The sequence below is a fragment of the Astatotilapia calliptera genome, chromosome 14 (genome assembly GCF_900246225.1).
Source record: "Astatotilapia calliptera chromosome 14, fAstCal1.2, whole genome shotgun sequence".
NCBI lineage: Eukaryota > Metazoa > Chordata > Actinopteri > Cichliformes > Cichlidae > Astatotilapia > Astatotilapia calliptera.
The window spans coordinates 13691695-13762508 of record NC_039315.1 but is presented as its reverse complement, the minus strand read 5'-3'; the positions used below and the strand labels follow the sequence as shown (position 1 = coordinate 13762508).

Sequence of the window (70814 nt, the reverse complement as noted above, 5' to 3'; positions counted from 1 at the left end):
CCACTCCACGGATGAAGATGGCCAGCTGTGCAATGTCCATCATGTCTGTACTTTCATCCACAGCAAGAGAGTATGCAATAAAGTTTTTGCTTCTGTCACACAACTGTGTTCTTAAATCAGTGGCTCTCCAAAAGTTGATTCTGTTCATCTGGACGTAGTGTTTTCAGTGGGAGAAACGTTTCGTCACTCATCTAAGTGTCTTCTACAGTCTCAGCAGACTTCAGGATTTGTCAATCATATAAACAGTACATTTGCATAATAACTGAAACCAGCCCACTGAAGGAACAATGGGCTGGGAGGTCAGTTCCTTAATCATAATTATGCAAATTATCATGACCACTGATCAACAACCACTGATCAAAGCCCACTGATCAATGGCCATGAGTACCATTCACAGAGGGTTGGGGAATGGCTGCAATCACAGCATTGTAAGATAGTGAAAAATGTACCCTTAGGCCCCCTCCTCGATTCAGAAATGGTCTTTCCTTTTTCACGTAAATGACCTCCTTGACTCCGCGCTCAAACCAGCGTTCCTCCCTGTCCAGGATGTGTACATACTCGTCATTGAAAGAGTGTCCACTGGCTTGTAGGTGTAAATATACTGCAGAGTCCTGGCCTGACGAGGTAGCTCTTCTGTGTTGTGCCATCCACTTCGCCAGAGGTTGTTTGGTTTCCCCAATGTATAAGTCCTGGCAATCCTCCTGGCACTTAACAGTGTACACTATGTTACTCTGTTTGTGTCGGGGGACCCGATCCTTGAGGTGGACCAATTTTTGATGCACCGTGTTTTGGGGATTGAAAGCCACAGAGACCCGGTGTTTAGAAATAGTGCATCTGAACTGTTCCGATACTCCTGACACATACGGGATCACTACAGGTTTTCGCTTAGTCACTGATTGTCCTTCTCTCCTGGATTGGCTGGAGCTTTCTTTTGGTACCTTCAGCTGTGGTGGACCCCTAGAGGGCTCCACTCACACCCAGTGTTGAGGAAGTGTGTTGCTGTGTTTTGTGGCGTGATGTGTTCAGTTGATGTGTGGAGAGGAATAAAGAAGGAGGGAGAACTAAGAGCTCTGTGTCGTCCATGCTTACCTCCACATTGGTGACCCCTGACTCGAGCATGCTACGGGCCGAGGATAACGCAGACTCCGTTATGGATGCAACAGTGGCCGCCGGTCCTCCGCCTCCTGCTGCAGCTACGTTTGCTGTGGCGCTAAAACTGCCAGGCTTTTGGCTCCACGATCCCCCGTCGTTGTTCGTGCAGGTGGAGGCTCAGTTTGCCCTTCACAGCATCTTGGCTGATGACACAAAGTATCACCATGTGGTGGCCTCGCTCGACCCACTGGCCACCCATCGCGCGATGACCCTCCTCCGGGACCCACCCGCTCAAAGGGATATACGCCGCCCTTAAATAGCTGCTTCTTTGGCGCTATGCCCTCTCCGACACAGAACGAGTCGAAAGCTCCTCACCCTGTCAGGCTTGGGTGGTGGTACGGCTCTTGAGCTCATGGAGAACATGCTGTCATTGCTCGGGCCGGATGACGGGAGATTCCTCTTCGCCCACCTCTTCCTCCACCAACTGCCGGCTGCCGTGAGAGCTGTCCTCGCCAACTCCCTGCTTCTGGCTGTGAAGGATTATCGCTCCCTGGCTGAAGAAGCGGAATGCATTATTCTGGCTAGCTGCACTTTCGACGTTCACGCCCTAGCTACGGACCTGCCTGGGTTTTAAATGCACCTTAGAACACACATGCATCAACACTACAATGAGCGGGTGGAGGGAGGTTTGGAGTCTTCTCTCACCCCCATTCTCTGCGGCCTGCTGGAGCGGGGGGGCTAGGAGGAGGAGTTGGCCGTCCGACTGCGGTCTGGAGTGTGGGGCCTCCCTGCTGCTGCGGAGTCGGGGCGGTCTGCCTCCCCCCACCGCAGGGAAAAGGGTAACACCACCTGGGTCTGGGTGCAGTTCCCCCCTCCAGGGGCGGGGGCACCTTTATGTCTGTCTCCACATTGGTTGAGTGTGGAGTAAGTGCATATGAGAGCATGAGGGTGGGAATGGATGTTTGTATCTGTGTGTGCCTGTATGTCTGTGTCTATATGTCAGGTTGGGTATCAGACGCCACCTCTCTGGGGACATCTCAGGCCCTCCAAGGTTTGGAGGCCTATCTCCCCCCACCACTTCCCCTGCCAGTGGCGGACTCCCTCAGACATCGGTGCGTTGGTGGTTCTTTGTGTCCGGGGATGGACGTCCAGGTACACACGGCTCACTCCTTGGCAGCCGCTTATTGGGGCCTGGAGCCTTCGGAGGTGGGGTGCCCCCGGCCTCTCGGCCTGGGGCTCGGTCACTCAGGCACGGCTGGCTGCCGGCGGAGCTCACGAGCGTGTCACTGCAACTCCCCCTGGCTTCTGCTCCGCGGCTGCTGAGTGAGCCCTCATCTGGGACTCTCCTCAGCTCTTTCTGGGACAGTGGCGCGGCTGCCCCTCTGTTGGTCTTCCTTGGTCTCTTGTGTTCTGGGGGCCTCTGGATGTCTGGAGTTTTGATCTCCTCCATACCTGCTTCATGCCCTGGAGGACGGGGCTGTGGCCCTCCCACACCCTCTAGCAGATCATTACATGAAGGAACCATTTAAAAAAAAGCAAGCGCGTCCATGCTCACAGGTGTACACACGGGTGATCACACCCACAAACTACACCCTTTTTGGCTCCTACCTCAAAGCACACTGTGTTCTGTTGATCTTATGTGCTGCACAATAATGTTTAATATTTAGTATTTACTGTCATATTCCCATATATCATTGTGATGTTGTTTATTCTATTACTCTTGTTCTCTTCTGCTTGTTTTCTTTTTTCTTTCTCAGCAGGTGATCCAGGTGATTGATATATGCATTTTTTTTTCTTTTTTTTTTCTGCCCATTCTGTTGTTTTTTGTTTTTTGCCCTTCTCCCCCGTCCCTCTTAGCTGTTTCTCTTTCCCTCTTTCTTTCTCCCCTTCTTTCCCCCAGTCAAGTCTGTCCCGTATTCAGTAAGTGAAAATAAAAAAAACAATAAAAGGTGAATCAAATGGACCATTACGGCAAGGCTGGGATGGTCAATTTGGTAAAGTAAATCTGTTGGGCATCTTTCTTTGCCTTTAGACAACAATTCTGATGGCAAAAGAGCCAAACGGGACAGGCAAAAACAAAAAAACAAAAAAACAAAACAAAAAAAAGCTACGGACCTGCCGGCAGCCCCGTCCACGCCTCCACCTGCCTCCCCCGGAGCATCTGCCCCTTTGGTGACGGTAGGGATTGCTACACGCCAGCACTGCGGAAAGAGCATCTGTTTCTACCATCAGTGTTTTGGCGCCAGAGCGCGTTGCTGCCTGCCGCCTTGCGCTTTCACGGCCCAGGGAAAAGGACCGGCCAGCGTGCCGTAGCAGCGCAACCACTGGCAATACAGAAAGGCTGCTCTTCATAGAGGACACGCTCTGGGAGACGTTTTCTCATGGACTCCGGCTCCCAGAAGAGCCTCCCTCCCCCGACTGCTGCCGACAGGCTAGAAGCGAACTGCGGGCCGCAGCTCATTGCAGCTAATGGCTCTCCCATCACAACGTTTGGGGAAAGGTTGGTGACTGTTTTTTTTCATGGCCGGGATTTCCAGTGGAACTTTGTTGTTGCCACTAGCTCTGTACCTATTTTAGGTGCTGATTTTCTGTGTGCCCATGGACTGCTTGTTGATGTTGCTAACAGACATTTAATTGATGCTCTCTCGTTTTCTTCACTACCCTGTTTTACTCAGGCCGCCGAGCCCCTGATTCGGGCTAATGTAGTGACCTCCGGGGATGCTTTTCAGCGTTTGCTTTTAGAGTTTCCATCGCTTTCTGTCCCTAATTTCTCTAGCACGGTAACAAAGGACGGGGTTGAGCATTATATTCCCACGGTCAGGCCCCCAGTGTTCGCATGCGCACGCCACCTCGACCCCGTGAAACTGTCCGTCGCTCAGGAAGCATTTGCAGCCATGGAGCGCCTTGGCATTGTAAAGCGCACGAACAGTGCATGGGCCTCTCTGCTTCACATGGTGCCCAAATCGGACGGTCGGTGGCAGATTTCCGCCGTTTAAATAATGCCACGGAGAATGACTGTTACCCGATCCCCCCACATTCAGGATTTTTCCGCCAATCTCGCGGGACCTCGATTTTTTTCTAAAATTGACTTGGTGCGGGGGTATCACCAGGTTCCCGTACGCGCCGAAGACGTTTCTAAAACTGCTGTCATTACCCCCTTCGGCTTGTTCGAGTTTTTGCACATGCCATTTGGCCTGAAAGGTGCCACCCAGACCTTTCAGCAGCTGATGGGCTCCGTTTTGCGTGGGCTGCCATTCGTTTTTCTTTACCTGGACGATACCGTTGCCCGACAGGGTCCAGGCCGTTTCGGTTTTTCCGCATCCCACCTCAGTTAAAGCATTGCAGGAGTTCTTGGGGATGATCAATTTTTACAACTGCTTTCTCCCCAGAGCTGCCCACCTGCTACAGCCACTCTATGCTGCCTTAAAAGGTAAAACAGCCAAAGATCCTGTTGACTGGCTGCCAGAACGCATCCAGGCATTTTTCCGCAGCCAAGTCTGCGCTGGCTGATGCCGCCTGCTGGCCCAGGCGGAGATCGCGCTGACCACTGACGCATCTGACGTGGCAATGGGTGCCGTGTTGGAACAGCGGGTTTCAGGTCTCTGGCAACCGCTTGCCTTTTTCAGTCGGACACTTTGGGATGCCGAATGCAAGTACAGTGTTTTCGACAGAGAATTGCTGGCCCTGCGCCTAGCGACACGACATTTTTTCCTCAAGGGTCGCAACTTTACTGCGTACATTGACCACAAACCTTTGACGTTTGCCATGTCCAAGGTCTCTGACCCATGGAGCGCACGCCAGCAGTGCCCGTTGGCGGGCATTTCGGAGTTTACCACAGACATTCAGCATGCAGGCACCCCTCGAGCCTTTCCGCGTCCCCGGTAGGTGTTTCGATCATGTTCATGAGGACCTGGTTGGTGCCTTGCCACAGTCACAGGGTTTCACGCACCTTTTGACTGTGGTGGACTGCACGACCAGGTGGCCGGAGGCGGTACCCTTGGCATCCACTGACAGTGGTGACGGTGGCCAGAGCATTATTGTCACCGTGGATTTCGCGTTTCGGTCCCCTGCTAACATTACCTCGGACAGGGGCCCCCAGTTTGTTTCTGAGCTTTGGTCTGCCATGGCTGACGGCCTGGGGGTCAAGGTCCACCGTACCACAGCATACCACCCGCAAGCTAACGGGATGTGCGAGCGGTTTCACCGGTCACTCAAGGCCGCGCTCCAGGCTTCCTTAACAGGTGATGACTGGGTCAACCGTCTTCTGTGGGTTTTGCTGGGATTGCGTAGCGCGGTTTCCCCGGCTGAACTGGTTCTGATTATTATATTATCTTATGCCACGTTAGACCCCTAATTAAAGATTGTGAAATCATTATGTCGTTTTAATTTGCATTATTCTCCTGACTTAGAAGAAGGTGATAATTATTACAGTTATTAAACTGATTTGTTTTACATTAGACTGCTGATTTATTGTGAATGAATATTGTTTTATGATGCATTGTACTGCTGAGTTATAAGAAATACTGTTTCCAGAAAGTCATCACATTATTTGTCTGATTAGAAAAGAACAGAACATACTGCACAGGAAGCCAAGGCCATAACTTAGGCTCACTGTGAAAGAGAAAGAATGTGGATGTTTAGGTTTTATGACTAGGTGGAGGGGGGGCTGAAGCTATAAGAATGTGAGGAATGCTCAGACACTTCGAGATCAGGCGGACACCCTCCCGCGCTCATCTCCTCTCCGGATGGTTTATGCTCATAAAGTGTTGAATTGTATGGAATAAAAGATTGTTGATTGAGCATTTATACACCGAGTATTGTCCTTCCTTCAGCCCAAAGATCAAAAGAATTGGGAGGATTTAACATCGGCCAGCCCCTCCGGGTCCCCGGGGAATTAGCTGAGAGCCCCCCTTGCTTTTTCCCCTAGGAGCGCCCCACAACCAACGGAGTCCGAGTTGTCTGCAGCTTTTTCTGACCGCCAGTGCCAGCCTTGCTCCCGAGCTGGTTTTCCCTCAGTCAGTTCCCCCCCCCCCAGTTCAGCCGTTCCGGGCCGTTTGCTTAAACCCCGGGTCCTGGACTAGTTCTGCTGGGTGTTCGGGAAGGGGGGGCATGTTTGGTGGACCACTAGAGGGCTCCACTCACACCCAATGTTGAGGAAGTGTGTTGCTGTGTTTTGTGGCGCGATGTGTTCAGTTGAACAACTGGGATAACCACATTTACTCAGGGCCTTCTTGATGTGATGTTCTTTTGTTTCCCTGGCCACTGTGTCTGTGGGGATGGTGTTCACTCTGTTTTGTAGCGTCCTGATGACACCCAATTTATGCTCCAGTGGATGATGAGAGTCAAACCTTAAATACTGATCCGTATGCATAAGTTTACGGTACATGTAACCCAGATCATTGTTTGAGTATGGGATTTCTGATTATTTGGTAGTCACTGAACTCACCACTGTGCCTTGCGCATAGCCACTCTCTAGTCCAGCTACAGAGTTTTTTTCCTTCCGTTTGTCCGATGAGGCGCATGCTGCTCTCGTGCCCTCTGCAAGCTGGAAATTTGGGTACAGTAGACATTTGAGTTGCTGTAAATAGTTTTAAAAACCTTTATATGTGAAGCTAATGTTTTAATATGTTGTTAGAAAAAGGAGTCTTGTAGCGGTTACGAACGTGAAGCTGAGCTGAATCCGACAGTCATTCGCCATTACATGAACCCCTCTGGTGAGTTAGCTTGCAGCTCATGTTCGCATGAAATGTTTGTGCCTTATTATGCTGCAGTGAGGTGTCAAATCTACCACTGTCATGTTTGTTAAGAAAGAGGCTAAATATTGTATAACGTGTGTTATTGGCTGACTGTTAGCAAGTTAGCCGTTAAGTGAGCCTGGCTAATGTCCTAAAATGGCGGCCGACACGAGGTCAGTTACAGAGTTATTTTGTTGTGCCTAAGGGAACAGCATTAATAAGCATTGTTAACAGCATTTATGTTCTGTTATATTTTTATTTTGACAAACCTGTATTAATATAATGGTAAGACTGTTAATAAGCCATTAGTGACATGGACACTGAGTCAGTGGTACTGAGACTTATGAACGTTTTTAGTTAATTCTTCTGCACACTTGTGTGTAGGCTGGTTTGTTTGCCCTTTTGGTGCCCTGGATCCGACTGGATGAACTGCCTTGTGGAAGCCCTCATCTGATGACTCTGCTGAACCGTCCTGGCTAGTAGATGGTCGTTGCTGCGGGTGGATGCTTCTGCTTGCTGGATGCTATTATTGGATGCTACACCATTCCAACAGAGCGGTAAGAACAATTCAAAGGGCCCCAACGATGCACTTTGCTTTTCCCTGAGCTCAGGTGATTTTCTTTTGGCCAAAGGACCTTGAAGGATACATATTTGAATTTATTTATTTATTTTATTTTTCTTGGGACACTGAGTGGGAAGACACTACAAAAAAGGGTTTATTATTTAAAATTGTGTGCTGGAAGCCTTATTGTTCCTGTGGTGGAGCAGCTACTACCAATCTCCTTTACGAAACTAGCCTCTGATGGGATACAGATATTTGGGACACATTTGATTTCTTGTAACCTATTTCTAGAGAAACTGTGATTCTGGGCTTAGACTTCGGGGTGAAATTGATGACACTGACACCTAGTGAACTGCCGAAGGTCAACAGTCCTGATTTCCACGCATTAAAGGTTTGGCGTAAGTACAGATTGTGTTACACATGAGCTTTTAGATGTCCCCCATTACTGATGGAAATCTCACAGTCTAAGAAGGCTAACCTGCCACTTTTCATATCCTCCCTGGTGAATTTGATGTGTCGGTCCACCGAGTTAACCCTTTAAGTGCGCATGCGCCAACCAGCGTGCAGCCTGTTACAGTCGCTCCTGCTTTTCTCTTAGTTTAGCTCTTTTTTCTTACGTATTCTTTTTTTTTTCTGACTTGTATTTTCCTCCGTTTTCTATCTCTTACTCAATCATGTGGATTGAGAGAGTTTTTGTTCTTCTGGTGGCCGTGGAACTGTTACTTTTATCATGGAACGGGACCGCGGCACATCTCCTACACGCACGGACTGTTTACTCCAGAGATCAGCTGATCGCCCTGATGCCGGCCGGCTCGCTGGCCAGGCCCGCAGAAGTGCCCGCAGAAGTACCAGCTGAAATTTGGAGGAAAACACATCGGGGATGCAGAGGTCAAGGACAGAAGAGAAGAAAAAAGGTGACGGTGAGACAGCGGAGGCTCGAAGCGAGGAGGAGGTTTAAACCGTGTCTGCCGTCTATCGTGATGGGAAATGTGCGATCGTTGGCAAGTAAAATCGACGAGCTCTCAGCACTGGTACGGAGTCAGAGGGAATACCGAGAGTGTAGCCTGATGTGTTTCACCGAATCATGGCTGCACCAGGTCATTCCCGATGAGAATGCTTCCGTGGAAGGCTTCCACACTGTTCGGGCGGACAGGGACAGCATCGCTAGCGGTAAGCGTAAAGGAGGTGGGCTTGCTGTTTTAGTTAACAACCGGTGGTGTAACCCTGCCAACATAACAATCAAAGAAAGGATTTGTTGCCCGGACACTGAACTGTGTGCTGTTGGACTCAGGCCGTATTATTTACCCAGGGAATTCTCTCACGTCATCTTGGTGGCTGTTTATGTTCCCCCCTCTGCTAACCCCACAGCTGCATGTGACACTATCCACTCTGCCATAGCTCGGCTACAGACTCAGCACCCGAGTGCCTTTATTGTGATCTCGGGTGACTTCAACCATGTATCACTGGACAATACACTACCAACATTCAAACAATATGTGGACTGTCCCACCAGGGGAGAGAAAACTTTAGACTTACTGTATGCTAACGTCAAGGATGCATACAGCTCCTCCTCCCTCCCCCCACTTGGTAGGTCAGATCATAACCTGATTCACCTCACCCCCCGCTATGTGCCAATTGTGAGGAGGGAACCTGTGACCACCAGGACTGTTAGGAGGTGGTCAGAGGAGGCAATAGCGGAACTACAGGGCTGTTTCGAGGTGACCGACTGGGAAACACTCTGTGAGCCTCACGCCGAGGACATCAATGGGCTTACTGAGTGTATCACAGACTACATAACTTTCTGCACCGACTCCATTGTTCCAGCTCAGACTGTTCATTGTTACCCAAATAACAAGCCGTGGGTGACTAAGGACATCAAAGCCCTCCTCAACAACAAGAAGAGGGCTTTCAGAGGGGGCAACAAAGAGGAGGTGAGGAAGGTCCAGGTGTTACTAAAGGACAAGATCAGAGAGGCTAAGGACAATTACAGGAGGAAGCTGGAGTGGAAACTCCAGCAGAACAGCATGAGAGAGGTGTGGAGGGGCATGAAGACCATCACTGGATTCAGGCCAACCAACAGCAGGGGAGCTGAGGGAGGTGAGAATAGAGCCGACGAGTTGAATCTGTTTTTCAATAGATTCGACACCACAGTGTCTGCTCCCACCCCCACAACCTCACCTGCAGTCAGCCTGGAATCCAGAGCCACACCACTGTGCCAGCCTCTCTCTTCACATGTTGCCTCCTGTGAGATTCCTGACACCCCTCCCCCACCCATCACCTTCACTCAATACCAGGTTGAGATGCAAATGAGGAGACTTCACTCAGGCAAGTCTGCTGGACCAGACGGAGTGAGTCCCCTTGTCCTCAAGGCCTGTGCCCCCCAGCTGTGTGGAGTCTTTCATAAACTGTTTATGCTGAGTCTGAGTCTGCAGAGGGTCCCGGTGATGTGGAAGACATCATGCCTCGTCCCTGTACCAAAGACGCCTCGTCCCAGTGGCCCCCAGGATTACAGGCCCGTGGCACTGACCTCCCACATCATGAAGACCCTGGAAAGGCTCATCCTGGACCAGCTGCGACCCATAGTAAGACCACATCTGGATCCCCTTCAGTTCGCTTATCAGCCTCGTCTCGGAACAGAGGACGCCATCATCTACCTGCTCAATCGTGTCTACACCCATCTGGACCAGCCGGCGAGCACTGTGAGGGTCATGTTTTTTGACTTTTCCAGTGCTTTCAACACCATCAGGCCGACCCTCCTGGGTGATAAGTTAGCAGCGATGCAGGTGGATGCTTCTCTGGTGTCCTGGATTGTTGATTACCTGACAGGAAGACCACAATATGTACGTCTCCCACAGTGTGTGTCTGACAAGGTGATTAGCAACACAGGGGCACCACAGGGGACTGTCCTCTCCCCCTTCCTCTTCACCCTCTACACCACAGACTTCAGCCACTGCACAGAGACCTGCCATCTTCAGAAGTTTTCTGATGACTCTGCGGTGGTTGGATGCATCAGCAGGGATGATGAGACAGAGTACCGGGCTGTGGTCGACTCCTTTGTCACGTGGTGTGAGCAGAATCATCTGCAGCTCAACGTGGCAAAGACCAAGGAACTGATCGTGGACTTCAGGAAGACCAGGAAAGACTTGACCCCTGTTTCAATCCAGGGGGTCAGTGTTGACATTGTGGAGGACTATAAATACCTTGGAGTACACATTGACAATAAACTGGACTGGGCTAAAAACACCACAGCACTTTACAGGAAGGGCCAGAGTCGTCTCTATTTTTTGAGGCGACTGAGGTCCTTCAACATCTGCCAGAAAATGCTGAGGATTTTCTATGAGTCTGTGGTGGCCAGTGCGATCCTCTATGCTGTTGCATGCTGGGGGAGCAGGCTGAGGGTCGCAGATGCCAACAGACTTAATAAACTGATCCGTAAGGCCAGCAATGTTGTGGGGATGGAGCTGGACTCCCTCAAGGTGGTGTCGGAGAGGCGGATGCTGTCCAAGATAAAGACAATGTTGGATAACACCTCCCACCCACTCCATGACATGTTGGTCAGTCACAGGAGCTCGTTCAGTGAGAGACTGAGATTACCGAAAAGCACCACTGAACGACACAGGAAATCATTCCTGCCTGTGGCCATCTCCCAGTACAATGCATCCACTTAACACACTGTTTGCTGCTACAGCTACACATGTTTCTTTTCCAAATATTTATTTATAAGTGACTTATGTATGTATGTATGTATGTATGTATGTATGTATGTATGTATGTATATATATGTATATATTGTACTATTCTTAGTTAGTTATTGTCTGTCTTGTCTTAATGTTGGTTTAAAATGGAGCACTGTAACAAAAAATAATTTCCCCCAGGGATCAATAAAGTATTCTGATTCTGATTCTGATTCTGATTAAGACCTACCATAGAACCAAGGCCGCCAGAGCTTACTTTATATTTTTATATGCTGTAGTGCCATTTTTGGGAGCATTTGAAAGATGCCATACATCAATACAACTGTTATAGCCCAGATTTTAATAATATGTATGCATTAAGTCCATAGTAGCTACATACTGTAAATTGCAAAAAAGTACAATAAACTACAAAAAAATTTAAATTTTTGTTTTTTTTACATATATATTTCTACTTGGAGAAATTTAACAGGTTTATCCCTCAAAACTTTAAATACAAAAAAGTTGCAAAAAATTGTTTACAACAACAGGAAATTTAATTTGAGTGTCTTCATAGTTTTATTTTTGAGATACACCAATTTTTATATACTGCAGGAAAAACCAAAAACAATCCTTTGATGCAAATTTGCAAAGAAAACAGCATCTGCATCAAAATAAACTACAGGGAGTGCAGAATTATTAGGCAAGTTGTATTTTTGAGGAATAATTTTATTATTGAACATCAACCATGTTCTCAATGAACCCAAAAAACTCATTAATATCAAAGCTGAATGTTTTTGGAAGTAGTTTTTAGTTTGTTTTTAGTTTTAGCTATTTTAGGGGGATATCTGTGTGTGCAGGTGACTATTACTGTGCATAATTATTAGGCAACTTAACAAAAAACAAATATATACCCATTTCAATTATTTATTTTTACCAGTGAAACCAATATAACATCTCCACATTCACAAATATACATTTCTGACATTCAAAAACAAAACAAAAACAAATCAGCGACCAATATAGCCACCTTTCTTTGCAAGGACACTCAAAAGCCTGCCATCCATGGATTCTGTCAGTGTTTTGATCTGTTCACCATCAACATTGCGTGCAGCAGCAACCACAGCCTCCCAGACACTGTTCAGAGAGGTGTACTGTTTTCCCTCCTTGTAAATCTCACATTTGATGATGGACCACAGGTTCTCAATGGGGTTCAGATTAGGTGAACAAGGTGGCCATGTCATTAGTTTTTCTTCTTTTATACCCTTTCTTGCCAGCCACGCTGTGAAGTACTTGGACGCGTGTGATGGAGCATTGTCCTGCATGGAAATCATGTTTTTCTTGAAGGATGCAGACTTCTTCCTGTACCACTGCTTGAAGAAGGTGTCTTCCAGAAACTGGCAGTAGGACTGGGAGTTGAGCTTGACTCCATCCTAAACCAGAAAAGGCCCCACAAGCTCATCTTTGACGATACCAGCCCAAACCAGTACTCCACCTCCACCTTGCTGGCGTCTGAGTCGGACTGGACCTCTCTGCCCTTTACTAATCCAGCCACGGGCCCATCCATCTGGCCCATCAAGACTCACTCTCATTTCATCAGTCCATAAAACCTTAGAAAAATCAGTCTTGGGATATTTCTTGGCCCAGTCTTGACGTTTCAGCTTGTGTGTCTTGTTCAGTGGTGGTCGTCTTTCAGCTTTTCTTACCTTGGTCATGTCTCTGAGTATTGCACACCTTGTGCTTTTGGGCACTCCAGTGATGTTGCAGCTCTGAAATATGGCCAAACTGGTGGCAAGTGGCATCTTGGCAGCTGCACGCTTGACTTTTCTCAGTTCATGGGCAGTTATTTTGCGCCTTGGTTTTTCCACACGCTTCTTGCGACCCTGTTGACTATTTTGAATGAAACGCTTGATTGTTCGATGATCACGCTTCAGAAGCTTTGCAATTTTGAGACTGCTGCATCCCTCTGCAAGATATCTGACTATTTTTGACTTTTCTGAGCCTGTCAAGTCCTTCTTTTGACCCATTTTGCCAAAGGAAAGGACGTTGCCTAATAATTATGGACACCTGACTGTCCATAATCCAACACCATCCTGGTGTTGATGTCATTAGACCACACCCCTTCTCATTACAGAGATGCACATCACCTAATATGCTTAATTGGTAGTAGGCTTTCGGGCCTATACAGCTTGTAGTAAGACAACATGCATGAAGAGGATGATGTGGACAAAATACTCATTTGCCTAATAATTCTGCACTCCCTGTATTTTAAGCAGTGCAATTTGAGTTCTAAGCATCCCAGCAACTATTCAGAAAAGCATAAAGTCAAACATGACTTATAAAAACACCAATATAGGCTTTTAAGGCCTACAAGTAAAAAAAATACATTTTCCGCGAAAATGACATCACTTCCGGTTTCGGGCATGGTGGACATGCAATTGTTCACGCTGATGTCTGTTTCAATGAGGGAAGTGTTACGAACAGCTGATCGGATTTCTGGAATATTATGCTTTTGTTCTTGCAAGCGCTTTTTATGCAATATTTGCAAAGCTATATGTGGAAGGAAACCGTGACCTAGGACAAGCTGATGGCATAAGATGTAAGTACAACTCCTCCAGTTTCGTATGCAAATAAAATTATTCCGCTACCTTACGCAGTTCCGGTTCTACAGGGATTTAAAAATAGTTACGCAAAACGGAGCGTGCCCACTGCGACCGGCTTTAAAGGGTTAATTTGATCTATGAATTGTGGAACATCCTGAGATTTGATTTTAACCCAGGTGTCATCCACATACCTGAAATTGGCCATGATGGGTGAAACTGGTGAACCCATGTTTCTGCCTGTAGAACTGACTCTTATATGTGAAATAGGTGGAATGAAGACACAGATGAACTGAATCAACTTTTGGAGATTCACTTACCTGGATGATTGAGCATGCATCAAAACGTTAAATCAGTGGCCATCTCACAAACCCGATCAGCAAATGTATTTCTCTTCAGGCTCACATTTGCCAAAATCTGCGTTTTGTCTGGACACAAGACATCGCACACCTTCATCATGCACTGTTCAGAGTGGTAAATGGCCGGGCTGATTTGGCTCCTCTATTGTAGCTCCTCTGCTACAATAGAACTTGCTTTCACAACACCTTCACTTTGTGATTTTGCTCTGGTGAAAAATGTCTGCTGAAATGTTAGATTCTTCTTTCGCTCTTCTACCTTCTATAGTTTTTGCTCTGCATTTAGGTTTTTCAGCTTATCCTGATGTTTTGTCTCGTAGTGCCGTCTTAAATTCAATTCCTTAACCCTTAAAGACCTACCATATAACCAAGTCCGCCAGAGCTTATATTATATTTTTACATGGCGTGGTGCCATTTTTGGGAGCATTTCAAGTTGCTATACATCAATACAACCATTATAGCCCAGATTTTAATAATATGTATTCATTAAGTGCATAGTAATTACATAAATTGCAAAAAAGTGCAATAAACTACAAAAAAATTGAAAATCGTTTTTGCTCTTTTAACATATATTTCTAGTTAGAGAAATTTAAGAGGCTTATCCCTCAAAACTGTAAATACAAAAAAGTTGCACAAAATAGTTTCCCACCACAGGAAATAAATTTTGAGTGTCTTCATAGTTTTATTTTTGAAATACACCAATCTTTATACACTGCAGGAAAAATGAAAATAAATATTATAGTGCAAATTTGCAAAAAAGCAGCATATGCATGAAAATAAACTATTTCCAGCAGTGCAATATGAGTCCTAAGCATCCCAGAAACGACACAGAAAGTCATAAAGTCAAAGATAACTTTTAAAAAGACCAGTATAGGCCCTGAGGCCCTGATGGTAAAAAAGACTACTCACAGGCTCTGTTTTCAGAATCAACTTTTCTCTTTGCCATTGTGAGGGGCTAGCGGATGGCTCTACTGAATGTAAGGTCACTGGTGAACAAGACTTTTATTTTAAATGACTTCTTCCTCTATTCGGGGCTTGACATCTTGTTCCTGACAGAGACATGGATTCGCCCTGATGACTCCTTCTCCTTCTCGGAGCTTCTCCCCCCTGACTGTTCCTTCTTCAACTCACCAAGGCTTACGGGTTGAGGTGGTGGCTTAGCCTCAGTTTTTAAAAATATACATAAAGCTCGGCAGCTGCCTTCTCCTACCTACGGTAGCTTTGAAGTTCAATTAGTGGTACTGGTTAATTCTTCTAAAACCTTGTGTGCCGTGGTTTATCGACCGCCGAAGTATAATAAATTTTTTATTCATGATTTTACTGATCTGTTAGGATCTATTTTTGTTGATTATGACTGTGTTCTTATTACTGGTGATTTTAACATTCATATTTGCTGTAAGGATGACCTCTTAGCCACAGACTTTCTTACCTTAATTGACTCTTTTAACCTTGTTCAGTGGGTTAATGGGCCAACCCACTTCAAAGGCCATACCCTCGATTTGGTTTTCTCATATGGCTTGGATATTTGTATTAAGCATATTGATAATGTTGGGATCTCTGATCACTTCCCAGTTATCTTTGACACTGATCTGTGTAAGATTGAACTGTTTACTGAGAATATGCCCTATGCGTATTATTAATTATGAATCTGTGACAAAATTTTCTGTGGCTTTCCTCAACTCTGCCTCTACTACTAGCTTTGACTGCTCCAAACATCATACGGTTGACGACATCGCTAATTCTTTGCTATCCATGTGTTCTTCCATCCTTGATACTGTAGCACCGATCAAAATGAAATCTCCTAGAACTAATTCTCAACGTTGGTTTAATGATTCTACGCGTGCCCTGCGGCGTGTATGCGGCCAAGCTGAGAGGAAATGGAAAAAAGACAATTTCCAGGTATCCTTTGATACTTTGCGTTCTAGCCGCCTGGAGTTTCAAATTACTGCTAAACGTGCTAAAGCAGCCTTTTTCTCTTATATTATTGTGACCAATGGCCATAACCCTCGATTGCTATTTAAAATCTTTAATTCAGTGGTTAATCCCTGCCCTGATATGCCGATGGTCCCATCCTCAGCTCTCTGTGAACAATTTCTAAAATACTTTACTGATAAAATCCTATCTCTCAAATCCTCACTGCCCCTAGTGGTGAGCCCTGCTCTCACTGCAGAATGTGCTTCAACTTTTCATCAGTTTGAGCCAGTGTCACTCTGTACACTTAAGCAAATTGTCAAGCAACTGAAAATTACTAGTTCTGCATATGAACCCCTTCCGTCTCGCATTGTGAATGATGGCATTGATGTAATTGGGCCCAGTATTCTGTTTTTAATGAACTTATCATTGTCTTCTGGCTATGTTCCCTCTGTTTTTAAACATGTTATAGTGCAACCTGTTCTTAAAAAAAGGTGTCTTGATCATTGTGATTTCGTTAATTATAGGCCGATATCCAAACTTCCGTTCCTTTCCAAAATCCTAGAGAAGATAGTTCTTTCGCAACTCCAGGCTTACCTGGATGCGCATGACATCTGTGATAAATTTCAATCTGGTTTTAAACCACGCCACAGCACTGAAACAGCTTTGCTGAGAGTCCTTAATGATCTCTTAATTACTGATTCAGGGCATTCTGCTGTATTAGTCTTATTGGATTTGTCCTCAGCCTTTGACATGGTTGACCATAATATTTTATTAACAAGGTTAGAATGGACTGTAGGCATTCGGGGTGAAGCCCTTAATTGGTTCAAATCATACCTTTTGAACAGGTCTTTCTCCGTTACCTTGGGTACTTATTCTTCCTCAACTGCATCCTTATGCTGTGGTGTGCCCCAAGGCTCTGTGCTTGGCCCAATGTTATTCTCATTACATATGCTTGTCACGGCTGGGGCGGCAGTCGTGTGGAGGGTGAGAAAGGAGAATCCAATAGCAGACAATGGCGGAGGTGCAAGTGGGTTTATTTACAGTGCACAAAACTAGTGATGTGACGTTCTGTATCGAGGCTTCGAAGCTTGTGTCGAGTAATGGAGGGGGTGTTTCCGCGATGCGCGTATCGAGGCTTGCTTCATTTATGGGAGGAGCTGAAAATGATGACGTCCGAAGCCTCGCTGCCCGGCTGTACCACGTGACTGGTTCATGAAGTGGTTCGAACTTTGCCGCGAGATATGACAGCGATATAAACCCCTCAGACTTCATTCAAAATGTAGGTGTTTGATGGAGAGTTGCGGTTAGTGAGAGTTTGGAGGTTTATGAGAGTGAAGAGAGAAAGTCAGGAGAGAATGGAGCCAGCTAAGAAGAGGAGCATGTCCTCCCCTGTGTGGGAACATTTTGATCTTATTCCTCCCAACAAGGTATGTAAATTTCTACAGAAGATGTATTTTCATAATACTGATGGTGCAATAGGACAAAGGATTCAAAAGATTTGTTAAATCATTAAATCCTAGCTATGTTCTCCCCACTAAAAAGGTCATAAAAGCAGTGAAAATTTAGTTTTTACAGAATAAAATGTGAACAGGCAGTGTGTAGCTGTCCATACCTCAACGTTACAAAAGCACAACCACTGTCCACACCCCAACCACACCTCACCTCACAGTAAATGATCATTTCCATTTTAAGCATTTCCAAATAATCATTTTCCATACTGCCAGTATAAATATACACAGTGTACTGCCATCACTACAATATACATGTTTTACACACTACTTTTGTTGTTGACATTTACAGGCTGTGTGCAAAAGGCCACACTCTTCAAATTCATGCCAACTAATATTTTTACATCCAGTAGGTGTCCTACTAGAGCAAATGAAGCTTCAAGAAGCTTTGCGCTGGGGTGAACCAATTGGATGAAAAGCTTCAGTGCTTCATGAAGCTTCATCTGCCCATCACTACACAAAACCAAGGTGTGAGCAGAACCGAACATAAACCTAAACTGGGAAAACTAATGCAAAAGGGAGGACATGAAACGAGGAGCAGAGCGACACTAAGAAACATGGAATAATGCAGACTACATGGAATTAAACAGACGACGCGACAGAGAGCACAGGAAAACACAGGGCTTAAATACACGGGGAGTAATCAGGGAATGGGCCACAGGAGGGAGACACAGCTGGGAGCAATTAGGCTAACGAGACAGGGGAGAGGTAAAACTGAACACACTGACATGAGACAAGAACTTTCAGAATAAAACAGGAAACTAACAGACACAGAGAACCAGACAGGACACTGAACTTGACAGGCAGACTCATGAGCAGACACAATAACACCATGGACAGACAGAGGGAACACAGAGAAGTGGGAGCAGGCAGGCAAAGAACAGAAACCTAACAAATGGCAAAATCACAACAGAATACACACTCGAAATGAACAAAAGCATAAGGAAACAAAACACTGAGTCCTCAGACTCAGGACCATGACAATGCTCCCCCTAGGCTTCATCTTTGAAATATATAACATTTCTTATCACCTCTATGCCAATGATATACAGATTTATTTTCAATTAGATGATGATGACATGATGATGACCTCGAGTGCATGAGAGAAGTCAGAGAATGGCTTTCAAACAATTCCCTTATTCTGAATGAAAAGAAAACGGAGATTGTGGTGTTTGGAAACCATATCCCTAGGGGCCTATCAGCTGATACCTTTGGTTCCTTTGCCACTTCTTTCTCTGACTCAGTTTGTGACCTAGGTGTCCTGGTGGACAGCTCTTTCAAATTTAACAAACTAGTGTCTTCAGTAATTAAATCTAGCTTTTACCAACTGCGCCTTATCGCTACGGCTAAGCACTATGTCCCTCATAAAGATCTTGTAAAGCTCATTCATGCTTTTGTGACTTCTAGTTTGGATTATTGTAATTCCCTCTACTTTGGTCTTCACTCCACTCTCCTTCACAGACTTCAGCTTGTCCAGTATGCTGCGGCTCGCCTTCTGACTGGCACTAGAAAGTATGCCTCTATCACCCCAGTTCTTATTGAGTTGCATTGGTTACCCATAAAATATCGCATTGAATTTAAAATATTGTTGCTCACCTTTAAAATTATAAATAATAAATAAAATAAAAAAATTTATCCCCTCGTTATCTTGTCGATTTTCTTAGTCTATATGTCTCTGGGCGAGCCCTAGATCTAAACTTAAATCTAGGGGTGACCGTGCTTTTTGCCCTGGTTGCACCGAATCTGTGGAACAACCTTCCTATCGCTATCCGTGCGTCAGACTCCGTTTTATCTTTTAAATCCCGTTTAAAAACTCATTTATTCAACATAGCTTTTCCATCTAGTTAGTGTCCCTATTTTATATTTGGTTCAATTTCTTATTTATGTACTTTATCTTTTAGCTATATCTGTTCTTAGTAACTTTGTTCTTATATTCCCTTTTATTGCTGCATAATTAGTGCCCTTAACCTGATGACATATGTGGTACTTCGTTAATAGTCTTTTATTTATTGTCTTAATTTTCAGAATACTCCCCACCTGACATCCATGGAATGTCACCCTCAACTAACATGTAAAAGGCAAGTGACATACAATGAAACAAAGTTTCTGCTTCTAAGTACAATCCTTAGACACCAATAGCATAACCTCACTTATAGGCCTTATGTAGCACTTGTGTTCATCCTTGCGGAAAATCCTCACCTCTATCTTCCTTATGAGCCCATCCTCACTGGGAAAGGTTTTGGTGATAAGTCCAAGTGGCCAGTTGTTCCTATGTTCGGGTGTCTCTCTTAAAAGAACAACATCTCCTGTTTGTAGGTTAGGCTTTACTGTTTTCCATTTGCGGCGGTCCTGAAGTCCTGAGATGTATTCTTTTTTCCATCGTCTCCAGAAGACATCAGCGAGGTATTGTATGCGCCTCCATTGAGCTTTGAACAGGTCACTGTTTCCAAACTGACCTGGTGGGATTGGTGGGTTCGAAACCTTTTGCGTGAGCAGCATGGCTGGGGTAAGGATGACTGGGTTTTCTGGATCTGCAGAAACTGCTGTTAACGGACGAGCATTCACTATTGCAGTGACTTCAGCCATTAAGGTCACTAGTATTTCATGGGTAAGCTTTGCATTCCTGTGTTCTAGGAGCATTGCATCAAGGATTTTGCACGTGACCCCAATCATTCGCTCCCAGAAGCCAGCCATATGCGACGCATGTGGGGGGTTGAATAGCCATTTGCAGCCAGAGTCTTCAAGAAAGCTGTTTAGTTTGCTGTTGTAGCAGCCCTGTTTGTCTATTTGCAGCTCTTTGCAGGCACCCACAAAATTTGTCCCACAATCGGACCTAAGAAGTTTGACTGCACCTCTGATGGCAAAAAAACGACGCAGGGCATTGATGAATGATGACGTGTCAATTGATTCTATAACTTCAATGTGAATGGCCCGTGTACTCATGCACCTAAATATGACTGCCAATCGCTTTGCATCCGCTTGTCCAGGGCCCGAACACATCAAGCCCTACATGTGTGAACGGAGGGTCAGTGGACAGCCTATCCTCTGGTAGCTCAGCCATAATCTGTTCCTGCTGTCTGCCTCTTAGTTTTCGACATGTCACGCAGCTGAATATCATTTTGCTTATTGCTCTTTTTCCTCCCACAATCCAAAAGTCTGCAGCTCTGACTGCCCCTTGAGTAAAATGTCTGCCCTGATGGCATACTTTCACATGGAAGTGTCTTATAGCTGGGCAAGGTGGTGTTTGGCAGGGATGAGGATAGGATTTGTTTCATCCGAAGTCAACTGTGCTCGTCTTAGTCTCCCACCCACTCTGAGGATTCCATTTGTGTCAGGAAATGGGTTCAGTTTGCTAAGTGGGCTTGAACTTTTGAGGGGCATGCTCTTTTCAAGCTGTCTTATGTCTTCTGCATAGACTTCTCTTTGGACAGTGCGAATGATAATGATCTTAGCTTGATCGAGCTGCTTTTCGGTTAAATGCTCACTACAGCTGTGCCAGCCCTGACAGGTGCCTTCTATGTTCTGCTTAAAGGACTGAACAATGTGTCGGAGTCTAGATATAGCCTTCAGTAGTACATTCCAACTAGAAAACCGTTCGAATCTGGCACTACTGAGAACATCCTTTGCAAGAGTGATAACACAAGTAGTTACCTCATGACGCAGTTCGTTGTCAGTCTCTGGGTCTACAAGATCAAACGACTCTGCCTGAGATTGACCAATTTCTGACTTGGTAAGAAAAGCAGGTCCACTGAGCCATGTGGAGGTAGAAAGCTGCTCAGCAGGTAATGCGCGCGTGGCATGATCAGCAGGATTTAAGTGAGTGGGCACATAATGCCACTGGTGAGCTTGTGTGGATCGCCTGATGCGTTCCACTCTGTTGTGCACATAGATGTAAAAACGCCTCTTTGTGTTGAAGATGTAACCAAGGATGTCAGAGATATTCAGTTAACAAACAGTCAGGTGAATAATCAACACTGAGACACTTGTGTAGGTTAACGTAACTTTTGAAGCATAAGCAAATAAAACAATAAAAACTCCCTAACATTCCTCCCTGTTGTTACTGTATTTCACCACTTCAATCATACTTTATTATCAGCTAACAATCACTTGCTTATAACATTTTCAATTGTAGCATCATTCAGTATGTGTGAGTGTTCCTATACTAAATCTTCTTCGTCCGGTTCATCTTCTTGTGGCAGTCCAACATAGGTGATCACTGTGGCCTGTACCATTTTGCCAATCATTGATCTGATACAGGGTAGAATGCATGTTGAGAACATGCAAAGCAATAAAAGAAGAACTCCTATCAAGACAAGTCCTTTGATCACGAGGGTCTTCCAGCTGCCGCTCAGCAGCCAGGTCAGCCAGTCCTCTGTGTTCATGACATAGTCTTGTTGCTGTGCATTACTCAGTTGTCGTAACTTCTCCAGGGCGGTGGTCATGGTCAAGGAATGCACGTTATCTGGAATATAGGTGCAGCAAGTGGTGTTGAATAAGACACAGAGGCCCCCTCTCTCAGCGAGAATCATGTCCAGGGCGACTCTGTGTTGCATGACCACTATTCTGATCGCGTCAATTTCCTCATTCTGAGCCTTGTTTATCCATGTTGAGCTGTTCAGGAAAAGTCCAAATCGGTAGTCAAGAGTCTCGATTCTTAGCATGTTTTTTCCATCCCCGATCCATGGGAAAAGTGAGTGCAGGACTTTCTGTCCGGTGGTCCACAACTTGAACTCCGCTGGCACATCACTGCCCCAGATTGGATCATGAGGTTGCATGTTATCAGTGCTCCTCTTGCGTCTTGGTTGGTCCTGATGGAATATTCTGAATGTGTGGTCTGACACTAAAATTGGGGCGCAGAGTCCGGTGCTGTTGGGTGAGATGGTGAAGTATGTCTTTGAGCCACATGCCCAAGCTGTACCCTGCACCCAATATGTGCCATTCAGGAAGCTTATCCGTGCCTTTCTGTCCTGCGGCATCCGGAAAGTCTGGGAGCAGTTTTGGTTCATCCCCAGCTTTCTGTTGCCGTATGCGAAGGTGAAACACATTGGATGTTGTATTCCTGGTTCCCTCCTGATGTTGAAAGATTTTCCCTTGTCATTGGTCGCATTCAGGTGTACCCAGTATCGGTCATCACAGCTGTAGTTCCAGTCTGAGACCTCTGGTGTACAAAACACTACCTCATTAGGTTTAAAGTTGATCAGTGTTCCATTACACCGTCGCAGGTCGATTTTTGTGACTTGTCTTTTTAACTCAAACTTGAAGGCGAAGATGTCTTCGGGGGAACATGTTCCGCTGGTGGCTTTGTAGAATATACATAGGGCTTCGGAAAGGCTGGGTGATTTTCCATATAGGGTGGCTTGCATTGCTGTTGTTGGGAGGTGAGAACAGACGTAGCAGCCAGTGTGGTTGTCTTCTGTATGTACTCGGTTGTAGACGTACCAGTACCAGGCATTGTTCAGTCAGGGGTGGTTGTGCTCTTTGTCCATATCCTTTAGGTGTAAGTTGTCATATGACCATTTCTTCTGCAGGTGGTGCTGTGGGTCCTCGTCTGTCCAGGTGAGTATCAGTAGGCTCACTAGGAGCGCAATGCCAGTCATTATGAGGACAAGGTTCTTCATGATGACCAGGCACACCCGGGCTCCAGGTGAGTAGACCACTGGCGAGAAGACAAAAGGGCGGGATATACCCAAACAGCCCTTTCCTCCACCAGGGAACACCTAGGAGTCGGGGGAACCGGCGTCTATGCTTGTGTTGTTACTCACTTTTTTGCAGTGGCTTTGGTGGATCCAAGATGGTCTTTCTGCTATTTTGCAGGCGGTTGGTGTAGTAAGTAAGACCTGATATGGGCCTTCCTACCTTGGTGAACTCCAATTCTTTCTCTGGAGTACTTTGATCAGGATCCAATCACCTGGCTTCAATCTGGAAGAAACTGGAGAGATATTACTCGGCAGTTTATTGTTTAGCACAATCTCTTTATTCTCAAATAATTTAGTCATCCACTCTGCTAGGGTGGTTTCTCTTATAGTCTTATTAATAGGCTCACTAGTGAGAGGCAGTGGAAAAAAGGTCTCCCGTGAAGTGCTTAGGGAGGATATCTGACATTCCCCCCTTTCCGACACACGTGGTAATCCGTGTGTCGCTAATGCTGCTGTCTTGTGTAGGGATTTTGGCAATACTGGTTTGCCATTACAGGTCAGTAAGTCATTGTGTAGTTCTACTCCACACTTTAGCCATTTCTTACGCTCTGCAATAGGTGCGGCTTTCTGTTCGTCTTTAAGTACATCAAGTGGTATTAGATGTGAGGTTTCAGACATCAAAGTCTGTACAGGTTGCTGTGCTGCCTTCTTTGCTGCTCGGTCTGCAAAGTTATTGCCTTCAGTAATTTCTGAATTATCTTTTTTGGTGTGCAACGCATATTGACTGTCAGTGTGAATATTTATATATTTCTATTTCTCGACCTTTGCGCAGCATGCACGTATGATAGCCGCTAGTTCTGCACTCTGTGCTGAAAAAGAGGAAGTAAGGGCTTTCGCTTCTAAAACAGTAGGCTGCAGTGTACTAAAAATGTCTGGTCGGGGTTTCATTTTTTCAGTTCGCTTCTGCATACAGCTGTGTTCGGCACCATCTACTTCCGCAGGAAGGAGAGTGCTTGTCACAGTCAGGCAAAGCTAAAACTGTGCCTGTTTGCAGGGCAAGTTTTAAGTCAATAAATGCTTTATCTGCCTCTGGTGTCCATTCTATTTCATCTTTCAGAGCTAAGTGTTTGCCATAGATCAGGTTTTGCAAAGGTTGGGCCAGCAGTGCATATTCAGGTATCAAACATCTGCAAAAGTTGCAGAGACCTAAATAACTCATCATTTGTTGTTTGGTGACAGGCTTAGGAGCGTTTTGTACAGCTACTTTTCTGCTGTCTAACAGCTGTCTGCCTTGCCCTGTCAGTCTGTGGCCAAGGTACGTTACTTCCTGGCTCCACAATTGCAATTTATGCTGTGAGACTTTATGGCCTTGCTCTGCTCCATGTTGCAAAACTGTGTGTGTTTGCTTTGCAATCCGTCTGTGTGTAGCCTGTAATCAAGATATCATCAACGTATAGCAGGAATTTACCTGGGGCAGGAAGCGTGCAAAATGACATGGATTTTCTCAGAGCTTCTGCATAAAGAGTGGGGCTATTCTGGAATCCCTGAAGCAACCTTGTATAGGTATACTTCTGGTTGTCAAAAGTGAATCCAAATAGCTTTTGTGAATCTTGATGTAATGGCACAGAGAAAAACGCGTTCGAAAGATCTATAACTGAGAACCATTGTTCTTTTGGTGTCACTTGATTTAAAATTGTGTGTGGATTTGCTACCACAGGTGGAATTTGTTCTGTTATGTCATTTATTGCTCTAAGGTCATGTACTAGTCGATATTTCCCCGTGTTTGCTTTTTTCACTGGAAAAATCGGAGTGTTACAGGTTGTTTCAGTTGTTTTTACTAAAATGCCTGCTTTTTCCATATCTGCAATTACTGGCCTGATCCCTGTTTTTGCTTCTGTGCTTAAGGGATATTGTGGTTTAACTGGCCCGTAAGTTGTGGTAGTTTTTACTACAACTGGATCTGCTAGATCTGACAACAGAGGGTTTGTGTTCAGAGCCTAGAAGTAATCGTTCTATGTTATACACGTCCGTGTTTCCATTGCTCTTTGCTTCTTCTTCTTTGTGTTTTTTTTGTTCATTACGTTTATACCTGAGGCATTCCTAGATACCCCCTAGTTTTTCAAAGAATTCACACATCTTACATATTTCAACTTTGAAGTTAAAGTTTTCTTATTTTTATCTCTCTCTATTTATATATATATTTAAACTTTGAATTGCTCACAGTTTACAGCTCTAAAACTGGGCATTTGTAAATCATGTACGTGAATTTGCATATGTTGCTTTTGCAGTGTTTCAGACTCCTGCACAATTCTCCGCAGTTTTCTTTCCCAAATTTGCTAACCCAAATTTTAAGTTCCCACCTTATTAACAGCAATCCTTGTCCTCAGACACAAGTTAGGGCCCACTTGTCAGGTTTATGGAGACATGGCGCTGTGAACAATTCAACCAGAAACTTGCTTTGACATGTCCAGTCATGTTAACCTATAGGTTTCTTCCGACCGCTGCACCTGGAGAATTGGTCCAGGTCTGTTTTGCTCCTGAAGAAACACAACTAAGACATTTTCATTATTATCCTGAGTACTTAAACTACCCGTTTCCCTCTCTCTGGTCAGAAATACCAACTCATGTTATGTGTATAAGTGTAAGCAGGTCTTCATTACTTTTCCTATGCATGTTAATGTTCAGTGAGTGTAAGCTGCTTCCTTCATTGCCTCTGTATGTTATTATCAGGTTTAATTCATGCATCTTTTCACTGATGTCTTAATTCAAAACCATCTCACTTCTGATTCTTTCCAAAAATAATTTCACATGTAACAATTTGTGTATGCGTGTTTTCTATTCATTGATAGACAGCTCCCTGTGCTGTCCTCTATGCAGCTTCTGCTCTAAAAACAAATAAATAAAAATGTTTAACTCGCTCATTAGCTTAGTAGTGTCCACATATTTAAATCAGCTTCTCAATCTTGTAGCTTTAGCTGTCATATACATGGTTTAGCATATTGGTTGTTATTATAGATGTGCTCTATATTTCAGCAATATAGGTCTTCAAACATGTCAAGTAGTGCCTCTATGTACTGAAGTAGTTTGGATATTTTCTTTATTTTCTTCATCTCATATGCCATTATACTGAGTTCGAGCAAACCTTAAACTTGATGCAGACTACTTCATAACAATTATCCATCTCACATCATACCGACTAAGACACTTCTTGTCATTAATATTATATTTTTATTAATATTATCATCTTTTACTTTCCATATAATAACAACAGTATATTACAACATTTTATCAGTGTATATCACTATACTACTACTGAGCCAATTTAATAGTTTGGATCATCTTACTCAGCAAACAGATAATTTAGAATTCATCCAATCTGTACAAATTTGCTTTTTCTCTGAACAGGTTTGTGCCTACTTTGTAGACTGGTCCTCTGTTTGCCTCATCTCAGATCCAACCTTCAGTCACATTCATTCTCTCTGTTGCATGCCGAAACAAGCAGTTTATTATTATATTTATTTTTATATTTTATTTTGTATCCATCAAGGGCTTCGGGTGGGCTGCAGTCCCACCCTTTTCCAAGCTGGAGACATTTACCTTGTCACACACTTTCCTTGGCTGAACAATGACACAGCCTTAATCTACCTTATGCATCTCTCTTTTTTATAGAAAAGGTTTTCATGTGAATGATTTCCTTTTATTTATTTTATACAATCTGGGCATGATCGTCATGCCAACTATTTCATTATTTAGTTCTGTTTGTAAGGTTCCTCTTAAAATAGTTACTGCAGAGGGACTGCAAACCATTTGGTTTTGTTTTGTAGAAGATTTGTTTACAAGGTATTTTATTGAGTTAAATATACAGACAGACCCGTGAAACTGTCACTGGCACGAAGAATGAGAGAAGTTATCAACAACAGGCTTCTACTTTCATCTATTCTTGAAAGCGGCTGTCAATTTTACGTGATGACGCACAACTTTTTTTCCCTCATTCAGCCAGTACGTGAGCTATCAACGGTAAACAATTCAGTGGAGTAGTTCAGCCACCTTAATGTGCTGTCAGATCAACTTACTCAACCAACAAAACAGTAAAAACAGTTTATGCGCGCAAGATTTATGTTGGACAGTCTGGGCCTCTCTTTAGTATCTACCACTAGCCGTCTTTCAGGCGTGCTGCTAACCGTTACACGGCTTCCAGCCCTTTTTCAGGCGAGCGGGTAACTTGTCGGGCTTCCAGCCACTATTTCAGGCGAGCGGACAACTTGTCGGGCTTCCAGCCACTATTTCAGGCGAGCGGACAACTAATTCTATCAGGCTACCAACCTCTTACAGGTGAGCGGATAGTCAGTCTTTCTATAGACTTATGTTAGCGAATAGGTCACTTCCTATTTAATATACTTAGAGCAGACAGACTGTCCCAGCCGATCGTTTTACGCAAGGTGTGTCAAATGTGGAATAATCACCTGGCTTCGCTGTTGCCGGTCTGTCGGGCATCTCTTTTCAACCCCCAGTGCCGTGGGCCTGTATAACGTCGGCCAGGACCTGAATTTAGCGTCCCTGGACTTTCAACCCTTCCTGGAGGGTGCTCTGCAGAGACTTCGACGCAGGCTTGTCACGGCGTCGGGACTTGAGGAAGGATACCACTGTGAAATGGAGCATAATAGTATTATTAATACCAGTCCATTAACGGCTTCGGAGGACCAATTAAATGTCAGAGATATTCAGTTAACAAACAGTCAGGTGAATAATCAACACTGAGACACTTGTGTAGGTTAACGTGCTGCACGGGTGAAAAGCTCAGAGCGAATCACACCGAACTGCAGTATTCGTTTATTTTTATAGGTTACATCGTCAATATGCAACTATAATCACATTTCCTGTTACGCAGGTCCTGATGCTGTCTGTGTGTGTGCGTGTGTGTGTCACAAAGTATGTGTGTTGCAAGTCAATTTCTAAGAATAATATAATGCAAGTCAGCTTCTGCGGATATGTATTTCTGTACTGGTCTCTTGTCAGTGTCACAGGGTCAGCTTCCTGTTTCTACAGAAAACTGTGTCTGGTGAAATATGTATAACATAACTTTTGAAGCATAAGCAAATAAAACAATAAAAACTCCCTAACAAAGGACTACTTTGGAGTCTGAATAGAAGCTCACCTGATCAACTGAGATGTCCAGCTCGTCCACGACTAACTCTGCCACCTCGACAGCCAGGACCGCTGCACAGAGTTCAAGTCTGGGTATGGTGATGGTCTGGTCTTGGGGCAAGCCGTGCCTTGCCGAGAAGGAAGCCCACTTCATTATGACCATCTCTGTCTGTGAGTTTAAGGTAGGCAACAGCGGCCACTGCCCTGGTAGAGGCATCGCAGAAAGCATGGATTTCCTTAGTTACTGCTGCAGAGAGTGGTATTGAGGTGAACATTCTGGGAATCTCAAGTTGTTGTAGATGTTTGAGGGAGTGTTTCCACTGTTGCCACTGTTGTAATTTGTCTTTAGGGAGTTCAGTGTCCCATTCACAAATGTCAGTGGAAATGTCTCTGAGTTTGACCCTGCCCTCTACAATGACAGGGACAGCAAAGCCGAGTGGGTCATACACACTATTAGCGACTGACAATACTCCACGCTTGGTAAAGGGCTTCTCATTGATGGTTATTTGGAACCTGAACAAGTCTGTAGACAGGTCCCAGCCCAAGCCCAAGCTTCTCTGCATGGGTGTCTGCCCAAGGTCAAGGCCCTGCATGTCAGCTGCAAGGTCCTCACTTGGAAAAGCGTTTGTGATGGTAGGACAGTTGGATGAGATTTTATGCAGGCGTATGTTACACTGAGCCAGCATCTTCTGAGCCCCACAGAGAATGTTGATGGCCTCATCAGTGGAAGGAAATGATTTTAATCCATCATCCACATAAAAGTGGCGTTCAATGAACTCTCTTACATCATTGCCGTGTTCTTTTTCTCCCTCCATCGCTGTTCATTTCAGTCCATAAATGGCCACTGATGGGGAGGGGCAGTTCCCGAACATGTGGACTCTCATCCTGAATTCCTGTACTTCTCCATCCAGGTTATTGTTTTTTGAACCACAAGAAGCGAAGGTAGTTGCGGTGGTCTTCTCTGACAACAAAATTGTAAAACATTTGCTCCACGTTGGCCATGACTGCGTATGGGTCGGACCTGAAACGCATCAGAACTCCCACAAGAGTATTATTGAGATCTGGCCTTTTTAGTAGCACATCATTGAGAGAAACATTGTTGTATTGCGCACTTGAATCAAAAACCACCCTAATTTTTCCTGGCTTCTGAGGGTGATAAATGCCAAAACTAGGGAGATACCAGCATTCTTGTTCTGGAGCTAAAGCTGGAGCTGGTTCAACGTGGCCCTTACTGAAAGTTTTGTCTAAAAACTCAATGTAATGTTCTTTCATTTCAGGTTTCTTTTTCAGTGTTTTGCGGAGCGTCATTAAGCGACTAAGGGCTTGGTCCCTATTGTTGGGTAAACGCTGTCTGGGGGAGCAGAATGGAAGTGGAGCTACCCAATTGTTCCCCTCATCTTTAGTAAAGTCTCTGTGCATAATTTCCAGGAATAGTGCATCTTCTACTGAAAGAGCCGTTTTGTCATCGTCTGCTGTTTGCTGGAAAATGTGTCTGCCTACTTCTGCTTGTGTCTTCTCGAATTTAGGACAGCTTTCTGTGTATTTGTCTTTTATATAGATTTTGCTTGCACAGGGGCTAAGGGAGGTAGGGCGCCCGTTATTCAGAATGTCTGTCTTGAAAGAGTTTACTGTGGGTTTGTGGGCACCTGAGAGGCAGACATCACCTACAACCACCCATCCCAGATCGAGGCATTGGGCATAAGGTGCACTGTTTGGACCATTTACCTGACTGCGAACCTTGTGAGCTTGGATGATGTCCCGGCCCAAGAGGAGGAGAATGTCCGCGGCTGGGTCCAGAGGAGGGATCTGTGAAGCGAGTGCGTGTAGATGAGGGTGAGCCAACACAGCCTCCTTGGTGGGTATCTCATCTTTATTATCTGGAATGTGATCACATTCTGTCAGTGTGGGCAGCACCATGGACACTTCCTCATTTACATCCTGAATAACGAAATTAGTTGCTCTGCGTCCTCCAGCCTCTGACAAACCTGCACATGTTTTCATGGTGTATGGGAGCATAGTGTCTTTCACATTAAACATGTCGAAGAAAGCAGACCTGGCTAAGGATGAGTTGCTTTGATCATCCAACATGGCGTACATCCTCTTTTTCTCTTCAGGATTTGTGCGGGGATACACGTCGACTAAACAAATCTTAAAGCAGGATTTGCCTTTTAGACGTGGGCCACACACCTCTGTGCAAGCAGTTGTGGTTACAGGGCTTGAAGGATCAGACTCCCCGTCGTGGCTTTGAGGCAGGAGGTTAGAGTCCTTGGTTGCCCACAGAGGTGGGCCAGCATGCATGGCAGACATGTGAGCATCACTGTTACATTCCGAGCATTGGATAATGGCTTTGCAATCGTTAGCTCGGTGACCTGTGGAAGAACAACACTTATAACAAATAGCATGTTCTTTGAGGATGCTTTTCCGTTCATCTAGTGTTTTTGACCTAAAACCCCTGCATTTGGCAAGTGAATGGGGCTTGTGGTGAATAGGACATTGTCTGTCTGGGTTGAGAACTGACGTTCGAGCTGTGACATTTGTTTGACTAATATCTGTTCTGTTCACTGCAACCGCACCTCTGTATTTAGTTGGTTTCAACAATGGCTTATCAGGTTTTGGAGCTACTATGTTTGAACTTTGTAACATAAAGCTAGGATCTGTTTTCATTTCTGCATAATCATTTATAAACTGGACAAAATATGAGAAAGGTGGGTAAACTGCACCGTTGTCCCTTTTGTATTTTGTCCCCTGTTTCACCCAGGACTCCTGGAGTCCATAGGGGAGCTTTTCCACTATCGGGTTTATCCCCCTTGGGGTGTCCGGAAAGCTAAGGCCGGGTAGATAATTTTCACTTTGTGCATACTCTAACCCCAACAGGAGATCTGCAAGCTCCTGCAATAAGTGAGTGTCCTTATTAGATATTTTTGGAAAAGACTGTAAGCGTTGGAAAAGTGCCGCTTTGACTACCTCTGGAGAACCAAAACTTTTGTCCAGACGTTGCCACAAACGTTGAAGACCTGCGTGTGGGTTGTTCACATGGACCGCCCTGATCCTCAGCGCATGTTGTAGTGACTCCCCGCTGAGCCACTTGGTGAGAAGGTCAAGCTCTTCGCTGAACTTGAGGTTGAGGCCTTCTATGGCGTTGCGGAAAATGGACTTCCAGGACAAGTAAGACTCAGGACGGTTGTCGAAAACCTTGAATCCCGCTGTCAGCAGATCACGGCGTGCTAGATAGGCTGTGAAATCTGAGAGTTCAGTCTTTGGAGGCAATGAAGGTTTAGGCTGGGTTGAAATGTCAGTTTTTCTGTTTATAGGAGGGGACTTTGGTTGCTCCTGATCTACAAAATCAGTGAGATGTTCACCTGGAGAGGAGGCAACTGGTGGTTGACTCTGTCGTAGATGCTGAGCGTTGTTATTACCAACCAGTTGTCCTGTATCAGGCTTTCCGTCTTCATTAACTACCAAGCTGCGGTTAGTGAAGTGAGCATTCACATAATCTTGAGCACGTCTGATGGAAGGAGGTGTCTTAGAGGAGACTCCTTGTTCTGTGAGGTCAACGGCTTCATGCTCCATCGGCTGCTGCTTCCAGGACATGAGCTGCGGCGAGCACTGCTTCAGCCTCACCCTCCTTCTTTAGAGCGTTTAGTGTTGCCTCGATGCGTGCCTTCTCAACCTCCATGTCGATCTGGCATTTGGCGTACTGTGCTCTGGTGCGGGCGGCTTCTGCTTCTGCTCTGGCTCGGGCTGCAGCTTGACTGGTAGATGTACGACGTGAAGAGCGTGAAGAGCGTGAAGAGCGTGAAGAGCGTGAGTGGCACTCTGACCGGACCACCATCTGGGAGAGAGGCGGTGACGCTTCAGGCTGAGACATCTTGGGTGCTTGATAGGTAGATAATCTTCTTACTCTGCTGCCCTCAGTTGAATGTATGGCTATTCACCCTATGCAGCGAGCTTAACATAAGAGGAGATGGTTCCAGGAACGACAGGACACATCGCTTTGTCTTTGTGTCTTTAACTGAAGACCGATTTTTCCTCTTTTAATTTTTAAGACTGTGAACATACAGTAAAATAATACGTAAGCATCAGTATCAACATATGTTGTAAACAAAACAGAAGTTAGCAACATAGCTTTCCTTATGCTTTACATTCATCACTAACATCTTTCCTTATACGTTCAAATAACCTTTTTAAGTAACATGAAAGTAACAAATCTTACAGAAAATGAAGTTAGACATTGCTTACTTACAGATTATGGCTCAACAAACTCCCCAACGATGTAAACTGGGCTTAAAGTTGTGCAGCTTGTTTTCTGCTCCATGCATTTTCTCACACTGCCTGCGTGAACTTTGCCTGCTGCTTACAACCCATCACCAAAGGGGGCAGTGTAGTGCACACCAAATAACCAAAGAAGAAACTGAAGGGGTAATACTGCCCACTATTGGGAAACCTGAGAAATTCGCCAGCCAAAGAAACCCAGCCAAGCCACAAACGAGGGGCAGAATAGATGATGACAGTTTTACAGTAAAAGACAATTCAAATTTGGGCTGGAATTTTTTTAACATTGCCTGTTGAGACTGAAGAAGAACGCAAGAACATTCATTATTCTATTATAACTGTTGAGAAATACAATAATATGCAACCAAACTGAAAAGATACACAAAAATATGTTGTTTTTTGTGAGCTTGAGGTCATCTTGATAAGTAATATACTCACAGTGTTACCTTACCTTACTGGCGTGGTCTGCTGGGGCGGCAGCATCTCTGCTGGGGACAGGAAGAGACTGAACAGGGTGATCCGAAGGGCCAGCTCTGTTCTAGGATGCCCTCTGGACCCAGTGGAGGTGGTGAGTGACAGGAGAACGGCGGCTAAGCTGTCATCCCTGTTGGACAACATCTCCCACCCCATGCAGCAGACTGTGACAGCACTGAGCAGCTCCTTCAGTGGGAGACTGCGGCACCCACGGTGTGGGACAGAGATTTCGCAGGTCTTTCCTCCCCACTGCTGTCAGACTCCATAATAAAGACTTTAACTGATCAAGCACACACATCCATACATATGCAATAATACTAAGTGCAATAATCCTTTCTGTCATCGTTGTATTTTTACTCAGTTGTATATAGTATTTGTATTTGTATTCTATTTTTATCTTATTGTATATTTATTTTATTTTATTCTACTATATATAGTATTTTATCTATTCTGTACAGTTGTGTACTGTATTTATTCTTATTGTATTCTAATTTTTGCCTCATAACTTTTGCACTGTCCACTTCCTGCTGTGACACAACAAATTTCCCACGTGTGGGACTAATAAAGGTTATCTTATCTTATCTTATCTTATCTTATCTTATCTTATCTTATCTTATCTTATCTTATCTTATCTTATCTTATCTTAATATGCCTGGATACAAAAGCAATATCTGATGAGGTGTATTTTAAGCCCTGCCCATTCTCCTTGTTTTTTTGCTGAAGGGTGGTGTCCAAGATTCATCAACACAGCATGTAAATAAAAGGGAATGGCAAAGCAATAAAATGAAATGATCAGGGTCAGAAAATCTGAAAGCTGTCATGAGCTCATTTTTACTAAGCAATTTGTCCTTGTCCATTTTGCTGTATTCCTACTTTTCTTATGCTATGTCCTCTTCTCTGTTTCCCTCTTCGTGTCAGCTTCAGGGACAATTTAATCTAAACAGAATGCAGAAGAGTGGAGATGTCATCCTGGGTGGACTGTTTCCAGTCCACTTTTTCTCAAGCATTCCTGACCTGTCTTTTACCTCACAGCCACAACAACCTTCTTGCCACGGGTAAATATGATAAGGAAACAACAGAAAAAAGAGAGAAACAGGACAAACTTAATGCTAGTATGAATGTAACTGTCATATCTAAAATAAATATACTTTGCTGATTAGCAAAGCTAAGAAAAATGGATGTTGAATGAAGCTTCTTGGTTATTTTTTCATTAAAATATCCCTTTAATTATTGTTATTCAGTTTCCTTAATTGTTTTTTTTTTAATTAGTTTCTATGTTCAGGGGTTTAGGCAAGCACAAACCATGGCTTTTGCAATTGATGAGATCAACAACAACTCCAGCTTGCTACCTAATGTGACGTTGGGATACACCCTTTATGATAATTGCGTTGAACTTGGAATTGGATTCCGTGGAGCATTTTCATTAGTCAGTGGTCAAGAGGAACAGATTATATTACATAATACATGTGTTGGAAATCCTCCAGTTGTAGGGATTGTGGGTGATTCTTCCTCTACACGTTCTATTGCTATCTCCAGCGTCTTAGGTTTGTACAGAGTACCCATGGTAAGTTATCAGTTTAACCATAATATGTCATTTTTGTTTATAATCCTGTAATTGTAAATTTAATGTGAAAATAATGTACAACATATTGTCTGTTTTTCACAGGTGAGTTATTTTGCCACATGTTCCTGTTTGAGTGACCGTCAAAAGTATCCATCCTTCTTTAGGACGATCCCAAGTGATGCTTTCCAGGTTAAAAATCAATCTGGACAAATACAAAAAGTCAACAGCAGCTGATGAGCAGCACTCATGTTTTAATCTGTTCACACTTAGGTACGTGCAATGATTCAGATTCTAAAATATTTTGGCTGGACTTGGGCAGGTCTGCTCATCACTGATGATGATTATGGACTTCATGCAGCCAGATCCTTACAATCTGAGCTGAGTGTGTCTGGAGAAGGTTGCCTTGCCTACATTGAGGTTTTACCTTGGGACAAAGACACTGATGAACTCAGGAGGATTGTGAATGTGATGAAAAAATCAACAGCTCGTGTGGTCATTGCATTTGTACATGAGAGTCACATGATAAACCTTATAGAAGAGGTGCAGTTTTAAAAGAATTTGATTGTTTCTTGGTATAAAACTATGCATTTCTACTCAGTGTAAATGATGTATTAAATTTTTATTTGAATGAATGCAGAAAACAAATGATATAAAATACATTTTAACATGACAAAATGCTTCAGTAACATGAAAATGTCACCAAAGTAGTTGTTAAATGATCACTTTTTACATTTGGTTAAATAAAATGCACAGGTAGCCAAGCAGAATGTAACAGGTCTACAGTGGTTGGCCAGTGAAGGTTGGACAGCAACAGCTGCTGTGCTTCAAACAACTAAGTTCATGCCATACCTGTGTGGTACATTGGGCATTGCTATTCGTCGAGGAGAAATACCAGGGCTCAGGGAATTCCTATTAAAAATACGTCCTGACCTACATCACAATACTAACTATGGAAATAGCATGGTGAAAGTTTGAAATTTACTAGCTGCAACAAATTTTTCTTGTCTATATTAAAACAAAACACAAAATAAACATTTTCCAATAATGTGTTTCAGGTGAATGAGTTTTGGGAATTTACATTTCAGTGTAGATTTGCTCCAGCTCCAGCAGGTTGGCTGGAAGGTGGAGGTGCACTATGCACTGGACAGGAAGATCTAGAAAATTTGAACACTGAGTTCTTGGACATTTCCAACCTCCGGCCTGAGTACAATGTATACAAAGCTGTTTATGCCCTGGCATATTCCCTTGATGACATGCTGCGATGCAAGCCAGGAAGAGGGCCTTTCAGTGGGCACAGCTGTGCCACTCTGCAATCACTTGAGCCATGGGAGGTGCGTTATTAATTTATCTTCATCTGAGTAAATCATTTATTCTATAATTACTTTCAGAACAAAATGTATCCTATTGGATAAGAAAACAACAACAATTCAACAAGTTGAAATGAGCTGAAGAGAGCTAAATTATTTTTTCATATTAAGGAAAAGTAGTGTTTAATATATTTATATTAGAGCACATTAACTAGTATGCATATATATGGCACAATTGGAGATGTTCCTGTTTAATTTAGAACTCGATTTTAATGCCTTTAATATGTACAGGTATAGTAAGCGTTAGATTTAATTTGGTTATTGGATAGTGGGTGCCACTGCCTGCACTGTGAAATTAATTTCTTATATATTACTTTTTAACAGCTTCTTTATTACTTGGAAAGGGTAAACTTCACCACTCCATTCGGTGATCAAGTGTCATTTGATAAAAATGGTGATGTTGTGCCAATTTACGATGTGATGAACTGGTTGTGGCTCCCTGATGGAAGCACTACAGTTCAGAATGTGGGTGAGGTTAAGGGGTCAGCTTTCAAAGGTGAAGAAATCTTACTTGATGAAGACAAAATCTTCTGGAACTTTAATTCCAAAAAGGTTACACATGGCTTTTCAGACTTTACCTTTTGTCACATTTACAGTTAATGTCATTCTGCTAGGAAATATTTATTTTTGTGCAACAGCCAGTTCAATCGGTATGCAGTGAGAGCTGTCCACCTGGTACCCACATGGTGAGAAAGAAGGGGGAACCTAAATGCTGTTTTGACTGCATCCCTTGTTCTGAGGGAAAAATCAATAACAAAGGCAGTAAGTCTTTTATTTCGTTTTTTTTAATCTATCAGCATGACATATTGAATTTCATTTTCATTAAATATAATATGCAGTTCTCCATCTTCCGCTTTCTTCATCTTTCTCCTTTTGCCAGACTCCTTGGAATGCACCAGTTGTCCAGAGGATTTTTGGTCAAACCCCCAGCGTGACCACTGTGTTCCAAAGAAGACAGAGTTTCTGTCCTACCATGAGCCTTTGGGTATTTGTTTGACAGCAACCTCACTGCTGGGCACATGTACATGTGCTGTTGTTCTAGGGATCTTTTTCTACCATCACAGAACACCCATAATACGTGCAAACAATTCAGAACTTAGTTTCCAGCTATTGCTGTCACTCAAGTTATGCTTTCTTTGTTCACTGCTGTTCATTGGGCGACCCAGGCTGTGGACATGCCAACTCAGACATGCAGCATTTGGGATCAGCTTTGTGCTGTGTGTCTCATGCATCCTGGTAAAAACCATGGTTGTTCTGGCTGTTTTCAAAGCCTCCAAGCCAGGAGGGGTAACCAGTCTGAAGTGGTTTGGTGCTATGCAGCAGAGAGGAACAGTTCTGTGCCTTACATCTATTCAAGCAGCCATCTGCACTACCTGGCTTGTTTCTGCTTCTCCAACTCCACATAAAAACACCCAATACCAAAATGATAAGATTGTTTATGAGTGTGCATTTGGGTCAGCTGTGGGTTTTGCAGTGTTATTGGGTTATATTGGTGTTCTAGCTTTCCTCAGTTTTCTAATTGCATTCCTGGCAAGGAACCTCCCTGATAGTTTTAATGAGGCCAAGCTCATCACATTCAGCATGCTGATCTTCTGTGCTGTGTGGGTGGCCTTTGTTCCTGTCTATATCAGCTCACCAGGAAATTATGCAGATGCAGTGGAGGTATTTGCTATCCTGGCCTCAAGTTTTGGACTCTTGATCACACTGTTTGGACCCAAATGTTACATAATAATAATGAGACCCGAATTGAACACAAAAAAGTCTATAATGGGTCGTGGCAGTGAGTCTTAATTATTTTTCCACATAGACTAGACAAGCAGCTTTAAAGTATATTAGAAAGAAGAGAAACTCCAGTAGTTATGACACGTTGAATAGGATGCAGTAGAAACATGTTTTTCTCTTTTTTCTTTGAGGGGTGGGTGTTAGTAGTAACATTTGAATTTTTGATCATTACAGTTGAAACAATAGGCATTCAGCATTAGGTATTTAGATAAATTGTGGCAGCCTTTTTCTCTCTCTTTTTTTCAGTCTTGCTTTCTACTGGGGATATTTGTTGGAAAAAGCACACATTGTCAAACCACATTCACAGATAAAATATAAAATTTGTACCAAAAAAATCCATAAACAAAAATAAATAAGGCTTAAAATAGTGCACTATTGTCATGTTATGTAGGTTAAGCTTAGAGTGAGTGCACGAAGTTGTCAAAAAATATAAGTGTGAATGAACTGATAAATGGGACTGACCTGTTTTTAATCACACATTATTCGCATATTCTGAATGACGGTACTGTAAATATAGTGGCTGTTTCAGACAGAAGGATGAGATAGAATCTTCTGTAAACATATAGGATTTTGGAAAATGTTAAGCATGGACTTTCATGGGGTTAGAAGCAAAAGCATTTTTTTTTTATTGTACGCAGTACGCATCATTATCTCATTTTTCACAGACGTGAGGTTTAGAGGTGTCTGCATATTAAGCCTTCATGTTAATCTTGAATAAATATAAACTACTCACAAATTAAACAGAACAGTTAAATCAAAGACTGTATTTTTAAGAATAAAAATCTTTTAGAATTGAAAGTCTTTACTGATATACCCTGTAGATATATTTGAGAAAGAGATTTATAATCAGTTCATCCATGCACCCATTTTTTCCAATTATCATTGGATAGATCACATGGATAGAAGCCTAAGCAAGGTTGCCCGGACCTTCCTCTTCCCAGCCACCTCCTACAGCTTATCCGGGTAAACATCAAGGTGTTCCCAGCCAGTCAAGTAATATAATCTCTCCAACATGCCTTGCGTCTGCCTCCTTCTGGTAGGACATGCCCAAAATATCTTATCCAAAAGGCAGCCAGGAACCGTCATTCAGCCAGATTCCTGAACCACCTCAACTGGCTCGTTTTAATGTTGAGAAGTAGCAGCTCTACTCTGAGCGTCTGTCAGATGGTTGGTCTCCAAGAAGGCTGATTACTCTGAACTATTGCTTTGCACATATGTTTTGCATAAACAACAGTTAGAACCCATTCCCAGACATGAAGAGGCAGCAAAACCACCCTGTCATCCACTGACCAAAATCCCAATTTTCTTTTCCCTCGGCTTGCTTCCTGTACATACAGGAAGCAAGCCGAGGGAAAAGAAAAATAACCACGTCTTCTTGCTGCCTCTGACCAAGGACCTGGCCACAAGAAGGATTTGTATGGAGATATGAAAATGTGAGAGCTTGTAGAATAAAAAGTGAGAATGTGTAGAAAAAATTTGAACTCAAAAATGGGATATTGCACAGTGGCAGGAATGAGCAGTAGTACAGACTTCACAGTACAAAAAAAATTTAGTGGCAGTTAGTACAGTATTGCACATTTTTTTCCTAATATAAATACCAATAACGTGAAGTGACCAGTGCAGATTGTACAGTGTAGTTGTGAAGCTGCAGGGTAGCTTCTGAGTGCATGCTGTGGAGTGTTTTTTATGTGTTTAAGTGTTGTGGTTCAGGTGTCGTATGGCTTGATGGTAGAAACTGTTTTTAAGTCTTGTAGTCCGGGCAGACAGACTGTAACGTCTGCCAGATGGTAACAAGGGGAAGAGCTTATGTGCTGGGTGGCTGTGGCCCTTGATGATGCTTTGCGGAGGCATCGCTGAAGATAAATGTCCTGAATGGCAGGAAGCTTCATGCCAGCGATGTGTGTAACCGGTGTGATTCTGCATTGTGTCTGATAAAAAAGGTAAAAGAAAGAAAGACCTCCAAGTAAATAATTTGCCCACTCCAGCTCCTCTCCCACAGGGGAATTGTAGAAAAGGGCTGGCATTTATTTTTACATTAAAGATAAAGTATGCATTTACACGTGACATATTTGACATAAGATAAAACAAAAACATGAAATCTGACATACCTGATAAAAAAGGTAAAAGAAAGAAAGACCTCCAAGTAAATAATTTGCCCACTCCAGCTCCTACGACCAAATACAAACGGTGGGGAAGAGGGTTAGCTCAACCCACCACAACTTCCAAGCCAGCAAGGAGTATATATTCATGCTAGCATTTATGGCACCTGAAACACATTTATGATACACACATACTACACACTTATAACATCTAACAAAAAACAGGCTTAATAATGACAATAATTGAACTAAAATCACAATCAACATCAGGGTGGCTAAATATGAATTATATGTGTGTTTTAAGGTTTTGGAAAGAAATGACACCCACCTCTCCCACAGGGGAATTGTAGAAAAGGGGAGAGGCAAAAGGGGTACACTGTATTTATAGGACTGCACCAAAGAGGAAGAAGAAAAGAATGAGGAGGGGCTCTAACTGATAATGAACATAACTACAGGCTTGGAGGTCCTAAAAGTCAGGTATAAAAGGAGCAGTTTGGGGGTTTAGAACACATTTTGTGTAATTATAACAATGTGATTTATGACCCTGTTACATGTGCTCTGCTGCCTTCACCACCCTCTGTAGTGATTTACGGCTGCTAGCACAGCAGCTTCCGTACCAACCTGTAATGCAGCTCGTCAGCAAGCTCTCGATTGCACACCTGTAGAAATTTGAGGTGATGCTAGCGTTCATGCCAAACTTCCTCAGCCTCCTCAGCAAGTAGAGAAGCTGGCGAGCTTTCCTGATAGCAGTGTCTGTGTGAAGGGTCCAGGAGAAGTCCTCCGTGATGTTGACTCCAAGGAATTTGAAGCTGCTGACCCTTTCGACCTTGACACTGTTTATGTGGATGGGCTGGTGTTCCCTGACTGGTCGTTTCCAGTAGTCCACTATCATTTCTCTAGTTTTTCTGATGTTGAGAGACAGGTTATTTTACAGACACCACTTGTACACTGCCATCACCTCCTCTCTATAGGTCGTCTCATCATTGTCTGTGATTAAGCCTATGATGGTTGTCATCCGCAAACTTGATAATGGTGTTAGACGCAGTCGTGTGTAAACAGGGAATAAAGGAGGGGGCTAAGCACACAACCCTGTGGCATTTCTGTGTTTAGGATGAGTGATGATGAGGTGTGCTTACCAACTCTCACAACCTGGGGCCTGTTTGTGAGGAAGTTTAGACTCCATCTGCAGATTGGTGTTGCTAGGCCAAGGTCAAGGAGCTTCGAGGTAAGTTTTGAGTGGATGATGGCTGTGGCGGAGGCGTGGCCCCGGGCGCAGCTGCAGGGGAGGAGTGGAGCAGAAGGCTCAACAGGGCGGCGCTGCGAGGCCGGTAAGAACAGCTGATGGTGTTTATGTACTGATGATGGTCTCCCTCCGCTGTGTTTTTATAGTGAGACGGGGAGGAGCGGCCAGGGAGAGATCAGCTGGGCTCGTGAGCTGTCAGGCTGTGCGACTGATTCAGCTGTCAAAACAAACACGTCAATAAATGTGGAATTTGGCAGTACATACCTGCGTGTGCGTGTATTTGTGCCTGGTGTACTCCACAATGGCGTTAAATGTTGAGCTGTAGTCGATGAAGAGCATTCATGAATATGTATTCCCTTTTTCCAGGTGAGTGAGGGTGGTGTGCATTGCCAGGACGATGGCACCCTCAGTGGCTCTGTTTGTCCGATAGGCGAAGGGGGTCCAGTGTGTCAGGGAGGGAGGAGCAGATGTGACCTTTGACCAGCTGCTCGAGGCACTTCATGATTACGGACATCAGTGAAACAGGACGGTAGTCATTCAGATAAGAGACCACGGATTTCTTAGGAACGGGAATGATGGTGGATGTTTTGAGGGACGTGGGGACCACTGACTGCCTCAGGGAGAGGTTGAAGATGTTGGTGAACACCTCTGCCAGCTGGTCGGCACACGCTCTGAGAAGCCGGCCTGGGCTGCCGTCCGGACCCGGAGCTTTGTGAGGATTGACCTTTTTGAAAGTCCATCTCAAAGCTTCTGTTTTGGGGTTAGAGTTGCAGCCTCACTGTCCTCCTCAGGATAGAGGATCTGTTCTCTGTTGTCGCCTTCAAAACGAGCAAAGAAGTTGCAAAGCTCGTCTGCGAGAGTTGCGGCGGGCTGAGCACTGCCTGTGTTGTCCTTCTTGTAGTCAGTGATGCAGCGCAGTCCATTCCACAGTTGCCTGGTGTCAAAGCTGTGGTAGCTGGACATTTTGTCCCTGTAGTCGTTTCTGGCCTTTTTTATGGACTTTCGGAGGTCGTACCTGGCTGCTTTATATGCATCAGCGTCCCCGGAGTTAAAGGCAGAGGTCCGCACTTTTAGCATGGCACAAATGTCTTTATTTACCCAGGGTTTCTGATTTGGATATATCCGGACGGTGGTTTTAGTGATGGTATTGTCCATGCATTTTCCAATATATCCAATGACAGAGTCTGTAAGTTCATTGATTTTGCCATCAGTTGCATCCACAAATATCTGCCAGTCAGTTGTCTCAAAGCAGCCCTGTAGGACCCCCTCAGCCTCACTGTCCCATTTGTAGATGACCCTGGAAACAGTTTTTTCCTGTTTGAGGCTTTGTCTGTACGCAGGCAGCAGCAGTATGGAACAATAGTCAGCCTTGCCAAAAGCTGCGTGGGGGAGTGGTTTGTAGCACTCTTTGAATGGAGTGTAACAATGGTCCAGTGTTTGATCACCTCTTGTGGAGAAGGAGATGTGTTGATAGTTGATAGTACTTCATGTTGGCTCTGTTGAAGTTTCCCAGCACAATAAAGGCAGCTTCGGGATTTTTGTTCTCAAGTCCAATAATGATGTTATACAGTTCGTCCAAAGCCGTAGCTTTATCAGCATGTGGGGGGATGTAAACAGCTGAAAGGAGAACTGAACTGAACTCCCTCGGGAGGTAAAAAGGTCTGACTTGGTCAGCAGCTTGAGGCTCTGAGAGCAGTACATTTTTAAGATACACACATCTCTAGCCCACAAAGAGTTAACCATAAAGCACACCCCTCCTCCCCTTCTCTTACCTGAGTCCTTCGTTCGGTCTCCCTGGTAAACAGTGAAAGTTTGTTGTCCAGAGACTGGAGATTCACGAGCAGGATGCTGGGCAGAGGTGGCTTGCTGTTTCTCTGTCGGGATCGGCTCAAAAATCCGGCGCATTTCCCCCTCTTTGTAAACAAAGGATCCCAGGTAGCAGAGCGTTCACGGTGTCGAAACCTACTGTAACATCTGAACTGGCTGACGAACGTAGCTCCCAAAGCATTTGTGTTTCATGTCAAGTATATGATTGTGCTATGCGCACAGAAATAGAAAGCAGTACAAAATAAATAATAACATTTTTGCTGAGATGACTGGGCGCTCTCGTCGGTGTGGCCATCTTACGGCGCAACGTGAAGGCGGAATGCGCAACCGCAAGCCAGAAACTAAACTCAATTACCAGCTCCCCTTCCTTATTACTTACCTTCTACTTCACTTCAGCCTCCCGAGGCTCTGTAATCAGCCATCTGTATTGTGTCAATGCCAACCATCTACTTTCCTTATTGGCCTCATGCTCTACAACCTAAGGAAACCCTCACCACTACCCACCTGGACTGGTACCAGTCTCAAGAAATGAGATCGGTACCAGTCCACTTAGTCTGGCATTCAAAATAATAATATTGATTAAAAAAAATATACTGATATTTTTTCAAAGAAAACCCAAACTTTGAACTTGGAATTTTTTTTTTTATCATTCCCTTTTGAGACATTTACCATGAATTTTGCTGTACATGAATTATAATTCGACAATAATTTGATATATCTCTCAGTGTGCACCTCATATTTTGGTTGAACCAAAAGAAAATCATTCTTCCTTTATAACTGTTGAAAAATAAAATAACATTAAAAAGGAATAAAATAAACAAAAGTAATACACTCACAGCGTTACCTAAGTCTTCCTCGATACAAAACCAATCTCTGATGAAATGTGTTTTAGGCCCCGCCCTTTCACCTTGTTTTTCTCACATGGGTGGTATGGAAAATTCATCAACACAGCATCTCAATAAAAGGGAATGGCAAAGCAATAAAATGAAATGACTAGGGTCCGAAAATCTGAAAGCTGTCATGAGCTCATTTTTACAAAGCAATTTGCTCTTGTTCATTGTGCAGTATTCTTATTTTTCTTATACTATACCCTCTTCTCTGTTTCCCTCCTCGTGCCGACTACAGGAGCAATTTCATATAAACAGAATGCAGAAGAGCGGAGATGTCATCCTGGGAGGACTGTTTCCAGTCCACTTTTTCTCAAGCATTTCTGACCTGTTATTTACCTCACAGCCAGAACAGCCTACTTGCCACAGGTAAGTATGACAAGGAAACAACAGAAAAAAAGAGAGAAACAGGACAAACCTAATGGTAATATAAATATTAAGTAATTATATTAATATATTAGTATAAGTAATTATATTTTGTTGATTAATAAAGCTCAGCTAATTTCTACGTATCCTGATGTATTTTTCAAATCAAAATGTTTTTTGTTAGTTTCAATGTACAAGGATTTAGGCTGGCACAAACCATGGCTTTTGCTGTTGACGAGATCAACAACAACTCCAGCTTGCTACCTAATGTGACGTTGGGATACACTCTTTATGACAACTGTGCTGAACTTGGAATTGGATTCCGTGGAGCGTTGTCATTAGTCAGTGGTCAAGAGGAACAAATTATATTACATAATACATGTGTTGGAAATCCTCCAGTTGTAGGGATTGTGGGTGATTCTTCCTCTACACGTTCTATTGCTATCTCCAGCGTCTTAGGTTTGTACAGAGTACCCATGGTAAGTTATCACTTTAACCATAAAATGTCATTTTTGTTTATAATCCTGTAATTGTAAATTTAATGTGAAAATAATGTACAACATATTGTCTGTTTTTCACAGGTGAGTTATTTTGCCACATGTTCCTGTTTGAGTGACCGTCAAAAGTATCCATCCTTCTTTAGGACGATCCCAAGTGATGCTTTCCAGGTTAAAAATCAATCTGGACAATACAAAAAGTCAACAGCAGCTGATGAGCAGCACTCATGTTTTAATCTGTATTCACTCAGGTACGAGCTATGATTCAGATCCTAAAACATTTTGGCTGGACTTGGGCAGGTCTGCTCATCACTGATGATGATTATGGATTTCATGCAGCCAGATCCTTACAATCTGAGCTGAGTGTGTCTGGAGAAGGTTGCCTTGCCTATGTTGAAGTTTTACCCACTGACAAAGACACAGATGAACTCAGAAGGATTGTGAATGTGATGAAGAAATCCACAGCTAGTGTGGTCATTGCCTTTGTGTTTGAGACTCACATGATAAACCTTATGGAAGAGGTGCAGTTTTAAAAGAATTTGTTTCTCTAAACTGGTTAATACATGTATTATGTCTTTATTTGAGTGGACTACAGAAAAATAATGATATAGAATTAATTTTAAGTCAAGCAAGTACTTCAATGTCATGATGATGTCAGTTGTTGCCATTTACAATACTGCTTTTTATATCTGATGAAATAAAATGCACAGATAGAAAGGCAGAATGTAACAGGCCTACAGTGGTTAGCCAGTGAAGGCTGGACAGCAACAGCTGCTGTGCTTCAAACACCTGAGCTCATGCCATACCTAGGTGGTACACTGGGCATTGCTATTCGTCGAGGAGAAATACCAGGGCTCAGGGAATTCCTATTACAAATACGCCCTGATCTACTTGACAGTAATAGCTATGGAAAGACAATGGTGAGAGTTCAAAACTTTACTGTGTTAGCTGCGAAACTTTTATTTGGTCCTTTTAAAACACACACACACATACACACACACACACATACAGCTATTAATAATATGATTCAAACATATATTTCAGGTGAATGAGTTTTGGGAATTTACATTTCAGTGCAGATTTGCACCAGCTCCAGCAGGTTGGGTGGAAGGTGGAGGTGCAATATGCACTGGACAGGAAGATCTAGAAAATGTTAACACTGAGTTCTTGGACATTTCCAACCTCCGGCCTGAGTACAATGTGTACAAAGCCGTTTATGCCCTGGCATATTCCCTTGATGACATGCTGCAATGCAAGCCAGGAAGAGGGCCTTTCAGTGGGCACAGCTGTGCCACTCTGCAATCACTGGAGCTATGGGAGGTGAGTTATTAATTTATACTTCATCTTCATCTGAGTAAACCATTTATTCTATAATTACTTTCAGAAAAAAAATTGTTGGATAAAAAAAAACAAAACAATTCAATAAGATGAAATGAGCTGAAGAGAGCTAAATGGATTTTTCATATTGAGCAAAAGTAGTGTTTAATATATTTATATTAGAGCACATTAACTAGTATGCATATATATGGCACAATTGGAGATGTTCCTGTTTAATTTAGAACTCGATTTCAATGCCTTTAATATGTACAGGTATATTAACCCTTTAGAGCCGATCGGAGTGGGCACGCTCTGTTTTGCGTAACTATTTTTAAATCCCGGTAGCACTGCAACCACTTAAGCTAGCGCAAAATTTTTTTTTGCATATGAAACCGGAGGAGTTGTACTTACATCTTATGCCATCAGCTTGTCCTAGGTCACGGTTTCCTTCCACATAAAGCTTTGCAAAAACTGCATAAAAAGCACTTGCAGGAACAAAAACATAATATTCCAGAAACACGCTTTGCTGATCCGATCAGCTGTTCATAACACTTCCTACGTTGGAATAGACGTCAGCGCGAACTTTTGCATTTCCGCCATTACCTGCCCGAAACTGGAAGTGACGTCATTTTCGCGGAAATGTAGTCTTTTTTACCATCAGGGCCTCAGGGCCTATACTGGTCTTTTTAAAAGTTATCTTTGACTTTATGACTTTCTGTGTCGTTTCTGGGATGCTTAGGACTCATATTGCACTGCTGGAAATAGTTTATTTTGATGCATATGCTGCTTTTTTGCAAATTTCCAGTATAATATTTATTTTCGTTTTTCCTGCAGTGTATAAAAATTGGTGTATTTCAAAAATAAAAGACACTCAAAATAAATTTCCTGTGGTGGGAAACTATTTTGTGCAACTTTTTTGTATTTACAGTTTTGAAGGATAAACCTCTTAAATTTCTCTAACTAGAAATATATGTTAAAAAAGCAAAAACGATTTTCAATTTTTTTGTAGTTTATTGCACTGTTTTGCAATTTATGTAATTACTATGCACTTAATGAATACATATTATTAAAATCTGGGCTATAATGGTTGTATTGATGTATAGCAACTTGAAATGCTCCCAAAAATGGCTCCACAGCATGTAAAAGTATAAAGTAAGCTCTGGCGGACTTGGTTCTATGGTAGGTCTTAAAGGGTTAAGTGTTAGATTTAATTTGGTTACTTGATAGTGGGTGCCACTCCCTGCACTGTGAAATTAATTTCTTATATATTACCTTTTAACAGCTTGTTTATTACTTGGAAAGGGTAAACTTCACCACTCCATTTGGTGATCAAGTGTCATTTGATGAAAATGGTGATGTTGTGCCAATTTACGATGTGATGAACTGGTTGTGGCTCCCTGATGGAAGCACTACAGTTCAGAATGTGGGTGAGGTTAAGGGGTCAGCTTTCAAAGGTGAAGAAATCTTACTTGATGAAGACAAAATCTTCTGGAACTTTAATTCCAAAAAGGTTTGATATGTTTTTATTTGACAGTTATCTTTTATGACATTTGTATTACATAAAATTGTAGCAGGCAATATTTATTTATATTTTGTCCAACAGCCAGTTCAATCGGTATGCAGTGAGAGCTGTCCACCTGGTACCCACATGGTGAGAAAGAAGGGGGAACCCAAATGCTGTTTTGACTGCATCCCTTGTTCTGACGGAAAAGTCAGTAATATAAGCAGTAAGTGTTTATCTTTCAACATTGCATAAAAATAAAATTTAATTCGTATCTGTATATAATATGCATTTTACCATCCTCCCCTTTCTTCATCTTTCTACCTTTTATTAGACTCCCTGGGGTGCACCAGTTGTCCAGAGGACTTTTGGTCAAACCCCCAACGTGACCATTGTGTTCCAAAGAAGACAGAGTTCCTCTCCTACCATGAGCCTTTGGGTATTTGTTTGACAGCAACCTCACTGCTGGGCGCATGTACATGTGCTGTTGTTCTGGGGATCTTTATCTACCATCACAAAACACCCATAGTACGTGCCAACAATTCAGAACTTAGTTTCCAGGTATTACTGTCACTTAAGTTGTGCTTTCTTTGTTCACTGCTGTTTATTGGACGACCCAGGCTGTGGACATGCCAACTCAGACATGCAGCATTTGGCATCAGCTTTGTGCTGTGTGTCTCATGCATCCTGGTAAAAACCATGGTTGTTCTGGCTGTGTTCAAAGCCTCCAAGCCAGGAGGGGGAACCAGTCTGAAGTGGTTTGGTGCTATGCAGCAGAGAGGAACAGTTCTGTGCCTTGCATCTGTTCAAGCAGCCATTTGCACTGCTTGGCTTGTTTCTGCTTCCCCATCTCCACATAAAAACACCCAATACCACAATGATATGATTGTTTATGAGTGTGCAGTTGGGTCCCCTTTTGGTTTTGCAGTGTTATTAGGCTATATTGGCATGTTGGCTGTCCTCAGTTTTCTAATTGCATTCCTGGTGAGGAATCTCCCTGATAGTTTTAATGAGGCCAAGCTCATCACATTCAGCATGCTGATCTTCTGTGCTGTGTGGGTGGCTTTTGTTCCTGTTTATATAAGCTCACCTGGAAATTATGCAGATGCAGTGGAGGCATTTGCCATCCTGGCCTCGAGCTTTGGTCTTTTGATCACACTGTTTGGACCCAAATGTTACATCATCCTGCTGAAACCAGAATTGAACACAAAAAAGGCTATAATGGGTCGTGGCGCTGAATTGTAAACATTTTTCCACATAAATTAAAATACATGGATGAAAATAAATACATTTAAATTATTAGATCATAAATATATAAACAATTCGATTCATTTAATACTCATATTACTCAGTCTTTTATTTCTTACTTTTCTGAATCTGATTTGTATTCAAAATATATTGACCAGGGTTTATAATACTCTTACACTCCATAACCAAGCATGTGAATTTGAAAGTATCAACAACAGAAATAGTTGATACAAAGAAGATTTAATCCATTTTTCACATAAATGAATTTTATGCAAGATTGTTAGCGTTTTAACAAGTTTTAAATACAAGAATGTTTTATTTTTGAGCAATAATTTTGGATTATAAGCAGGGGTGCCTTTTATATTAAAAGGCACTCTTTTTGTCCGAACCACTTTTCCGAGAATACGCGCTTCTTTTGCGGTTCGGGCTCCTTCTGACAGTTCTTTGGAGGTGGAGGAACACCAAAGTAATTGCTTAAAGGGTTAAAGGAGCTTGCTTCTTCGACATCTTGAAGAGTTCTAAACAAATGTCTGTCCTCCTCCAGAAAATGTTATGTAAGCAAACACGCTTTGCAACTTCTTATCTGGTGCACGTATTTTATTTTAAAAGCGCATGCGCACCTGCAGACCACTTATGTGCACCCCTGATTATAAGCAATCAAGACATAACACTTGATTCCTTAGATGAATCCTGGCTAGATGTAGAACAAGCACTTTGCAATAATCTAGAGATTTCAGACCTACCATTTATAAGCTCAAACATCCAACGACATGAATGCTTCAAAAGCGTCAGCTCTTCTCTGACAGCATGGTGGGAGTTTCTAAAATTGACGGAGTCTTCATTAATCCCATGCAAACGTACACCTGTCTGGAACAACCCTGACATATTACAAAACAATATGATAAACTTTCCAGATTGGAGTGGTAAAGGAATCAAATACTTAGAACATATATTAGAAGGAACAGAATTTATTCCATTTGACGGACTAGTTACACAATATGGGATCAACAAGAAAAGATTTTTAGAATATCAACAAATTAAATCCATAGTAAAAAAGAAATTTAAACCGGGTCAAGTTGAACTATACAAACACCACCAAGTGTGGTTCAATTTCTTACTCTTAAAACCCCAAAATTACTTTCCAAAATATACAGAATGCTTTCTAAAACGGATGAATCAATATCACTTCCTATTGCAAAATGGAAAGCGGATTTATCAGTTAACTTAGATCAAAACTTCTGGTCTAAGATATGCTTAAAAACCTTTCATTTAATTAGAAATCCCAGTCTTCAATTAATTCAATACAAAATATTACATAGAGTGCACTATACAGGCCATCGGATGTTCAAGATGGGCTTTACGTCTACCAACAACTGCTCACACTGCCAAACCAATTCACCGGACAATTATATCCACGCTCTTTGGTTCTGTCCACCAGTTCAGAAGTTTTGGCGCGAGATATGTGAAGACTTATCAAAGTGTCTGAAATGTAACATTCCAGCTTCCCCCTTAGTGTGTTTGTTGGGCAGCTTAGATAATGTCACTTGAATATAGCCCATATGGTCTTCACTGCCCTATGCATAGCCAAGAAAACAGTCCTCATGAACTGGAAAAATAAAAATAATCTTAATTCTAACCAATATAGAAATTATCTATTAGATTACATTAGTCTTGATACAGCCTCTGCCACCACATCAGATCAATTGCTCTGGGCTCCTTTGATCAGCTCCATCACCTAGTGGGGGCGGGGGGGTCATAGTTTGGTCCTACCTTCGCTGTTCTGATTGGTGTGGGGGTAGGGACAGGCTTAGGGCGTCGGGGGGTTCCCCAGGAGCATCTTCCTTGGAGGGTTGCGGTCATGGCCTATTAAGGGCTCTGTTGGCTCTTAGGTGACTGTTTCCTCGTGGCTGCGTGCAGCGGGGCTAGGGGAGGGTCTGTGCTGATGGACGTGGGTTACTGACCTGGTAGCCTGGCTTCACCTGGGTGGGTCCGGGACAGGCGTGGGGTTCTGGGGGTGCTCCATCTCTGGGCTGGGGCCCTGGCTGGGCCTTGGGGCTTGGGTCCTGGTTGGTGTGTTGCTGGGGTTGTGGGCGGGTGGGTGTATGGGGCCCAGCCCTGGCACGGGGTGCCGCCAGTGCATCGAGCCACCTGGGGGGCTCTTCAACTGGTGGGGGAGGTTGTTAAATCTTGCAGGAGGTCTCCTCTCTTCAGGAACTCACTCTGCAGGAGGGGGAGATATAGGAGAGGTGGAGGAAGATCTCAGCCTGGGCGTCTAATGTCTTGTGTAGTCTGGAAGATGAGTGGATGACGGGGTGGGTGCAGTTTTCTCTGTGGTGGGGTCGGGTACTGTCCCGGGCTCTGTGGCGCTGCTGAACTGGGCCCCGGTCCGGATGGGCCTGAGCCCCCTTTCCCTGGCGGGTTGCAGAGTATGGGGGTGCCTACAGGGGTCAGCGGGGGAGCTGGCCTCAGGGAGGGGTCACTTGCCCCTCCCTTCCTTCCCTCCCCATGTCCAGCTGCCTCCCTCTTTCCGCTCCACCACAATCACCCACACATGCAGGGCCTTGGGGTAAAGGTGTGTATAGTGTCTCTTTTTGTCTGTCTCCACGTTGGTTGAGTGTTGAGTAATTGCATATGAGAGCATGAGGGTGGGAATGGATGTCTGTATCTGTGTGTGCCTGTATGTCTGTGTCTATATGTCAGGTTGGGTATCAGACGCCAACTCTCAAGGGACATCTCAGGCCCTCGAAGGTATGGAGGCCTATCTCCCCCACCACTTCCCCTGCTAGTGGCAGACGCCCTCAGACATCGGTGCGTTGGTGGTTCTTTGTGTCCAGGTGTGCACCAGGTTTTTTTTTTTTTTTTTTTTTATTAACAAATGGAGCAATACAGTCACAAACAACATAACACAATATAGTGCAAATGAACTCTCGTGGAGGATAAATAAAAAAAAGAACACAGTCAATACAACAAAACTAACAGCAAGGATATGGGGGGAGGGGGCTAAACAAAAATTCACAGTATTAACGGGGAAGAATTAAAAAAGAGCACAGGTTGATACACAATAGAGGTAATGATCAAAACAGTAGCAAATGGGAAATGTCATCATAGATTGTGGCAAATCTGCTTGACTTCAGTTTTTTAAGTGACATGAAATAATGTTTCAAGTCATTGATGAACCATATAAAGGATGGTTTTCTATTTCTCCATTTACAACAATGTATATGGTATTTACCTAACAGGATGACAATGTTAATCACAGTAGAGACAGATGGATGTTGTTTAGCCTTATAGAAAATAATATCAGAAATATTAAACTGGGGGATATCGTTGATCTTGAGGGATAACCAGCTGTGTAGTTCTAACCAAAAGGCAGCTGATGCAGGACATGAGAAAAACAAATGGTGTAATGTTTCACAGGCTGAATCACAAAATGCACACTGATTAACCTCAAATGTAAACCTCCTCTTTAGAAATTCAGACACTGGATATATATTATTAATTATCTTGAAATGAGTTTCTTTTACTTTTGGGGTGACAGGCCACTTGATGAATTTTGAGAACGCCTTTTCCATGAGTGACTGATCCCCATGAAGGGCCTGCAAATATCTACCCGAGTTAAACCCCTGGAAAAGAATAGATTTGAAATTCACACTGATAAATTTATTGTTACATTTACTATCATTTAGGTTGTAGTTACCAATTTTTAAGTTTGGCAGCGCTGGATTGACCTCAGAATGTAGCATTGTGTTGCGTATCAGCTGCTTTAGGGCCAAAGGGATAGCACAGCAAACTTTTCTGTATTCTTTTAATGGACAATTAAAGTCGTGTCTCTTCGAGAAAGACACATAATCCAATAAAGCACCACTCAAATCCAGCAAGTCAGTTACAAACAAGATACCACTCTCAAACCAGTTTCTGATAAATAATGTCTTTTTGTTAGCAGTTATCACTCTATTGTTCCATAGGGTCGACATGTGAAGAGAAAAGTTGTGTGTAAACATCATTTTCCAAAAATGAAGAATCTGTTTGTGAAAATTAGAGAGTGTAACAGGTATTTTACTAGTTTCAAAGTCACATCTTAATAGAAAATCAATTCCTCCTAGTCCTTAAATAAAGATCTGGGTATATGAAACCACATGGAATCAGACTGAGATAAACAAGCTCTGAGCCAGTTGATTTTAAAAGTTCCGATGATTGATTCATTTTCTGCAACAATATTACGGTTAAGCCTCTTAGGTCACCGCTAATGCCAGTAGGAGAGTACTGACTGTAGTTATCAGAAAAGCTATCTATTTTATGCAGGGCGAAACACAATAATGAAAGAAGCAAACTAAGGCATAGCCTTTCAGTAAATAATAAATCCTCTTCTGTATTTAAAAAAAAGCAGGACTTGATTGGTTATGATGTAGGTAGTACGTATTCTAAGGATGTTCTACGACACTGTGGTGGCGTCTGCTGTCTTTTATGTTGTGGTCTGCTGGAGTGGTGGAATGGCAGAGAGGGACAGGGGGAAACTTAACAAACTGGTCGGGAGGGCCAGCTTTAGCGTTCCGCTAAAGCCCACTGAGCAGACTGGGGAGGAGAGGATGTTGTCTAAGCTAACATCCACCATGGACAACACCTCCACGCTCTCTGCATGAGACTGTACGACCACTGAGCAGCTAGATCGGCAGTAGACTTTTGTGTACACGCTTGTGTACATACAGTGGGGCAAAAAAGTATTTAGTCAGCCACCAATTGTGCAAGTTCCCCCACTTAAAATGATGACAGAGGTCAGTAATTTGCACCAGAGGTACACTTCAACTGTGAGAGACAGAATGTGAAAAAAAAATCCATGAATTCACATGGTAGGATTTGTAAAGAATTTATTCGTAAATTAGGGTGGAAAATAAGTATTTGGTCACCTCAAACAAGGAAAATCTCTGGCTCTCACAGACCTGTAACGTCTTCTGTAAGAAGCTTTTCTGTCCCCCACTCGTTACCTGTATGAATGGCACCTGTTTGAACTCATCATCTGTATAAAAGACACCTGTCCACAGCCTCAAACAGTCAGACTCCAAACTCCGCCATGGCCAAGACCAAAGAGCTTTCGAAGGACACCAGGAAAAGTATTGTAGACCTGCACCAGACTGGGAAGAGTGAATCTACAATAGGCAAGCAGCTTGGTGTGAAAAAATCAACTGTGGGAGCAATCATCAGAAAATGGAAGACATACAAGACCACTGATAATCTCCCTCGATCTGGGGCTCCACACAAGATCTCATCCCGTGGGGTCAAAATGATCATGAGAACGGTGAGCAAAGATCCCAGAACCACACAGGGGGACCTGGTGAATGACCTGCAGAGAGCTGGGACCAAAGTAACAAAGGTCACCATCAGTAACACACTACAACGGCAGGGAATCAAATCCCGCAGTGCCAGACGTGTTCCGCTGCTGAAGCCAGTGCATGTCCAGGCCCGTCTGAAGTTTGCCAGAGAGCACATGGATGATACAGCAGAGGATTGGGAGAATGTCATGTGGTCAGATGAAACCAAAGTAGAACTTTTTGGTATAAACTCAACTCGTCGTGTTTGGAGGAAGAAGAATACTGAGTTGCATCCCAAGAACACCATACCTACTGTGAAGCATGGGGGTGGAAACATCATGCTATGGGGCTGTTTTTCTGCCAAGGGGACAGGACGACTGATCCGTGTTAAGGACAGAATGAATGGGGCCATGTATCGTGAGATTTTGAGCCAAAACCTCCTTCCATCAGTGAGAACTTTGAAGATGAAATGAGGCTGGGTCTTCCAACATGACAATGTTCCAAAACACACCGCCCGGGCAACAAAGGAGTGGCTCCGTAAGAAGCATTTGAAAGTCCTGGAGTGGCCTAGCCAGTCTCCAGACCTCAACCCCATAGAAAATCTGTGGCGGGAGTTGAAAGTCCGTGTTGCTCGGCGACAGCCCCAAAACATCACTGCTCTCGAGAAGATCTGCATGGAGGAATGGGCCAAAATACCAGCTACTGTGTGTGCAAACCTGGTAAAGACCTATAGTAAATGTTTGACCTCTGTTATTGCCAACAAAGGTTATGTTACAAAGTATTGAGTTGTATTTTTGTTATTGACCAAATACTTATTTTCCACCCTGATTTACGAATAAATTCTTTACAAATCCTACCATGTTGATTCATGGATTTTTTTTTTCACATTCTGTCTCTCACAGTTGAAGTGTACCTCTGGTGCAAATTACTGACCTCTGTCATCATTTTAGGTGGGGGAACTTGCACAATCGGTGGCTGACTAAATACTTTTTTGCCCCACTGTATCTCTGTACATTTTAATCTGTACATATGAATGTTACTTATGTATGCAGGACTATAACGCAGAGTCATAAATACACAGTCCATTTAGTCATTTAAGCAAAGGTATTACACATAGAACACAAAGTAACTTTGTAAATCAGTCTTTGGCACAATATCGGGATTATTTCGTTATTTATTTATTTATTTTGTGTATATACGAACAATATGCCTGATTTGCAACTTTCTGCACTTTTATTGGTTGTGAGAACAAACGTCACGTCACTCCGAGGTCAAAGTTCAACACGGCAGCGCTCCTCAGCCAGCACTTTTTATTTTATTGTTCTATAAAAAAAAATCAAATACTGTATTAAGTTTATTTTTTACCGGTAGTGAACTGTAGTGTAGCCTACCATTTCCACGCGTAGGCGTTAAGTGCACACAGACATGACTGGGGGACAGGACAGGGAGAAAGAATGAAAGAAAGAGAGGGAGAGAAAGAAAACCAAAGGGGAGAAGAGACGGTGAGAAGGGGGGGGGGGGGGGGGGGAGAAAGAAAAAAAAAGAAAAGAAAAGAAAAACAAAACACCTGGATCACCTGTATGGAGAAAAAAAACAGAAGAGAAAACAAACAACAAAGAGCAACATAATAAAAAAACAGCACCATCACAATAAACTAGCTAGCAGTAGATAACAGTAGATACTAAATAATAAACAATATTGTGCAGCACGCAAGATAGACAGCGCACAATGTGCTTTGAGGCAACAGCCAAGAAAGGTGTAGTCCGCGTCTGTGAATGTACACCTCTGTGCATACCTGTGTGGATCAGCATCAGAAAGAATCAGAAAGGGTTTTATTGCCAAATGTTGAGCAGGTTTACAACATTAAGATATTGCTGCAGTGCTTCAGTGCAAACATACTGTCATAAATTACGCTTAAATAGACATGAAAAAAATAAATAAATAAAAATAAGAATAAGAATTAAAAGTGCTAAGTAGATAGATATATACATGAGTGCAGGTGGTGATCAGTGCCAAACATGGAATGATGCAGTGAACACAGCGTAGGGTCATGTGTTAGTGGTGGGAACAGTCATACAGTTATTGTTCATGAGTCAAACAGCAGAGGGGAAGAAACTGTTCTTATGGCGAGAGGTTCTGGTGCGAATGGACCGGAGCCTCCTGCCTGAGGGGAGCAGGTCAAACAGACTGTGTCCAGGGTGAGAAGGGTCAGCTGTGATCCGAGCTGCACGCCCCAGTGTCCTGGAGGTGTACAGGTCCTGCAGAGATGGGAGTCTGCAGCCAATCACCTTCTCAGCAGAGCGCACAACACGCTGCAGTCTCTGTTTGTCCCTGATAGTGGCTCCAGCGTACCACACGGTGATGGAGGAGGTGAGGATGGACTCGATGATTGCAGTGTAGAATTGCATCATCGTTTGTGTTGGCAGGTTGAATTTCTTCAGTTGCCTCAGGAAGTACATCCTCTGCTGGGCTTTCTTAATGACAGCAGAACTCTCTGCCTGGGAGGGATGTGAGGTGGGCAAATGAACTGAATCATTTCTTCAACAGATTTGATTCAACCATGAGACAGTCTACAACATCGGCTGCAGACTCACCCACCCCCACTGCTGCTGTTCCACCTCTGACACCTCAGACACTTCACACCTCCTCTATTCACCCTGCTCACTCCTCCCCACCCCCAACAACAGCATCCAATACACACTCAACACAAGGCTCCAGCCTGTCTCTCTCAACCACCCAGGTTAGGAGGGAACTGAGGAGGATTAATGGCAAGAAGGCAGCGGGCCCAGATGGCATCAGCTCGAGGGTCGTCAGGTCCTGCGCGGACCAACTGTGTGGGGTGATGGAGCACCTCTTCAACCTGAGCCTGAGGTTGGGAAGAGTCCCACAGCTCTGGAAAACCTCCTGTGTTGTACCAGTGCCAAAGACTTCACGCCCCAAGGACCTCAACAGCTACAGGCCGGTGGCTCTGACATCCCACCTGATGAAGACCCTGGAGCGGTTGGTCCTGGCTCAGCTTCGGCGCCTAACAAGCTCATCACTGGACCCACTTCAGTTTGCCTACCAGCCTGGCATTGGCGCGGATGATGCCGTCATTCACCTCCTACATCGTTCCCTCGCTCACCTGGAGACCGCTGGAAGCACTGTGAGAATCATGTTCTTTGATTTCTCCAGTGCCTTCAACACTATTCTTCCCTCGGTTCTGAAGGACAAGCTGGAGAACTCTGGAGTGGACCATCACCTCACTACCTGGATTTTGGACTACCTCACCGACCGACCACAGTATGTGAGGACTCAGGGCTGTGTGTCGGACAGGGTCGTCTGCAGTACGGGGGCCCCACAGGGAACGGTTCTGGCTCCGTTCCTCTTCACCATCTACACTGCAGACTTCTCCCACAATTCCACCCAGTGCTTCCTGCAGAAGTTCTCTGATGACTCTGCAATAGTCGGCCTCATCACTGATGGGGACGACAAGGAGTACAGAGGACTGACTCAAGACTTTGTGGACTGGTGCCAGCTGAACTACCTCCAGATCAACGCCAGTAAAACCAAGGAGCTGGTGGTAGACTTCCGCAGGCACAAGCATTCTCCACTGCAACCACTGAACATCCAGGGTATGGACATTGAGGCTGTGGACAGCTACAGGTACCTTGGTGTTCATCTGAACAACAGACTGGACTGGACTCATAACTCAGACGCCCTCTACAGGAAAGGGCAGAGCAGGCTGTACCTGCTGCGGAGACTCAGGTCGTTTGGGGTGGAGGGCCCACTCCTGAAGACCTTCTATGACTCTGTGGTGGCTTCTGCTATCTTTTATGGTGTGGTCTGCTGGGGCGGCAGCATCTCTGCTGGGGACAGGAAGAGACTGAACAGGGTGATCCGAAGGGCCAGCTCTGTTCTAGGATGCCCTCTGGACCCAGTGGAGGTGGTGAGTGACAGGAGAACGGCGGCTAAGCTGTCATCCCTGTTGGACAACGTCTCCCACCCCATGCAGCAGACTGTGACAGCACTGAGCAGCTCCTTCAGTGGGAGACTGCGGCACCCACGGTGTGGGACGGAGAGATTTCGCAGGTCTTTCCTCCCCACTGCTGTCAGACTCCACAACAAAGACTTTAACTGAACAAACACACACATCCACACATGTGCAATAACACTAAGTGCAATAATCTTTTCTGGCATCGTTGTATTTTTACTCAGTTGTATATAGCATTCGTATTCTATTTTTATCTTATTGTATATTTTTATTCTATTTTATTCTACTGTATATAGTATATTATTTTATTCTATTCTGTACAGCTGTGTACTGTATTTATTCTTATTGTATTCTAATTTTTGCGTCATAACTTTTGCACTGTCCACTTCCTGCTGTGACAAAACAAATTTCCCACGTGTGGGACTAATAAAGGTTATCTCATCTTATCTTATCTTATGACGGAGGTGATGGTGGGCTCCCACTTTAGGTCCTGGGTGATGGTGGTACCCAGGAAGCGGAATGAGTCCACAGAGGTGATGGGGGTGTCAGTCAGGATGGTGGGGGGGGAGTGGGGCTGTGTGCTTCCTGAAGTCCACAATAATCTCCACTGTCTTCTGGGCATTCAGCACCAGGTTGTTGTGGCTGCACCAGGACACCAGACGTTCAACCTCCCTCCTGTAGGCAGACTCATCCCCGTCTGAGATGAGTCCAATAACGGTGGTGTCATCTGCAAACTTGATTAGCTTGACAGACAGGTGGGTGGAGGTGCAGCAGTTGGTGTACAGGGAGAAGAGCAGAGGAGAAAGAACACAGCCCTGAGGGGAGCCGGTGCTGATGGTCCGGGAGTCCGAAACATTCTTTCCCAGCCTCACATGCTGTTTCCTGTCCGTCAGGAAGTCAGTGATCCACCGGCAGATGGGATCAGGCACATTCATCTGGGAAAGCTTACCTTGGAGATGGTCTGGAAGGATGGTGTTGAAGGCAGAGCTGAAGTCCACAAACAGGATCCTGGCGTAGGTTCCTGGGGAGTCCAGATGCTGCAGGTTGTTGTGGCTGCACAAGTGTAGGGCCATGTTGATGGCGTCATCTACAGACCTGTTGGCTCTGTATGCAAACTGCAGGGGGTCCAGGAGGGGGGCCGTGAGGGTCTTGAGATAGGAGAGAACCAGGCGCTCAAATGACTTCATGACCACAGATGTCAGAGCTACGGGTCTGTAGTCATTTAGTCCAGTGATCCTAGGTTTCTTGGGGACAGGGATTATGGTAGAGGACTTGAAGCAGGCAGGCACATGACATGCCTGCAGTGAGGAGTTGAAAATGCCAGCAAACACTGGGGCCAGCTTGTTTGCACAGTGTCTGAGGGTGGCAGGAGACACACCGTCTGGGCCGGGAGCTTTTCGAGCAGTCAGACTCTTAAACTGCTTCCTCACACCTGCTTCATGAATATGAAGAGTTGTGGTGGGAGGAGGTGGTGTGAAATCCTCTTTTGTGTGGGGTGAGGAGGGGGGTGTTGTAGGTGAAGTGTTAGAAGGTGGTGATGGCTCTATGGAGGGGGGAGAGGTGGGGGAATGAGTGTCCAAAGTGTCTCTATTGTTGGGGCCGTTGGAGGTGTGAAGGCTGCCTGATGGCTCGTCAAAACGGCAGTAAAAGTCGTTAAGGGTGTTGGCCAAGAGCAAGTCATCAGTGGAGTGGGGGGTTTTAGGCTTGTAGTTGGTGATATTCCTAAAACCTTTCCACACAGAGGCCGAGTCATTCTCTGAGATCTGCTGCTGCATCTTCTCAGAGTGCTGATGTTTGGCAATGTCCACTTCTTTAGTGAACCTGTACTTGGCCTCTCTGTAGCAGTCCCTGTCTCCGCTTCTGAACGCCTTTCTCTTTTCCAGCCACAGCTTTTTGAGTTTAGGAGTAAACCAGGGTTTGTCATTGTTATAACTCACCCTGGTGCGTGATGGCACAATGCTGTCCTCACAGAAGTGGATATAGGAGGTGACAGTGTCCGTAAACTCATCCAAGCTGTTAGAAGCAGCCTTCATTGTGTCCCAGTCTGTAGACTCCAAACACGTGCGAAGCTCCTCCACAGCCTCGTTGCTCCACAGTTTTTTGGTCCTCACGACAGGTTTGGAGAGCTTCAGCCTCTGTCTGTATGCGGGGTTTAGGTGGATCATGACGTGGTCAGAAAGTCCGAGTGAAGCGCAGGGCACCGCACGATAGGCCCCGCTGATCGTGCTGTAACAGTGGTCTAATGTCCTCTCCTCTCTGGTCGGGCATTTAATATACTGCTTGTATTTGGGAAGCTCATGGCTCAGATTGGCTTTGTTAAAGTCCCCAAGAGCAATGATGAGAGAGTCCGGGAATGTCCGCTCCATGTGCAGTATCTCCTCTGCGAGGGCGCACTGAGCTGCCTGCGCATCCGCATCTGGCGGGATGTAAACAGCGACCAGGATGAATGAAGCAAACTCCCGCGGAGAATAAAATGGTTTGCAGTGAATAAAAAGGTATTCCAGAGAGGAAGAGCAGTGCTGAGCAATCACTGTTACATCAGTGCACCAGCCACTATTAATGTAGAAGCAGACGCCTCCACCTTTGGTCTTACCAGAGAGAGAGGCCTGCCGGTCCGCGCGCAGCAGATGAAAGCCCTCCAGCTTGAGCGCGCAGTCCGGGATGTCCTCGCAGAGCCACGACTCCGTAAAACATAAGACACAGGAGGAGGCAAAGTCTCTGTGCATGCTTCTCATCAGGGCCAGCTCGTCTATCTTATTCCTGAGTGAGCGTACATTGGAAAGGAAGATCCCAGGAAGAGCAGTTCGCAGTCCGCATCTCCTCAGACGCACGAGTGCGCCGGCTCGCTTTCCTCTCTTTCGGCGTCTCACTTTCCTGATCAGAGTCTGCAGTAAATCTGCCGCAGATGCGACAAATATTGGAAGTAAATCCACAGGTGTTGTAGTCCTGTAGTTAAGAAGCTCTTCTCTGGTGTAAGAATATCCAGAGGAGTGCCCAGACACAGAAGTTATGCACAAAAACAAAACAGAAGTAACGCACTGAAGCACCAGGGCATCCATACGCGGCGCCATCTTGGTCTTGTCATGCTTGTATTCCAAAGGTTTCTCCATGTAACGATCTGCTAGGGAGTGTGGGGAGCCATAGCCCCGTCCACCAGGGTATGAAGCAGGTATGGAGGAGATCCAGGCACCAGATATGCAGAGGCCCCAGAGTACAAGGACCCGAGGAGGACCACCAAAGGGGGGGGAACCGTGCCACCCTCCTGCACTGCAAATTATCTGGTGCTTGCCATGATTTAAAATCTTATTTTTAGACAGGCCAGATTATTTGCCTTGTTTTAAAAAAGATTTACTTGTTTCTAAGTCTGGATTTTAGATAATAAACTTAAATCGAGAATAACCATATAATTGTGTCTATATTAGTACAGAAATCCAGAAATGGGAAGAATAACTCTTAAAATAGCCTACATTAGGTCTCTCACCAGATGTCTCTCAAAATATCACTTGTTTCAAGATAGAGTGACAAACTCAATTTGCTTGGATTTAGGAAATTCACACAAGGCATCTGTTGAAAATATTATTTATTCAAAATCATGTCTGACTTCAAAGTTGTACATATAAGGGAAAAAAAATTAACCACAATTTATGATACAAATCACATTTCAAAGACAGCTGTTTGTCCCAGCATGCCAGCATTATGTGGTACAACATTGACATTGGTTTAGGGAACATTTAATGACTGTCAACTTATATCATCACAAACTACACTAAGCCAATACTTGGTGCAACCCTAATCTTAAGGGTGATTTCTATGGGAAATAATATCAGAAAGACTGTATTTGATTGGAACAAACACACTGTCCTTAAAACTAATAGAAAAGTATGAAGTGTAATCAATGAGCTCATGGGCTAATTCTGTAGCTTGAGCAACAATGGGCACAGTTACTTCATATGCCAATAAGTCTTCATTTAAATTCAAAGTTTCATAGCGTTGGTACTCAAAAGCAATAAAAGATGAGTCAATCAAAAAGATATCCTTTATCAGTCCAAACACAGGGAAAGTGCCATCCACATCTGCAATAATCATGGACTTCCCAGCAATGTATTTATTGCCATTTAGAACATACCATTTCACTGAGACAACAGACTGCATGACATCTATTCCAAAAAATTCTTTAATTTTTTTCCTAACATATTCATTATTTTTAACAGCTGATACTGGCCCGGATTCCTTTTCTTTCGCAAAAATAGGATGTTCAGTGCCTATTTCATTTTGACAACACTCAAGAAATTGATTGTGGTTTGCTAGGGATTTACAAACATTTTTAAAATTTAACTTAGAAGCCCACTGTTTAAAATAGGAGTGCTTTGCCTCAAAGCGCATGCACATACTCCTTATTAAAGGTCCAAGGGATAAGATTTGACTGGGAAGATGCAACATATAATGTTGCTTAGGTATTATATTGGCTTCGGGAAAAAGTTGCTTGAACTGATACAGGTGTTCTTCAATCATATTTCTCAGTTGCAATACAGTTTGTAAAGAAATAATGGGAGCAAGAACTATTTGAACTATCATAATTAACTTTCTAATAAATACAACATACTCACTCTCCACACCATACAAAAGAAAAAGTAATATTTTTAAAAGAATTAGCATCTGTCCACAAGACTGTTTCAATTTGTTGTCGTTAGCCGCTAAAGTGCCAAAGCTAATAGGACATGGTTTATCCCGTATTTCAAGAGGTGAGTAAGGAAAATTTTGAATGTCTGAATTAAACTTGTCTAATTCCAATTGTCCTGAGAGAATTAGGTGTTTTAATACAAATTTAACTTCCATTGATGCAACACCTTCAAAAATAACATGCATTATGTCCTGTGGAGTTTGTTTGATCAGGTCAAATGCAGGAACATCAACTAGTCTGCTTCTTCTATTAATTCCATAAGTAGTTTTGAGGGACGCTTTCAATAAATCTGTGCTTGCTTTATCTATTTCAAAACACTGCCTGATATGTTTCTCCAGAGTTCTTTGAACAAACTTCTTCTCCTCAAAAACACTTTGCATATCATCAAAGTTGCATTCACAGCGTCTACATTTGCTATAAGCAAAACCAATCCCTTCTTTAAAGCCAGCAATCTCATGCTGGGCTAGCGTGTCTCCGCAAATGGCTATAACAGCACCAAACAATTCAATTTCACCATTTGACATTTCAATCCTTACACCATTGTAAAGCAGTGATAGATCTTGAAGTATTCTTTTCAGTACAACATCAATACCCCACTGAGAAATGTCACTTGCTTTAGCAATAGCAAGAAGTCGTATTGCAGCTAACTTTGACCTAAATTTTGGATCAATATTTCCTAAAGTATAATAAAACATGACCAATTTGTTTGCAGAAGCATGGGACCCTAAGGGGTTACATATTTCAATTTCATCTGTGTACAGTATTAATTGCAATGCATTTGGCCTCTGAGAAAACAAGGGGTGAGATGTAAAGAGGGACCCGTCTCTAAAATCATAGAAGAATCCCTCTCTGCTTCTTTGTGGTGCAGTGTTCAACATGGTAAAGATTCTCTCATTAGTCATTAACTGCTTTAGACTTTCAATTAATGGTACATAGTAAAAACTTTTGTTCCTTAAGGACATGACCCTTGAAAGACCTTGCTTTACCCAACATATCTTCTGGGATACTACTACTTCCTCGGCGTTGACTGGACAGAACATTTCCCCTATGGCTCTACACTGTCCATATGCAATGGTGGAGAAAGGATCCATGAATTTATCAAATGTAGCCAAAGCCTCATCTTGAAGCTGAGTGGTTCCCTCGGCATTATCTTCAAACACTGTCTTCATTCTTTCCTTGAGCGTATCCAAAAGAACAGCCTGATACTGTTGCACTCCTGAGATGATATGTTTGACCGTTCTCTGTGAAAACATTTGAAACAAAAGTAACTTATTCTGCATTTATATTAAAAAAAAAATTCTGAATTCCATTATGAACAAGTAAGACATTGATTGCCTTATGTAATGTATTGATCCATTAAGACTATAACATACCTGTGATAAGTGGCACTGTTCTTGAACACTGATAGCAAAAGCTGCAGCAGATCTGGTAATATCGTGTCTGGTAAAGGATGTTTTAGCAACAGCTTCTTCCTTTAGAGCAGAAAAACAAAGTTAGTCCAAACTCCTGGCCAATTATAGAAATTCTTACATAACAGGTATAATCAGTTACACCTAATGATTGGTCCATTAAAAAACAAAGTGCATGACAGTGACTAGTGTTACAGTTGTGAATATTCAATATAATATAAGATAATATAATATTCATTCTTTGGAATAAAGAAAAAAAATGGAAAAGAAATCAAAGACAAAGAAACAATAAAAAAGGGGTTGTCCATTGTTTTGATGAGGCTAGGGATTGGATTCATGAGAATGAGATTTTATCTTTTTAAATAATGAATTTTTGTTCGCACTTAGATATTAGTTTCTTTACATGTTTGTTGTATTTATTAAATTATTTATGTATTTTTAAATCACGTAATTTAGATTTGCACTTAGAATTTATGTTAGTATTAGTATATGGATATATTTTATTGTATGCATTTATTAATTTATTTAATTTTCAAAAAAATCATTCTTATCCATGTTTTGGCAGTATTTCTAGCCAACAGATTTTTTTACAGTGCTTCCAAATACTCTGTGTCTTACCTGAAACTGTAATTCCTACGAGATACCCAAATTGCTGTCACATTGAACGATTTAAACGCGCTGAGAGTGTCTTTGATGCAAACTTCACCAGGAGACATGCCAGCCGCAGAGTGTGTGCCTTCTCCGGCTGCAGCATAGCCTGTACTATCTACACTGAACTGCTATTCTGTTTATTTGTTTTTCATTTCATCCTGCAGGATGAAATTGTGATTTAAAATCCAACCATGGTGGAAATCGCTTGTAACAGTTTGAAGAACAATATCTAGCGGTATAATATCGCGAGATCTCGTTAAATTTCTCTTGATTAAAAATGGAGAAAATGATTAAAAGTAATATAGGACCAAATACGAGGAGTTAGACATAGCTAAATTTGTCATCAGAAGCCACACTACATTTTATTTAGTTTAACACTTACCGCGCTCGGGCTGTCAACAACCTGAGGCTCCTGCACTTCAGGCCAAGATCCACCAGTTGATATTTCCACGGTGCTGGTTGTTGTTGCAGTACTACAGTTGGCAAAGACTGAAACACCAAAATTTTCCGATCCTAAAGAGTGGGATGTTGGGGGGATCCTCCATCCTCTTGGTGGGCTTCCATTCGTCAAATACAGAGGGTGCGTCCGTTTAATGTGGCGAAAGAATGAGTTAAAAACTCTGAAATCTTGTTCACAGCCATCTATTCCACAGTAAACCCAAAAATCCTGCCTTCGACCATGAGCTGCATTTATGTGGCTAAGGAGCACCTTCAGAGTTAAAGAAACAAAGATAAAACAGATCATACATCTCCAGAGCGCCATGGTGAACTGTTTTCGCGCAGTAGCAATGCAGCTTTACTTTACCGCTCTCCACTGAAGGCCACAGATGAGAGTGTGGGACCATGGGAAAGGTAGGCAATTTTAAAAATATATGCATCCTTAATTATCCAATTTTTCAGGTTTAAATTACATCAGTTATATTTATTTTTAGGCAATAAGTGTTTAAGACTGAATTTATATTTTTATTTTCTTTTTTTTTACTTAAAAAAAATTAAATATAAATAATTTTCTGCATGCGCATTCTCAGTTCCTGTCGTGACGTTACTTTCACGCGGGACAAACTCTTTTCCCCTGCTTTGTTAACCATCAGGACCGTTAGGAAGATCAAAATTATTTATCTAAACAAAGTGAACAGTAATTTAAGGTTGGTAACATTAAGTTGATTTGAAAAATACTATGGTACAACGGTGTTATTAAGATAAAGTCGTGTTTTGTGAGGGCTGCTAGTTAGCAATCTAGCTAATGTGTTAACTTTAGCTAAATGTTCTTATTTAAGCCATAGGATATTTCCAGGTACTGTGAGTGGAGGCTTTGGAACCGAACTAGAGAACTGCTGTCACGGCATGGACAACTTTGACGATGCCATACTGTCTGTGTTGCAGGGTAAGTCTTATTTTTCAGTTATTTTGGTACGTTAGCTAAGCAGCCTTAGCATCTGTTAGCATCATTTCTGAAACTTGGAGCTAGGATTGCACTCTACTCTGAACTTTATCCACATTATAGCCTTGAGCTGTCTTTGCCAAAATAGACTTGGAACATCATTCTTGAAGACAGCCAAAAATAGTTTTATTGCATTCCCAAATATTTGATAAACTGTTTTAAGTTTGACATTTTATCCTGTTAATATTACTTATTGCTAAAATACATTTATTGACAAAAAAAATGACCTCAATATGTAATAAGCCACGCCCAGGAAAAGAGAAATAAATATCACTTTTGAAGTTGTTTTTCTCTTTTACAGCTGCGAATATTGATGAGGAAACTTTGAGGAGCTTTACCCGGGATGACCTAAAGGATCTTTTTCCGGGCCATGAAAATTTCTTCCGTAGAAAGAAGATTTGGGATTTTATCAGCCAAAAGGTAAATACACATTATACCACTAAGAAGATGATTACTGTCCATATTGTCTAGCATTAATTTGCCTAATTGTGTATTTTTGTTTATATCCCACAACTGTTATAGTTTAAGAGTACTGACCAAGATGCCAACACTTTCCATCGAAGCGAGAGTAACCCCTTAGGCTTTGATGTGTCACAATGTCAGCCTCAAACTTCCACTCCCATTTCCTACACTGCTGACAAAAAAATGAAAATGCCAGACCCACCAGAGTATGTGGTGTATACAGATTCAGAGTTGGACATGGTGCGCAGTCAGTACTTTGCATTGCTCCACAGTGGAAAGGAAAAGGACTGTAGGATGTCGAAGGAGCTATGTTGCAGACTTGTAAGGAACACCGTCACCAGCATGGTTGCAATCCTCCGTGCTAGTCCCATGGGGAAAGAAGTAACATACCCCTCCAAACTCGAAATGAGAGCAATGTCGCAGAAGATTGTCGACTATTACCCCATGTTACGTGATGCTGACACACACATGCCATACGTAAGTCATTCTTTACTCACTACAATATCTAAAATTGAGCGAGATAAAAAAAAGAATGTACAAATATATATTATTTTACCACAGCTGACCATCTACACCAAACTGTACAAACGACTCCAAAATATGAAGTCTCCAAGGAAGAGGCAGGGCTCCATGCCACAACGAGGCAGGCCCAGGAAGACTCTTTTCAGCTCAGATGACACAGACAACGGGACTGAAGGTGACCTAAGTGGTGAAGCAAGTGGTTCAAGTGACTATACCATACTTCTTGAGAGCAATGATGACCTCAGTGAGGATAACTCAAATGCAGGTGTGTACTTTGGTCTGCTGTACTAATGACTTTTGGACATCTAAAACTTCAAAGAGACCACCTGCCCTCAGTTTTCTGTTCAGAGTGCATCACAAGATTTATACAGTGTTGAGTATTTTCCTTAACTTTCTAGCTATTCCCTGTTATTACATTCTGTTCATCTTCTGTTTTTTCCTCAGAGAAAGAATCCCAATTGCCGCTACCCTCCACTGTACCAACTACGTCAAACAATACTACCCTGGCTTTACCACTATTATCCAAGTCAGCCTCATGCTCTGCACCCAGGGCTGATATAGGTCCTTCAACTGCACCTCCAGATGATGTTGTTGGTAAGTCCACCATCACCCTTATCTACCTCTGTCTGACTGTGGTTCCTCTTACAGCTCTTTCCAAAATATGGTTGCAGCAATGAACCCCGTTCTAAGTGTTTATTCCATAAATCATAGTGGTTTGGCATTAACTCGAGTTGGTGTGTAAAATCAACATATGATAGATCCCTCATTCCAGTTTGCCAGTCAGCCATAGTAAGTATTTTAACACTTTGTGTTGTAATGGGTGTTACTCAGTGCTGATTATTTACACATGTAAATCCTCATGCTGGTCACATCTATCATGCCTTATCACAGTGTTTCTGTCATAGATCAAATTACCTAAAATATTTTTATCCATCAGCTCATAATCACTGTTCACACTGATGTGAACGATATACACAGTAAACAACCTTTACCTTATTTTCACCACAGTTTTATTCACGGGCATCTTAAACTGTCGTTTTAATATTTGATTCTGTTCAAACTAACAATTAACATAAATCCATGATCATTATAAGAAAAGGACACAAAGGGAAATGATCAGGACATATAGGGTCAGTTCATTACTCAAACATATTTAACCTAAACATTAATTCTCAGAAATATTATACTTAAAAACAACCATGCAACTAGAAATGACTGATTAGAAAAATCTGAATTTTGTGAAGTCTAGTTACACCATGTCTTACAATTGCTCTTTGCTTTCCCTAGCAGACCATGACAGCCTGAAGATGCAGGCAAGACATTACAAAACCTTGAGCAACATGTACAGGAAACCCAATGCAAAACCCAACCAAAGTGACGTTGCTCAAATTTTGGACCTGGAGTTTGAGGCCAGACGAACTTTTATTGACGCAGATATTACAAGGGCAGAAGACAGGCCCAGAAAAATATTTGAAGCATACCCGTGCTTCAAAGACATACAAAATGTAAGTTCAACTACCTTCAGTTAAATTCCTTGCTTTCTCTGGATAGGTTTAGTTAGTTCTTGACTAACTGAGCACAACTTTGTCATAGGCGATGGATGAACTGCGTCGCATCATTGGTGGCTCCAACTGCAAATACATAGATCAAATGAAGGGTCGATGGGCAGAGTTTTGTTCGAAAGTGCAGTTCTATGGCATTTGGAAGAAGGTCCTGAAACCTCCTCTCCCCTTGGATGTACGTGGAGGTAAGTGGCCTTTTCATACATTAAATCCACACATCAGATATGTTCGGATTGCTTTGTTGAGATACTTTTCTCTGTTCACAGTGGATTTTACTGTCACTCTCTTCAATGCACTTCCATCTCTTTTTCCTTCAAAAACTACACCACCAAAGCGGCTGGGAAGTGCCAGTGAGGCTCTCCTTCATATCCTCAAGGTGAGAACAGCTGCAATACCAGCCACTGTAACTTGTACTCCATTTACTTGTATTGTTATTATTAATATTATTATTTTGCTTTTCCTGCTTAATAAGAGTAGGTCGAAGTTCAATTCAGCAGGGATTAAATTACTCCTTATTCAGGATTTCTTAATTGTTATTCAAAACCTACTCCAGAGAGGCAGCACAGAGCAAAAGCACATTGCAGTTAGGATACAAGTAGAAGCAGTAAAATGATATATTTAAAAAGGCCTTCAAAAACTAGAATATGTAACAAAGTTAAAAGAAATTGTTTTAAAAAACAAATGAGAAAAAAAGCACAAATAGACATGATAAAAATGCTGCAAATTAGAGAAAATTCATGCTCAGAATTAATACATTTCCAAAATTTCATATTTATGTAAGTCAGATATTTTATATTTATTTCTTCTATTCCAACAGTAAATCAGTTGGAGCATTCTAAACTCTTGATATTGCTATTTGTGTCTTAAGCTGTTTGGATGCACAGCAACCCTTTCATTTAAAATCTTGAAGAATTTGTCCTTTTTTTGTGCTTCTTCTAGCCAGGTGAAGATGCAATGCTATACCTGGAGAAGCGGCCTCTCTCCTCCCCAGTGCTGCTTTTTGATGGAACAACCAGCATTGTTGCTGTAGGAAACATACCAGTGACCACTCTCCCCTTGGAGGATTTCTGGGAAGGAATGTTGGTGTTGATGGCATATTACTACACCTTGCACTTAACATACCCAAAATGTGTTGCAACGGTCCTCTCTGTCATACAAACTGAGGTAATCACTGATGCCATCCATGATCAAGATGCCACTAGTGCATATAAGAAAGCAATAGCTGAGTGGAAGTCGTTCTTTGAAAAATAGGTGAATACCAAGCAGGATTTTATCAGGTCATTTGCAGTTTGTTTAGTTTTGTAGTACGTTTGTACAACTTTGTTCCTAATTTGCCTAGCAATGTCCTGAGAAACGGCTTTACTTAAGATGCTTTACAAATGAAAGTTGTTGTTTTTTTTTTCTTAGTGACACTTTACCTGAGGCATGTAAAGTTTTAAGTCAGTAGTGCCATTATTTATAACATTGTGAGACTATGTGACTGTCACAAAAGTTTAAGGCCAAAAATGTAACTTCTTTTCTGTGTTTAGGCCTTTTAAAGGGTTGATTTAGACTTTTAGGGATTGTGCAGCAGCCCTATTTTGTTTAAAAAAAAAGGATTTTGTTCTCATGAGAGAAATAAATGTTGGCATATCACTCTTGTCCTGGTTGTGATTTCAGTAGAAGCCAAGGAGTAGGAAAAAGGTCTGTTTTAAGGTTTTTTTGCCTGGATTTAATATTGATTCGGCTCTATTTTAAGATAAGCCAACCTGAATCAAGAAACAAATTAATCATATTTCACTAATATTGAGTAGTTTTTCATAGTATTAGAACTATTTTTCTCGTTGCAGTGCATTCATTTGCTGCAAGTAAGAATTCAAAACATAAAAAAAGACTGTAATTTAGCATATTTAACTAATATTTGGGACTTGATATCAAGTAATTTTATCTTAAATTGAGCTCTTTAAAGCTTATTTTAACCCTCTTCAATTCTCAAATGTGTTCTTTTATTTCTGGATTAAAAAATCTTATTTCAAGATTTCTTATTAAGTAAAATAAACTTGCTGCATGGACAGATAATTTCACTTGTTTTCAGTGCTTTTTGTATCAAATGTAGTATTTTTTTCCTAAATATAGACTAGCCATTTTTGCAGTGTGGGAAGAGC

The 70814-nt window shown here is 43.0% G+C and overlaps 4 protein-coding genes across 8 annotated transcripts; 3 read left to right on the top strand and 1 right to left on the bottom strand.

Annotated features, from left to right (window-relative positions):
- The first annotated feature begins 33820 nt into the window (after positions 1-33820).
- On the top strand, positions 33821-37687 carry LOC113036610 (extracellular calcium-sensing receptor-like). The gene is made up of 9 exons (XM_026193022.1): positions 33821-34020; positions 34235-34529; positions 34632-34718; positions 34800-35069; positions 35283-35492; positions 35585-35860; positions 36221-36448; positions 36535-36658; positions 36777-37687. Exons 1-9 carry the CDS (start codon positions 33851-33853, stop codon positions 37685-37687), a joined length of 2571 nt encoding a protein of 856 aa, XP_026048807.1. The 5' UTR covers positions 33821-33850.
- Positions 37688-43978: 6291 nt separating this feature from the next.
- Positions 43979-48660, top strand: LOC113036771 (extracellular calcium-sensing receptor-like). Its single transcript, XM_026193243.1, has 9 exons — positions 43979-44103; positions 44285-44579; positions 44682-44768; positions 44849-45118; positions 45308-45517; positions 45642-45917; positions 47197-47424; positions 47518-47641; positions 47750-48660. The coding sequence occupies exons 1-9, from the start codon at positions 43994-43996 to the stop codon at positions 48658-48660; spliced, it is 2511 nt and encodes an 836-aa protein (XP_026049028.1). The 5' UTR covers positions 43979-43993.
- A 13065-nt stretch (positions 48661-61725) lies between these two features.
- LOC113036834 (uncharacterized) lies at positions 61726-65460 on the bottom strand. The gene is made up of 3 exons (XM_026193367.1): positions 65066-65460; positions 63997-64095; positions 61726-63864 (listed from the first exon to the last, which is right to left on the bottom strand). Exons 1-3 carry the CDS (start codon positions 65444-65446, stop codon positions 61738-61740), a joined length of 2607 nt encoding a protein of 868 aa, XP_026049152.1. The 5' UTR covers positions 65447-65460; the 3' UTR covers positions 61726-61737.
- A 27-nt stretch (positions 65461-65487) lies between these two features.
- LOC113036835 (uncharacterized) lies at positions 65488-70362 on the top strand. 5 transcript variants are annotated; one of them, XM_026193371.1, is made up of 10 exons: positions 65681-65828; positions 65961-66067; positions 66426-66544; positions 66647-67063; positions 67148-67373; positions 67553-67702; positions 68396-68613; positions 68702-68855; positions 68937-69046; positions 69610-70362. In XM_026193371.1, the coding sequence occupies exons 1-10, from the start codon at positions 65698-65700 to the stop codon at positions 69919-69921; spliced, it is 1944 nt and encodes a 647-aa protein (XP_026049156.1). In that variant the 5' UTR covers positions 65681-65697; the 3' UTR covers positions 69922-70362. The 5 variants fall into 5 exon arrangements, with proteins under 5 accessions (XP_026049157.1, XP_026049156.1, XP_026049158.1 ...); XM_026193372.1 differs by lacking the exon at positions 65681-65828 and adding an exon at positions 65488-65535 and having other exon boundaries at positions 65978-66067; positions 68702-69046; XM_026193373.1 differs by having other exon boundaries at positions 65978-66067; positions 68702-69046.
- The last annotated feature ends 452 nt before the right edge of the window (positions 70363-70814 follow it).

Bases quoted from the DNA above. Each gene is read 5' to 3' on its own strand.
- LOC113036610 (XM_026193022.1), top strand. From the start codon at position 33,851: ATGTCCTCTTCTCTGTTTCCCTCTTCGTGTCAGCTTCAGGGACAATTT. The intron at 34,530-34,631 runs GTAAGTTATCAG...TGTTTTTCACAG, and splicing joins GTTTGTACAGAGTACCCATG to GTGAGTTATTTTGCCACATG. The intron at 35,070-35,282 runs GTGCAGTTTTAA...TAAAATGCACAG, and splicing joins TGATAAACCTTATAGAAGAG to GTAGCCAAGCAGAATGTAAC.
- LOC113036771 (XM_026193243.1), top strand. From the start codon at position 43,994: ATGCAGAAGAGCGGAGATGTCATCCTGGGAGGACTGTTTCCAGTCCAC. The intron at 45,918-47,196 runs GTGAGTTATTAA...ACCTTTTAACAG, and splicing joins AATCACTGGAGCTATGGGAG to CTTGTTTATTACTTGGAAAG. The intron at 47,425-47,517 runs GTTTGATATGTT...TTTGTCCAACAG, and splicing joins GGAACTTTAATTCCAAAAAG to CCAGTTCAATCGGTATGCAG.
- LOC113036834 (XM_026193367.1), bottom strand. From the start codon at position 65,446: ATGGCGCTCTGGAGATGTATGATCTGTTTTATCTTTGTTTCTTTAACT. The intron at 64,096-65,065 runs GTAAGTGTTAAA...TCTGCTCTAAAG, and splicing joins TTGTTGACAGCCCGAGCGCG to GAAGAAGCTGTTGCTAAAAC. The intron at 63,865-63,996 runs GTATGTTATAGT...ATGTTTTCACAG, and splicing joins AACAGTGCCACTTATCACAG to AGAACGGTCAAACATATCAT.
- LOC113036835 (XM_026193368.1), top strand. From the start codon at position 65,698: ATGCGCATTCTCAGTTCCTGTCGTGACGTTACTTTCACGCGGGACAAA. The intron at 65,829-65,960 runs GTTGGTAACATT...TTCTTATTTAAG, and splicing joins AAAGTGAACAGTAATTTAAG to CCATAGGATATTTCCAGGTA. The intron at 67,703-68,395 runs GTAAGTCCACCA...TGCTTTCCCTAG, and splicing joins ACCTCCAGATGATGTTGTTG to CAGACCATGACAGCCTGAAG.